Source organism: Hemitrygon akajei, chromosome 1 (genome assembly GCF_048418815.1).
Source record: "Hemitrygon akajei chromosome 1, sHemAka1.3, whole genome shotgun sequence".
Classification (NCBI taxonomy): domain Eukaryota; kingdom Metazoa; phylum Chordata; class Chondrichthyes; order Myliobatiformes; family Dasyatidae; genus Hemitrygon; species Hemitrygon akajei.
Window position 1 is genome coordinate 159931791 of NC_133124.1, and position 72089 is coordinate 160003879.

Genomic DNA, 72089 nt, shown 5'->3' on the forward strand with positions numbered 1-72089 from the left:
AGGTAACTAGTGACAGCTCTGAAGAGACCGTACTTTCCTTGGGACAAGATTAAAATCGTCACGAAGTTCACTGTGACAAGTATAAATAAAAATCAGTCGGTACTCATCAGAAAGTGTTCTCTGTGACATGGACATAAAATGTATTTTATTTGATTCTGTGCTTAGTCACTTTAGATTGTCATTTCACTTCAGGAGGTATACATTCGTATAGAAAATCAAATATTAGAATCAAATCACAAGTGAAATCAATGAAAAATCAAGGCAATATTTGCGACGAATATCACACAAAAACACCCTTGAATGACACAGATAACGATCACTGATGATTGGACAATTTCATACATGTTAAGGGAAAAGAGGTAGCTGGGACATTAAATACCAACTTCGCAGAAACGTAATTGCCATTAAATTAATTTCGGCACCACTGACTCTGTTTAGAACAAGGACAAGATCCCACCCGGATCATGACAAAGTAATATGCAAAAGTCTTCAGCGTATGTGATACTGCTGGGGTGCCCAAGACTTTTGAACAGGTCCAATGCAAACGCGGATGATAATAAAAACATCAGTTTAGGATATTTGTGAATTACAATCGGAGAATGGAATCAGTTATCGAAAACAACTACGGTAGATCACTGAGTTCACAGTGAAGAAGCAACATAAAGTAAGGACGTTGGCATTTTATATGTTTGAATTCCGGCGTAGAGAGAAATGTGATACAGACAACGTGGTGAAAAGGATGGTTTCAGGAGGGCGAGTGATCTCGAGATTATTTTAACGGGGCGATAATGGAGATTGTGATGCATTTCCTTTTGCTGAAGATAATTTAACTGAAAGTCAAGTAATAATTCTAAATTTCGAGCGATAAGGCCGAATCTAAAGTAGGAAAGAAATTGTCTGAAATGACGATTGAATGAGAGAGGCGAGAATGTTCACAATAAGGTGAGGACAGTTAATGGGCCGTCTCTCTTTGGTTCATTATTACACAATTCCGATAGTGTCAGAGTGACAATTGAAAAGGAAATACATAAAGGAAAATAAAATATTTACTTTGGTGGAAACAGGAAAGGACAATGAAGACTTCCGAAGATGTGGAACAATTGATTAATTTAGATATTGTAGAAGCGGAGCTGCATTGGGACGAATGCCAATGGAGAAACTTCTGGACAGGAGCACGGGTTCTCTGAATCTCTTGAAAGTTTAAGAATAGCCAGCTCTTTCTGGGAGAAGTGGAAGGTCGGAATGTTCTGTTTGATGATATGCCAGGCACATACGAAGCTTCAGCATGCCCGTGGACTGTGGCTGATGTGCAATGGCATTGGCGTGTAGATGACGCAGTCCGAACAGATGCCTGCGGGAATAGCGCGGATCCGGATCTCAGATTACGCTGATGATGGCAAGTGGATAACAGAGCGGTTGTCTCCGGGAATATTGATGATAGAGAAATCAGGAAGAAATATTGGAAATACAACGCGATGACGCAACTTGATTTACCAGCAAATATTCCTGAGCGGAGGATGGAGCGAATGAAAGGAAACAACGCTTACAGAGGTAAGATATCAAAGCCTCGGCCATAGACTGATGTCAGCAATGATTGAAGAGAGTATGCCGATCAGATCATTGACCATTACACCGGCATAATTCCAAGAGACACAGCGAACAACATCAGTTGCAGAATTTAAAGAGTTGACGAATGCATATCTGGTGCGTATGACAGTAGCAATAATATCAAATTTGTGGTACACAGTACTGTAGAATGAAAAGAATACAGTTAAATATTGTTGCATAATTAAGCTTCGGACAGAAACTCACCGGGAAGAACAACCACAGCGTGGACGGACGGGGTAATAAGTCACTTGAATGGATTTTACTGCAGAGAAGATTCAAATTTCTAATGTAATCCATTCATAATTTGCAAAGAGAAAATGAGCAGCCCAGAAGACATTCCTCTGAACTCCTGCTCTATTCCACATTGCTGTTCGCCGACCCGGATCCATTCTGGAGCCAGCAAGCCTCCTTTCCCCCAAGAGTGCCTTCTCTGTCCCGTTTTGTTCGCCAGTCGCTGACTTACTGGGGCGGCTGCTCACGTTGATACTGGGAGATCTCAGCGACTCGAACGCCTTTTAATAGGAGAGAAAAACTCTCTGGTGCCCAGATTGAGCAAAATTAAGCGGATTAAGCGGATGAGGACTCTTCATCAGGAGTGCTCGTGTTTGCGATTCTACCATTTTTAACCTGCTCAAGCATATTTCGAATGTTATTCATCAACCTTTCATTTAACCAATTGATCGTTCAATAAACTAAAACAGTTACCCGTCCTTCCCTAATAAATCTCTGTACTCACCTGTCCATTAGTGCATAATTCCTGAAGATCTGGTCAGTGATGATTCCGCAGAGGCAACTCATTTATCTGAGTGGTCAGTGATAGACCAGGAGCGGCAATAACACTGCCGGCTGCGTCCGTGTGCTGAGGGGAGTGATTGGGCAGATCCAGCAGACTGTGGTATCCAATTTCCCTCGGGATCAATAAAATATGTCTGTCTGTCTGTCTGTCTCTCCCCAACTGCAGAGCTCTCTGTATTCAAGCCATGAAAACCTTGACTCCTATTCAAGCGATTGATGAATTTATATACTATTACACGATATTTTGAACAAGCCCACGTCTTAACTGGTTTGCTTTTGGTTAAAGGTTCCCTCCTTGTTTCTTGTCGGAACGATCGCCTTTAGGTTTATTGCGTGGCCGAGTATGATCAAGTAAACGTCAAGAACGATATTTCAATCATTGCGTAATTTTATATGGAACACGTGGGGATTCAAAACTTGTCTGCTTTGAAACAAATCTTGAAATGATCATGGCTTCTATTATCACCTTACATTACCTTCACTCTTCCATCCGTCCTTTCGTACAGTGTTACACCTATTGCTGATTATTTCATCTAATTTCTAGTATGCAGTCTGTTGTCTAATCAACATCCAAGCAGGAAAATTTTACAGGGAAGCTGCAGAACTCTTTGTCTATTTATTTATTGTAACATGCATACTATGAATGTTCCGAATAAAGTTAGAAATTAAGGAACAAATTGTACTGGGTGGGCGATGAAAATATATTTTGCGTCTGTTGCCGAAGTAACACAGGGATCGATGACGTTGCTGTATTGTTCTTACATTGTCACTTGGTTAGTAATGACAATGCTGCTCACGCGGATAATGAGAGAGAATGATATTGTCCTGTACAAAATTGATGGATACAGTTTTCTAATACCGTTGAAATAGTTCATTGGTGTCAGGTAACTGCAGAGATCACACAGAAATACGATAAATATCAAATTATCCATTAATTCATCAACAAAGTCAGTGTCAGTGGTGTCTATATTAGGTATTACTTTGTCATAGTGGTCGACAGTATTATTGTATTTTTCTACTGAAAGATAATTCTGGGAAAAAATGTAAGACATCATCAGAGGTGTCACTGAAATATCTATAAAAGCGCAGACTGTTCTGTTTCCTGAACTGAAGTATGTCTTCTAGACAAGAAAGCTATGCTGCAGCCTTTCGGATCTGTATTGCTCTTTTTATCCGGTCCCTTAGAAATATCCTTCTTTCTCTACTAATGTCTGTGTTAATATTTAATTTCATAATATTTAAAATGATATGTTATTTTCATATTATACAAACAAATAAAGGTGTACGCTGTAAGCATTCAACTGTTGAATTCCAACAGATTCACTGCATCTCGTCTACACTGTAATTAATCTTACCTGTATTGCGCAATAATTCTCTCCTGCTGTCCTCGATACAACAGAAGCGGCCTCAATTTTTCTCAGCATTCAGCAAAATAAATTTTAAACATCTGAAAACGTTACTAAGCCTTACACGATATATTTTAAAGGTATAGAAAAAAATGTTAGCCCTGGGATAAGGCATCAGAGAATAACAGTTGTGTGAAGCTGTAGATCCTGTTAGTCAGACAGTGGTGAAGTAACGGTATTGTTAGTTTGCCCAATTCGGAACATTACTTTCAGCCACTGATTGCAATACGACCACAAGACACAGAAGCAGAATCAGGCCATTTAAATAGTCTATCATGGCTGATTAATTATTCATCTCCACCTCATTCTTGTGCTTTCTTGCCTTAACATTTGACCACCGTTCACCACACCTCTAACCCCACTCTGATTAACCAACAATCGATCATCACTTATTGAAATACAATCAGTGGTACGGCCTTTGAGTGGTATGCATCTTATCATGTGTCCTGCGTTTGGGTTCACCTCATTCCTTGCAACAGACCTAGGAGGAAGGGACTGGGAGAGGGAAACGGGGAGCGAGACTTGGGGAAAGTCAGACTGGGGAAAGAGAGGTTGTGGCGAAACAGACTATGGAGAGACCAGGGGAGAAAGTGGCGAGAGAGACTTGGGGAGAGCGGTGGAAGATAAAATAGAAAATGGAGCTTTATTCAGTCTCTGTGGAGCGTGAAATACTAGCCGTTCTTGAGAGTTTTTTTCATACCCGAGCAAGAAAGGGACATTGGCAACACCATGGAACCAACGAGAGAGCCTTGCGGCCAGAGTAAGAAATAAATTCACGCTCATTCCCGACCATTGCAAGGCCTCCAGTTGGAAGATGGGGTAGAATACTTTCCTTCATGTCCTGCCTCACGATGGCAGTGGGGAAGGCCGCAGACAGAGAACGAAAGTCCGAAATCAAACAGAAACCTGAGGATCACCCAGGAGTCCTGTTGCATCGCACTCCCCTGCCCCGTTTCATATAAAGATCAGTAACCTCGGTGGGCGGAAATGCAACCCGGATATGCTGCGTCATTCTCTTCTATCAGAATGAAACGAGGAATGTCAACCTCTTACACTAAAACTACTTCCACTAAAGACATGGAGAAATGGTTACCACTACTGAAGACATGTATGCTACTAATCTGTGTGAAGCATCTCTTCCTGGTCCGCCACAAGGACAGAATGACAGGCTCTCCGCTGTTACGTGAAATATGTTTTCGACAATTTGCCGCTGAACCCCATCTGAATCAGCTCCTCTATAATCACATCCTTTACTTGTGGGAAGCATAAAAGTTAAGATATTGTAATCAAAACAATATTAGATATTGGTTCAACCTGCCCTCTCCCGTCAGTGAAGGCAGGTATTCGGAATGTGTTGAACACCACGTTATCAATCTGTATCGCTAACGTCATTGAAGATTGAAATTCCGTCTCTACCTCAGCACTCTGGAGAACCCCGGCACTCTTTGTGAATATCCGAGCCACGTACCGCAATATTGACCACCACCTTTTTACTTAATGCCCATTTGGCAAACTGATCAATTTTCTCTCATAACTGACGAATGGCTTATTACGGCAACGAGCATGCAGACACAGTCCAAGGCCGTGATTCTGAGTCAATCAGTTCAGAATGTTCAATACTTACGTACATCGTGGTAGCACATCTTGAAAAAGGTACAGTCTGTGCACTTTTTCGTTATATTTACGGTGAAAGTACAGTTGAGAGTGTCAAAGAACTATTTACAACTCTCTACCTAACCTCAGTGATGCCTAAGCTTCTATTGTCTAGTCCGTCTGTGCAACAGCACTCACGAGAACCCCGTCACTCTTTGTGAATATCCTGCCGGTTTAAGCATTTGCACCAATTCCAGGGGCATGTGTACAGTGATTGAATAACTTTGCTTCATACCAGTGCGAACTGGATCAATTTGATGCACGTAAAATATGCTGGAGGAACTCAGCAGGTCAGGCTGAAAATGAATAAATAGCCGCGTACCTTCAACGGGAGAGGGGGCACCAGGGGGAAGTGATAGGCAGATGAGGAGAAAAGCAAGAGGCCAGAGTGGGGAAATGACGAAAAGGGAAAGCGGAGTGGGAAAATACCGCAAAACCATGATAACCATCCTTATCCCGCAAGATTCGAAGCTACCTAGACAGAATATAAGGTGTTACTCTCCCTGCCTGAGGGTGGCCTCTCCGTGGCAGAAAAGGGGAGCATGGTATGACATGTCGGATACGAAATGAGGATAGAAATTGAAATGTCTGCCACTGGGAAATTCCTCTCCATGTTGATGGAGATGAGATGCTCGACGAAGCGTTAATTTGTTGATGATTCTTAGCAAGGTACGCAAATGTTCAGCAATTTCCATAGATATTGCCTGAGCTCTTGAATTCTTGCATCTGGTTGTTGTAGCAATTAATTTAATAAACGGTTGAGTGCGCTCAGTATCTGTGTAAGCCTGGATGCTAATTTATTTTAAGGCTGTTCAATATATTACAGGAGCTCACAAGAGTCAAACAGGGCAACCTAAAAGTGGTATAACATTGGTCTATGATGACAAATGCCAAGGTCCTTGGAACGTTGGAATGAACAATGTGCTGGAGACATCATTGTGAACACTGAAAGTGCAATGGCCGAGGCCGGCAGGTATGTAACTAAATCATTGAGTTAATTACTTACATCAATGTGAAACACCTTGTGCCAGCTTACACTAAAAGTACAGTTCTACTGAATCTATAACCCTTCGGTTTAGATTCATCTAACATGCAGAAATGGTTACCAATACTGCGCACAGGTACATATGCCGCTAATAATTTTCAAACTTCGTTGTGATGCTCCTCTTCCTCTGCGTTCATATCTGAAATGTTCCATGTTCGGCAACTACCTGCCACAATCATGAGCTCCACTACAAACACATCCTTCCCTTACGGGGAGCAGAAAAGTTACGAAGCTCCAATCAGTTCAATATTATATGTTATTGGATCATGACCACCCCTGTCAGTGACGGCAGGTATTCGGACTGTATTGAACACATCATTATCAATCCGCTTCCACACGTTTATTGATCTTTGAATTTCAGTTTCTTTCTCCTTCTCTACATCAGCACTGTCATGAACCCGTCGCTCTTTCTGTAGCTCCTAGCCCTATTCATCCATGGAAGGTAAGCACCACGTACCTCAGTATTAACCCCGATCTGCCCTTCACTGATCAGCTGACAAACTGAGCAATTTCATCCCATAACTAACGACCCATTGTCGTATTTCTGCACTGAGTATCTTGGCATCGCGAAAGGGTCTTCCTGTGAGCTATTCGATTCAGTACATACGTACATCTCTGTGCATGTCAGGGAAGGAAACCCGGAATCTACAATGTTGTGTCTTACTTACAGTGAAAATGCAGTTCAGTTTGTCAAATATGTAAAGACAACCTCACTATCAACAATTCTACCAATGGTCATTGTTGGTAGACAGATAATAAAGACAGATGCTCTGTCGGTTTATGCAATTACACCAATTCGAGGGTCATGCCTAGGACTATTGTATTGCTTTGCTTCATAGCAGTGCGACCTGATGGGGGCTGGTTTGCTGTGAGGTACTACATCAACCTGACGCACATACAAAATGCTGGCAGAACACAGTCGGTCAGGAAGCATGTATTGAAATTAATAAACAGTTGATGTTTAGCGCTGGGCCCCTTCAACAGCCTTGGGAAAAGGTAGAAGATGCCTGTATAAGGAGGTTTGGGGATGGGGAGGAGGACAACCTTGAAGGTGGTAGGTGATTCTAGAAGGTGAAACTCGATGGTGGAAGTTGGGGTACGAAATAACTGCTGCAATGTGATCTGGAAAAAGCAAAGACCCGGAGAAGGAATCTGATCGGGGTGGAGAGTGGATCGTGAAAGAAAGGGAAGGGGGATGTGCAGCCGCGGGAGGTGATAGGCAGCAGGACATAAGCATAAGAAGCCAGAGCGGAGAAATAATGAAGACGGAAAGTGGAGTGGAAATACTGGAAGACGGAGATATCCAACTTCATGCCGTAAGATTGGAGGTTACCCGAACGGAATATAAGGTGTTTGACCTCCAGCCTGAGAGGGCATCATCGTGGCAGAAGAGGAGGACGTTTTCCGACATGTCGGATCGGGAATGGGGATACGCTTTGAAATGGTTGGCCTCTGAGAACTCCCGCTTTTTGTTGACGGAGCTGAGGTACTCGATGAAGTGTTAATTCATTTGAAGGAGGGTCTCGGCCATAAACGCCAACTGTTCGTTCAATTCCATCGATGCTGCCTGACCTGTGGAGTTCCTTCAGCATTTTATGTGTGTTGCAGTTAATTACATTAGCAGTTTTCGTGCGTTCATACCTTCGCAAGCTTAGATGCGACATCAGTATAAGGCTCGTCGCTATATTACAGAAACGTACAAACAACATTTTCATTGTTTGATATTTCTGTTCTAAGACCTATAAACAAGAAGATTTACAGAATGCAATAGAGCACTCCAATGAGAGCACAAGATTGATCAATGATTACAAAGTCTATGCAGCTGAACAAGATCAAACAGGGGTGTCAAAGTCATTTTAGGTCACGGGCCGGATTGAGCAAAATGCAGCTTCATGCGGGCCGGATCAGTCGGAAGCGTGCGAACGCAGCTTTCGTTGCCTCCGTTTTTTCAGCCTGCTCTCATGTGTCTCAGTCTCTGCTATAACTACAAAGTGTTTCACTTTACAAATTCCGTTTCTTATGAAGAAGACTGCCGAGCAAGACTGCCGAATAAACACTAAAAACCCTGAAAACCTGGTACCTGAATAAACTCAGCATTAGCCATATCATACGCCATAGGCGCTTCGATTACTGGGGCCAGCTTTAATAGTAATTAGATATTATCTCGCGGGCCAAAGATAATTCCACCGCGGGCCGGATTTGGCCCGCGGGCCTTGAGTTTGACATATATGAACTATAACAATCATGAAACCCGGGGTGAGCCGGGGAGTGATTCACAGCAACATTCACTGAATTCGCAAACAGTCATTCCTTCGTCTTTGAAATTTTGCAATTTCGTGTTAAGTAGTCCATACCTCATCACACTTGGGATTTTACTTGAATTACGTCATGTTTATTTTAATCCTAGCTGTTGGAAGACACGTCAACCTTCTGTAGTATTGAATATTCAGTGTGCCGGAGCGAGTATAACTGAATGACGGTGGAGATTCATCAGCTCAGAGTTTCTTCAGCGAGATCGCAGGCAGCTGGAAGACAGGCTGAATCTCACTCAGCATATTTGAAACAATTTACCGTGTGAGAAAGATATATCACTTAATCATTCCCGTCATCGGGGTTCTTGGTAAGAACAGAGGCGAGCTAACTTTTGCAGTTCTGTGTGCGCGGTCTTTGATGACCGACAGCGTTGTGATGCCGGTGTATCAGCGAGTGCGGTACACACTTTGGGAAGAAATTCTGCTTTCGTTCGGACGTTCCCTTGCAGTTTAATCCGAGGCCTCGGCTGAAAGTAAACCAGCCGTTGAAAAAGATGCAGTATGCATGATCAGCGAGGTGTTTCGTTCTGTGAATTCATAGCAGACAGTTTTGATTTAATAATGCAAAGTCGCTTTCAAAGCGAACTCCCGTCATTCCCTGCGCTCCGCACCTTTACTGGCCTCTTTATCCGTATCAATGGCGCAATATGTTTTGATATAAACGTAAAGATGTTGCTCTGTATTTTAAGAAACTGCTGCAACTTAGAGGGAAATGCGGAAACGAATACAAGTTGACTGTCAGGATATAGCGGTACACATCACTTCTGAGTTAGACTGCGAACCATTGGGAGTTTCGAAAACAGAAAACTGGTCTGTGTGGGTATTAGTGTACCAAGGTTTTATTTCACGCCCTATTATCTGTGAAATGAAGAGGGAGTTAAGAGCCAACCCAGCGCTGTTAGAGGTCAGACAGGGTAAGGATCATGCGATATTCCGCTCTGTAACAATGAGCATTGGAGCGTTTGCAATAATGCTGTAATAATTTGGAGGAATTCCGGAAAGAGGCCGATATTTCAACTACTTACGTTATTTTCCTTTGCAAACTGTATGGATTAAACACTAACGTGCAAAATATCTGACAATTCCGCGGCCTAGCCAATATATTTTAAAGCAAAAATTGAAACTTTCAGATAGGATTTATCTATATAGGAAAAAGTGTAGCAGCAGAATATAAAAGAAGTGAGACTAAGACATGCAAAACGGGAGAAACTAATTTGCTTTCAACATTGATTTTTGGAAATGAACAGCAACAGAGAGAGCGGGTCTTAGCTGAATGGAGATTGCCAGAACATAGGTGACGGGAATGCGGCGGAAGTTGCCTGGCTTTGCACATCAGTCGCAAACTTGATGGTGGTAGAGTTATATTTATTTTCCCAGAGCGCCCTAGTTTATCCGTTTACAATGCCTCCTCCCCCAAACAGTGCCCCTCCGCCGGTAACGAGTACTGTACCCTTTCAACCAGCATGCACTCGCTTGAAGCATCTGCGACTCCCACTTTATACTTTTAATCATCCAATAATTGAACGGTGAGAAAAGTTCTGTCGTTCACAATTTCAGACATATCTCTGGCCCGAGACCAAAGGAGAGGCGAGATACTAATTCACTCATTCTTTTCGTTGTTCGCCCAGTGAATTTAGTGGCGATGGTGATCCTGTCCGGGGGGAAATGTGGCCTCTCCATCTGCACCACTCGCTACCTGGTGGCCATGACAACGGCGGACCTACAAACCATCATCTTTGAGGTCCTACTGTAGCGGGTCAGTTATTATTACTTCTCCGGATCTTTCCTGGACATCACCCCGGTGTGCAGTGTCATCTCTTCCCTGGGAGAAACAGCCACAGACTGTTCTGTCTGGTTCACTGTCGCTTTCACGTTTGATCGGTTTGTCACCATCTGTTGTCAGAATCTGAAAGCAAAGTATTGCACCGGGAAAACAGCGGCTGTGCTTCTGACAACCACCAGCGTTCTGCTCTATTTTAAAAATGTGCCCAACTTCTTCGTGTATAGTCCTGGGAAACTGATTGGCAATATACCCTGGGACAACATTCCAAAGCCGGGGTATATACGGATCCCGAATGGATGGGATATAGATAGGTCTCTGCCGTTCTAATACCGTTACTCCCATTCATGTTAATACTACTGTTAAATTTTCTGTATAATAATTTTAATATTATAGTGGCTAGTCGCGTCCGTAAGGAGCTGAGGGGTAATGATAAGGCGGAGAACAGCAGTGACCCGGAGATTGGGAGCAGGAGGAGGTCTGTGATCTTACTCCTAACCATCTCCGGAAGCTTCATCATCCTGTGGTCGGTGAATGTTGCCGAGTTTCTTTATAAAACCATTACTGGATTAGATCAGAATAATTACAAGGATTCGGAGTACATATTTCAACAATCCGGATAAATGCTGGTGATATTAAGTTGCTGCACAAACACCTTTATTTATGGGGTAACTCAGTCCAAGTTCAGAGAGCAGTTCATCAGCGCGGCGAAATATCCGCTCACGTCAAATATTCAACTAATTCATAAACAAAATGTTTAAGTTGTTTTTAGAGGCGGTCGCAGAGATTTCCACCTTGACACCGCAGAACTGGCTATCCTCGGGGAACGTAGCGGGGGTGGGGGTGAATGAAGCTGGGTTAGAGCCCGAGAGAGACCGAGAACACAAACAGACCCTTCGGCACCCGCAGCCCGCGACGTTCCCCTCCTAGCAAATATTAAACCCTCGCTACCTTTAATTTGTTTTCACCAAATTTCCGCTTCTGCCGCCGCCACACCCCTTTTGACGATGAATCCTGAACCTCATCGGTCAAATGACCTACAGAGCCGTTGCTTCGCGGCGGCGGAGAGGAAGCAGAACACACGGTAGAAATATTGGCGTCACAAGGAGACCCAGTCGGAATTTACACTGAGCGCGCCGCAGAACAGATCGGACCTGGTCCATGCTCATAGTGACCAGACAGCGCTGAAAGGGGATTTAGATTATTGTATACGTCTTCGGCCCGTCCCCCAACTCGCTATAAGCAGTCAGCATCCTCGTATACGGACATCTTAACTTCAACTCTGAGTTTACCTGCATCGAGTGAGTTTCCATCAACTTGGTGATGTGTTCATCTGCACAGGGATTGGCTCAACATGCCACAATTATCATTTGCAAAAAGTCTATTTCTGAAGTTGTCTTGCATGAAACTGTGAAGAAGGAGCCTTTATTCCTCATCTCATTGAGTGTTTTTAGGAAGTAACACAGAATTCCAACGTAGAATCTGTCAATAGGCACTTGAGAAAGGATTTTAGCGAAGGGTCAATGGTTAATTCAGACGGTCAAATTGCACGGTAAAGACCATTACACCACTGGGTATAGAAGCAGTTTCTATTTTTTTCCATCGAGCTCTTCCGCGTTTCTTTCTTGGGTGAATCTTCCTCAACCACAATCTCTTTCCTTCGCCCAGAAACATTTAGAACTATTAAACCTTTGTTTCCTCACTGCATCCAATGCCTCTACCCCTTCTTTGTCATCAAATTAGAATCTCCTTAAAATAAATTGCAGTACTGCGTTTGTCCTCGTTAATGCCGAAATAACGTGCAAGGTAGCCATCAGGAAATCAGGAACAAGGACATAACTCCATATGCATCTCTTATTTCCGACATTTCTCTCCAGTTTAAAAATTTCTACACATAAGTCGTTCGTTCTAAAGTGCTTCCTCCACACCTCCATACGCAGAATTCCACATGTCACTTCTTTCCCCACGATTTCAAAGTGACTGCTCTGCGGGCGACATTAATTGTAACTGCGGGCAAATCCCGCCCAGCTGAATCCCATCCATTAGCTGACGCCCCACCGCTGAAAGGCTCATCTACCCTGGCGTATCTCTGCTTCCTTTATATAATGGCACATCTTTAGATATCTCCCGGACTTTCGAAACATTAACTTTTGATAAAGTGGGCACAAAGTTCTCTGCAGAGATCACAATGATCTCTGTTCTTGTTTCCTATAATATCCCGGGATACAGATGACCAGGATCTGAGGGTATTCATGAAGAACTCCAACACTTCATCCGTTATAATGTTGATATGCCTCAGATAGCACAGTCCCCTGCAGTGACTCACAAACTACGTCAGTCTCACGAATAAATGTAGATGAGATATATTCATTTAACACCACCACTACTCTCGTCACATAGATCACCCTTGAGGCCAGCAGTATCTTTTCCACACCCACACCCTACACCCAAACATGGATTTACCCATTTACCCCACATGTGCAGTACATAAATGTGCAGGACGGTGCAAAATTCATTGCTGTTCATTTTCACGCTTAGTTGCGCATTGGTCGACATTTTGCCGTTTCCGCATCAATTTCGGATTGCAGTGCATTTCCTCCTTTCTATAACTGACGAATCGCAATGTGGAATATCCATACAACTCGCTTTATTTTCTTTGTGCTCAGGATTAACAGGAACAAATAACTTTGCTGAACAAAGTTCAACTTTACTGCAACTACCAACCAGTTAATTGCCTTCCTGTCCCAATACTCACCGTCGGAACTGGGACAAGAGACAGCGGTGCCACATTTAAATTCAGAGAATGAGGGTGTGTGGAAGGCAAACACGGCTTGGGTATTGATTCAGACAGATCAAAGTATCGTTAACTTAGCCATTCTTTACGGGTTGTCTCCTACTGGTTTGTGTTGAGCACAAGTGTTCCTCAGACCGATCACAGAAGCTGCCTTTGGTTTCTGTAACGTATGAACACTGAGAGTGCAGCGGAGCAAATGGGCTCCCGCATTCCGAGACATCCACCTCCTGCATTTTTCACACCAAATTCCCGCTCTCGTCACCGCCACATCCCTTTCGATAACAACACAGCGGCTCAGGATCGGAGGACATTCAAGACCAAATCGAAAGAAATGCAACTCGTTCGTTACTTCAGTCATTTTGCACAAGAAGGAAATGAAGAAAAGGAAAGTTAACAGTCTACCGAAACCTGCAGTAAACCTTGCGCCTGTCCTTCGCTTTGGATAGACCGGCTATGGAGAAGCATTTAACACTACAGAACTCGGGAATTCTGATAATAATCTTTACAAATTTCCATGGAGAACCTCAGTGCGTTCTCCGCTTCTGGGAAAGAATGTCATCTCGCCTCCTGATTTTTTAATATAAATTTCCATCCGAGCAAACTGCATGTAGAATCTCCTCAGCATTCTCTCCAGTACAATCTCATATTTATTATTTATTTATTGTTTCTGAGCTAAACCTGTAAAGTTGAGCTGTCGACATTGACAAGCACACTCTTTCTCAATCGCTATGAAGTTGTGGGCTATTCCAGTGGCGTTTAGTATTGTGGCTTTCTGGAAATTTACATAAACGTTACTGCAGAACGACTTGGTTACTGTTAATATGTAGCGACATTGGGATGGAACCAGTTGTAGATATTGCAATCGGGAAAATGTATACCCTGTTCATGTACTATAATCTTTCAATTTCCTCTTTTATTTCAGCATATTTCTAGTGTTTCTTCTTTTTCATTTCTGTGATTGTGTGTTCGAATCGAAAAATCCATTAAATATATCGTTTTTCTTTTGCCTCAATATCCTCTAATATTATATCCAGACGGTTCTCATGTATTACCCTAAATGTAATAATGGATCGATTGCAATATAATTGCAGAACTGAGATTCTAAAACTGGAGCAGGATTATGTTTTCGTAATGTAACATCATTCATGGGTGGATTTTGGTGACTGTTTTGTGCCATTTGATTGTATCTGTGTAATTCAGATTGAATTAAACTATTGCAGGCTCATGGAATGTGTTGGATAGTTTCCAGTTTCTCTTGGCATTTTATTATTTGCTTGTTTGTTTGCATATTTTTATTTCTTTCTGTAATTGAAGTTGATTTTCTTCTGCACACTCGTTGTCCACTGCTGTTGGTGTCGTCTTTCACTGATTCTACTATGGTTACTGCATTTACTGAATATGTCCGCCAGAATGCGTTCTGCAGACATACTAACTTATAGGCATTTTGATGATAAATTGACTTTGAAAATCGACTTTGTAAATGGTCATCCTTGTTTAAATTCATCCGGGAAAAATAGCTCACTTTCTCAATAGCTTTGGTATATCCTCCTTATGAACTACCGTAAATTTCTCCACAATCAAGAGTGAAAGTTTTCTCTTCATTTAACTTCATCTTTTTCAACGCAGTCATATCCCAGAAGCCCAAGGTGCCAACGGTGTGCATGCATTTACCATATCTCCACAGTCAGGTATCGTTAATAGTTCTAGTTCACAAACAACTCCACATTTCAGGAGATTCACTGGTCAAACTGTCTTAGCGATAAAGAAATTAAGTCAGTAGTGTTAGTAAATCTGCTAAAAGCCAGTAAGTGCAATAATATTTAGGACAGACAATAAGAAAACATGGCTCTGTCTTAGAATACACTTTACCAAAACATAGAATTTAGAAGCACATTGCAGATTCTTTGGCCCGCAATGTTGTGCCGACCATGTGGCCTACTCTATAAACTGCCTGGAATTTCCCTATTGCATAGCTCACCATTTTTCTAAGCTCTATGTACCTATTGCACCCACTTCCACCAGAGCATTGTCCGGCAGAGCATTCCACGCACACACCGCTCTCTGTGTGAAAAAAACTTCCCCCTGACTTCAGGTTTAAAAATATGACCGCCATATCCAGCGGGCAGAGAAGTCACAGGGCAGAAGAGTGATTGGGCTTTGGATCAACGCGCTTAGGCGGTAACGGGTCTAGGCGAAGTAGGTTTACCTGTGTTAATTGCGGAAAGGAAGTATGTGTGTGAGACCTGTGTTCTATGCTCACTGTCAGATGTGGGAAGTCCTGGTGTCTCCCATCCTCCCGGACAGCCATAACTGCACCCGATGTGTCCAGCTGCAGCTCCTTACAGACTGCATTAGGGAACTGGAGCTGCAGCTCGATGACCTTCGTCTGGTTAGGGAGAGGGTGGAGGTGATAGAAAGGAGTTATAGGCAGGTGGTAACAACGGACCACAGGAGACAGGCAAGTGGGTAATAGTCATGAGAGGGAAGGGCAAGAGTCAGGTACTAGGGAAGCTCCCCCCTAGACAATAAGTACTCCTGTTTGAGTACTGTGGGGGGCAGCCTACTAGGGGGAAGTAACAGTGGTGGTGTCTCTGGCACAGAGTCCAGCCCTGTTGCTTAGAAGGGGGCATAGTTTTAAGATGATTGGAAGTAGGTACCAGGAGGATATAAGGTAAGTTTTTCACACAGAGTGGTGGGTGCCTGAAATACACTGCCAGCGACAGTGGTACAGCCGGATACAATAGGATCTCTTAAGACAGGGGTGTCAAACTCATTTTAGGTCACGGGCCGGATTGAGCAAAATGCAGCGTCATGCGGGCCGGATCAGTCGGACGCGTGCAAACGCAGCTTTCGTTGCCTCCGTTTTTTCAGCCTGCTCTCATGTGTCTCAGTCTCTGCTATAACTACAAAGTGTTTCACTTTACAAATTCCGTTTCTTATGAAGAAGACTGCTGAGCAAGACTGCCGAATAAACACTAAAAACCCTGAAAACCTGGTACCTGAATAAACTCAGCATTATCCATATCATACGCCATAGGCGCTTCGATTACTGGGGCCAGCTTTAATAGTAATTAGATATTATCTCGCGGGCCAAAGATAATTCCACCGCGGGCCGGATTTGGCCCGCGGGCCTTGAGTTTGACATATATGTTTTAAGAGATTCTGAGATAAGTACATGGAGATTGGTAAAAGAGAGTGCTATGCGACAGTGAAATGCTATGCTTCTAGAGTAGGTTGCATGGCTGGCACAACATTGTGGGCCAAATGGCCTGTAATGAACCGTAGAATTTCTATGTTTCTGTCAAAACTTCGGTTACTTTTTCAAGATTTGGAAGAAATTGCTGAAATATATTAATACATGATGAAGCAAACTAAAGTTTCTTCTTTTTAAGTCTTTTAATTAAATTTTTAAAAAATACGCAAGCATAATATCAATAGTAGTACAGAGAGATTGGGAATACATATTGGTAAATAATATATATGAATATAAACCATAGATACCATAAATGTACTAAACCTCCCAAACTCTTGATGTATTAAGATGATTTAAAAAAAACATATCCAAAATAAAATAAACAAAACTGAACTAAACAAAGCTGGGCTATTATATTACATTGAATACAATCGATAGTGCAAATAGCTCCGCTCCTCTATTCAAGTATTTGAGGATAATAAAAAGGATTCGGAATCGGTCAAGTTACATCAAGTGAAAGTGTTGAATAAATAGTCTCAAAAATGACACCTCTAATTTTCTTCTAAATCTAAACAAGAAATAGTTTGAGAACCATTGGAATGTAGTAGGAGGATTAATCTCTTTCTAATTCAATAAAATAGATCTTCTGGTCATTAATGTGACAAATGCGATCATCCGACAATCTGAAGAGGATAGGCGACTATATTCTACCATTGGTAAGCCAAAAATTGCAGTAATAGAATGGATGTAAATCAATACTCAAAATTGTTGAAATAACCTCAAAAATGTCTTTTAAATATTGCTCCAAAGAAGGGCAAAGCAAACTAAAGTTTCATATGAATAATTATGAATGTAATCAGTGCCAGTACATTTCCAGTTGTTGCTATTTCTTATAACCACATTTAGCAAATGGATTTAACTTTGGGTATTCACATTATTTTCCAAAAGAGTGTGTGCTTTATTTGTGCTCCCTGAGCCAGCCTACTTCTGGATTGCACGTCACCCTGTTTGACCAGATATTAGACCAAAATTTCATTATCTCTGTTTCTTGGTTGATAATTTCTCATGTAGCTGAAACTTTTGCTCGTCGAGTCGAGTTTCAATGTAAGGGCTCAAAGGAGGTTAACATACATGATTCAAATATTGAAAGAATTCTCATATGAGGAGCGTTTTATGGCTCTTGGCCTCTACTCCCTGGAATTCGGAAAAATGATGAGTGACCTCAGAGAAGTGTCTCAAATGTTAAAAAGCCTTAATAAAGAGGATTTGCAGAGGATGTCCCTATAGTCGTGGAGTATGAGACTAGCCGACACTGCCTCAGAATAGAGGAATGTGATTTTGAGAAATATTCTGAATGGAATTTGTTGCCACACGTTGCAGCGGTCAGGTCATTGGCTATATTTAAGACAAAGGTTGATAACCTCTTGATTACTTAGGGCATGAAGGGATACAGGGAGAAAGCATGAGATTGAGCCTGAGAGAGAATGGATCAACCAGGATGAAATGGCGGAGCAGTCTCTATTGGATCAAATGGCTACATTTGCTGTGTTCTCTTATGGTCTGGTTGTTGGTTTACAAGTAGTGGAGCGGATTCTTGGATGTAGGATTTAAGTGCCTTGGGAGAAAGTTAGGCCGATTGGAGATCATGGCTTTGTGAGAGACATGTCGTGCACAGACCGACTGGATAGACACTATTTCAATGACGGAAATGGGGATATAGCAGGTGTTTGGAGGAACGTATAGGTGGGTTCTCAGAGGCTTTTTTTAACCTTGGAGCGAGATAAGTGGGTGCGTGGAACATGACGCCAGGATTTTTGTAGAAACACATGTAATAGGTTATTTATCTTATACAAGAACAAAAATTGAGTGCTATGTGGAAGAGAAAAGGTTGGATTGATTTTGAAGCAGATTAAAGGGTCAACCATCTTCGTAGACTGTACTTCTCTGTATGCAAACGCCCCAGGGAGGAAGATAGTAGGGTCAGAAGTTCTTCATTGTGCAAACCAGAAAGAAGCAATTCCTGAGCATGGTGCTACGTGTTCTGCAGCATTTTTAATCTTTGTCGATGGCGGGGAGGGGTGGGGATTGTGTACTTCCATTCTGTTGTCTGTTTAAATAATCAAGGGAAAGTGGGGACACAGTTAATATAGGTGAAAATGATTAGCGTGATTGAATAGACTGGCTTCAGCAATTTGTTGCCTTTTTGGGCATAGCCGTTGCTACACCGAGCTTTATTGCACCTGGAGTTCAATTCAGACACTTTCAGTTTTGAACTTTGTGCAGTGAAATGAAATGTGGGTGTGTGTTGCAAATGGCAGGACGCTGAGGAATGTTATTATACATTGCCATCTTGTGCATCCAGTTCTACAGCATGTTGAAAGTGACAGCAGAAGAGGTTAGCAATGAAGGCATATGGCATGCTCGTTTACGCAGACTGGACACTGGTTTTAGAAATCGGGAAGATATGTTGCAGCTGTGTAAAGCTATATTTTATAAAGATTTGATTTACTGTGTGCAGTTCCTACCATCCTATCACAATAAGCATGTTGGAGATTTGAGAGCACGTCAAGGAGATTTTCTTTTTTAATCTGCTTATTTGTAATGGAGTATTTGCTAAAAGTAGAATTTGGACATTTTCGCCAGAATCCGAAACGAGCGACCAACTCATACATACAGTTGAAGTCAGAAGTTTACATACACCTTAGCCAAATACATTGAAACACAGATTTTCACAATTTCTGACATTTAATCCTAGAAAACAGTCAATGTCTTAGGTCAGTTAGGATCACTACTTTATTTTAAGAATGTGAAATATCAGAATAATAGCAGAGAGAACGATTTACTTCCATTTTTATTTCTTTCATCACATTCCCAGTGGGTTAGAAGTTACATAAACTTTGTTAATGTTTGGTAGCATTGCCTTTAAGTTCTTTAACTTGGGTCAAACGTTTTGGCCAGCCTTCCACAAGTTTCTCACAATAAGTTGCTGAAATTTTGTTCCATTCCTCCAGACAGAACTGGTGTAACTGAGTCAGGTTTGTAGGCCTCCTTGCTCGCACACGCTTTTTCAGTTCTGCCCACAAATTTTCTATCGGATTGAGGTCAGGGCTTTGTGATGGCCACGCCAATACCTTGACTTTGTTCTCCTGAAGCAACTTTGCCACAGCTTTGGAGGTATGCTCAGGGTCATTGTCCATTTGGAAGACTCATTTGCGATCGAGCTTTAACTTCTTGGCTGATGTCTTGAGATGATGCTTCAATATATCCACATAATTTTCCTTCCTCATGATGCCATCTACAAACGGTATTTCGTGAAGTGCACCAGTCCCTCCTGCAGCAAAGCATCCCCACAACATGATGCTGCCACCCGCATGCTTCACATTTGGGATGGCATTCTTTGGCTTGTAAGCATCACTCTTTTTCCTCCCAACATAACGAAGGTCATTATGGCCAAACAGTTCGATTTTTTTTTCAGACCAGAGGACATTTCTCCAGAAAGTCCCCATGTGCGCTTGCAAACTGTTGTCTGGCTTTCTAATGGCGGTTTTGAAGCAGTGGCTTCTTCCTTGCTGAGCAGCCTTTCAGGTTATGTTGATATAGGACTCATTTTACTGTGGATATAGATATTTGTCTACCTGTTTCCTCCAGCATCTTCACAAGGTCCTTTGCTGTTGTTCTGGGATTGATTTACACTTTACACATTTCGCGCCAAGCTACGTTCAACTCTAGGAGACAAAATGCGTCTCCTTCCTGAGCAGTATGACGGCTGCATGGTCCCATGATGTTCATACTTGCGTACTATTGTTTGTACAGATGAATGTGGTACCTTCGGGCATTTGGAAATTGCTCCCAAGGGTGAAGCAGACTTGTGGAGGTCCACAATTTTATTTTTCTGAGGTCTTGGCTGATTTCTTTTGATTTTGTTTGTAAACTTCTGACCCACTGGAATTGTGATATAGTCAATTAAAAGTTAAATACTCTGTAAGCAATTGTTGGAAAAATTACTCCTGTCATGCACAAAGTAGATGTCCTCAATGTCTTGCCAAAACTATACTTTGCTAATATGAAATCTGTGGAGTGGTCAAACAATGGTTCTTAATGACTTCAACCTAACTGTATGTAAACTTCTGACTTCAACTGTATATGGGAAATAGTAAACAGTCGACGTTTCAGGCTGAGACCCTTCATCAGGACTGGGAAAACAACAGATGAGACGTCAGAGGAAGTGTGAGGGTGAAAGGGGTGGAAGAAGTGGTAGGTGATAGGTGAAACTGGGAGAGGGAGAGTAGTGAAGGAAAAAACTTCTTACGATATAATTTCCTTAGCGATTTTCAAAAGATCATTGCTAATGCCTCCACATCTCTTCAGCCACCTTTTTCAGATCTCTGGGGTGTACACCATCTGATCCAGGTGATCTATTTACCTTCAAACCATCTGTTTCTCAACAACCTTCGCCCGAGTAACATAACTTTACACATTCTGACCACTGACATCTGGGACTTCCATATTCCTGCCAGTGCCTTCCACAGATAAGGATGATGTATAATACTTATTCAATTCATCTGCCATCACCTTGCACCCCCACCCCATTAGTACCTCTCCAGCATCATTTTCCCGTCACCCGATAGCCACTTCTGCCTCTCTTTTACACGATGTGTACCTGAAGAAAAAGTTGGTATCCTCTTTAATATTACTGGCTAGCTCACCTATGTATTCTGTCATTTCCTTCTTAATTATTTTGGTTGCATTCTGTTAGTTTTTAAAAGCTTGCCAATCTTCTAACTTTCTGGTAAGTTTTTGCTCTCTGCTCTTTTGGTTTTTTATGTTGTCTTTGGTTTCTCTTATCAGCCATGGTTTTGTAACCTTACCTTTAGAATACTACTTCCTCTTTGTGATGTATATATCCTGCCATCCGAATTGCTTCCAGAAATTTCAGCCATTCCTGCTGTTTTCATCCCTGCCTGTGTTCTTTTCAAATCAATGTTGACCAATTTTTCTCTCATGCCTCTCTAATTCTCTTTATTCCACATCTGACCATAGCTTCTCCTTCTCTAACATCAGGGTGAATTTGATCATATTAAGATCACTTGCCCAGAAGGGTTCTTTGAACTTGTGACCTAATTAATTCCGGTTCATTACAACACACAATCCAGAATAGCTGATCCCCAAATGGGCTCAACCATGAGCTGCACTAAAAAAGCATCCTGTGGGCATTCTAGGAATTCCTCCTCGAGACCAACACCATCCTAATTTTCCTAATCACCTGCATGACAATCCCCCATGGCTATTGTAACATTGCCCTTTTGGCACGCATTTTCTATCTCCCATTGTAATTTGTGGACCACATACTTACTACTGTTTGGAAATTCCTGTCAGGGATTTTTCTTTACATTTGCTGTTCCTTAATTCTACCCACAGATTCTACACCTACCAACCCTATGCCACCTCTTTCTAATGCTTTTATTTAATATTTTACCAACAGAGCCACACAACCTCACAACCAGCTTGTTCATGGCCTGTTCTTTCAAGAAACATATCAGTATCTGGGAAACAAGAGGACCTGCAGATGGTAGAAATCCAGAGAACTACACACAAAGTGCTGGAGGAGCTCAACATGTTAGGCAGCAACTATGGATGGGAATCAACATTTCGGGCCAAGACCCTTCATCGGGACTCTTGATACCCACGTGTCTGGAATATCAACAAGCAAAGAAAATAGAAGGTAGTGCAAAATAGGGAAAACCTTTGACAAAATTTAGTTCAAGGCTTAAAAAGAACCTGCCAAGCAGAGCTCAATCGTTAACAAATACAACAAAGGCAATAAACACTTCCATCAATACCAACATTGACTTTTTTAAAATAAAAATATCTTGGTCCCATTTCAATCAGTGAAATTCAATAGAACTAGAACTAGAAAAGACTACTTACATTCAAACCCACTGAGATTAACACTAACTTGGATAGAAGGAGAACTAAAAATAACACACATGAAAAAAATCACAACAGTCAGATAAAACTTCTAAGTATATATTTTCATCAAAAATGAACAGGATACAGCACTACATGCATGTATATGCAATCGTGATAAGAAATACAGACAAGAAAACTTAAATGAGGCCAACTCAGAAAAATGAATCATCACTATGGAAGAAAACATTAGCCAGTGGAATGAGTGTGACGCTCCATGGGAGACATCCCAACGATCTGAGTAGAAGAAATGTTCACAAGTAAGCATCAAGCACCTGACTGAAAGTTGGAGACCTCTTCCCAGAAACAGAGGGGTTCCTTGCAGAAATACAGGACCATGTGGTCAACAAAAAGAAAAAAAAATCAAAAATACATACAATACAAACAAACAAGGCAATAAATGCAGACGATGCCAAGAGAAACCAGACACAACCCAACACATTCCAGGATCCTGCAGCAGTTTAATTCAATCTGATTTCTTATGCAGGTACAATCAAGTGGTAAATATCATTCACCAAAATCTGGCTTTAAAATAAAAACTCATGAACGACCACCATAACTTCATTAAGGCACCATAAATTCAAGCCTGATCCACTTAAGTACCAGAGACAGAGTTTAAAACACAACTGATTTATTTGTCTCAGATTTAGAATATTAAACTCCAGTCCCATTAAAGGTGAATGTGCAGCAGAAGAAACTCCTCCCATGCCCAGTGACCAGGGTGCAGAACTGGGTGTGGGGAGCGGCAGCAATAATTGCAGAGTTCAGCACCGACAGTCACTCTCAAATTTACATTCAGCAACGGTGATGGACAAATATCCAGCATGCAGCTTATTGAAATTTTCTCACAGTGTGAATCCGTTAATGTGTCACAAGTGTAACATGCTGTAAGGATTCATTGCTAATGTAATGGCCTCTCTGTAATGTTTCACTGCTGAGCTAATGGTTTCTCTGTAGCAACGTTTAGGTTACGACTAGAGATAAGACCATAAGACAAAGCAGCAGAAGTCGGCCATTCGGCCCATCAAGTATGCTCCGCCATTTTATCATGAGCTGTTCCAATCTCCCCTTTTGTCCCACTTCCCCACCTCACCATATCCCTTGATGCCCCAGCTACTCAGAAACCTATCAATCCCTGCCTTAAATACATCCAGTGACTTGGCCTCCGCTGCTGACCGTGGCAACAAATTCCACCGATTCACCACCCTCTGGCTAAAAAAAATTTCTTCACACCTCTGTTCTGAATGGGCGCCCTGCAATCCTTAAGTCATGCCCTCTCGTACTAGACTCCCCCACCATGGGAAATAACATTCCCACATCCACTCTGTCCATGCCTTTCACCATTCAAAATGTTTCTATGAGGTCCCCCCCATTCTTCTAAACTCCAAGGAGTACAGTCCAAGAGCAGTAAAACGTTCCTAATACGTTAACCCTCTCATTCCCAGAATTATTCTAGTGAACCTTCTCTGAACCCTCTCCAACGTCAGCACATCCTTTCTTAAATAAGGAGCCCAAAAATGCACAGAGTATTCCAAGTAAGGTCTTACCAGTGCCTTATAGAGCCTCAACATCACATCCCTGCGCCTATACTCTATTCCTCTAGAAACGAATGCCAACATTGCATTCGCCGCCTTCACCACCGACTCAACCTGGAGGTTCACCTGAAGGGTATCCTGCACGAGGACTCCCAAGTCCCGTTGCATCTCAGAACTTTGAATTCTCTCCCCATTTAAATAATAGTCTGCCCGTTTATTTCTTCTACCAAAGTACATGACCATACACTTTCCGACATTGTATTTCATCTGCCACACTTTTGCCCATTCTCCCAATCTATCCAAGTTTCTCTGCAGACTCTGTTTCTTCAGCACTACGGCCCCTCCACCTATTTTTGTATCATCAGCAAACTTAGCCACAAAGCCATCTATTCCATAATCCAAATTGTTGATATACAACGTAAAAAGAAGCAGCCCCAACACGGTGGAACACCACTGGTAACCGGCAGCCAACCAGAATGGGATCTCCTTATTCCCACCCTCTGTTTCCTGCCAATCAACCAATGCTCTATCCACGTATGTAACTTTCCTGTAATTACATGAGCTCTTATCTTGATTAGCAACCTCATGTGCGGTACCTTGTCAAAGGCCTTCTGAAAATCCAAATACACAACATCCACTGCATCTCCCTTGCCTAGCCGACTTGTCATTTCCTCAAAAAATTGCACTAGGTTTGTCAGGCAGGATTTTCCTTTAAGGAAATCATGCTGAGTTCTGCCCATCTTGTCATATGCCTCCAAGTACTCCGTAAACTCATCCTTGACAATCGACTCCAACAACTTTCCAACCACTGATGTCAAGCTAACAAGTCTATAATTTGCTTTATGCTTCCTTGCCCCCTTCTTAAACAGCGGAGTGACATTTGCAATCTTCCAGTCCTCCAGAACCATGCTAGAATCTCTTGATTTTTGAAAGATCATTGCTAATGCCTCCGCAATCTCCACAGTTACTTCCTTCAGAACACGAGGATGCATTCCATCTGGTCCAGGAGATTTATCTACCCTTAGAATATTCAGCTTCCTGAGTACTTTCTCTGTCGTAATTGTGATTGCGCATATTTCTCTTCCCTGACACCCTTGAGTGGCCGGTATACTGCTGATGTCTTCCTCAGTGAAGTCTGATGCAAAATACTCGTTCAGTTCCTCCGCCATTTCCTTATCTTCCATTACAATTTCTCCAGCATCATTTTCTATCGGTCCTATATCTACTCTCACCTGTCTGTTACTCTTTTATATACTTGAAAAAGCTTTTAGTATCCTCTTTGATATTATTTGCTAGCTTCCTTTCATAATTCATCTTTTCCCTCTTAATGACCTGCTTTGCTTCCTTTTGTAAGCTTTTAAAAACTTCCCAATCCTCTGTTTTCCCACTAATTTTTCTTTCTTTAATTGCCCTCTCCTTTGCTTTTATTTTGGCTTTGACTTCTTTTGTCAGCCATGGTTGCATCCTTTTTCCATTCCAAAATTTCTTCTTTTTTGGAATATATCTGTCTTGCACCCTTCTCACTTCTCGTATAAACTCCAGCCATTGCTGCTCCACCATCCTTCCCACTGGTGTCCCTTTCCAGTCAACTTTGGCCAGTTCCTCTCTCATGCCACTTCCCTTCCTCCACATCAGATTTCAGCTTCTCTTTCTCAAATTTCACAGTGAACTCAATCTTGTTATGATCACTGACTCCTAAAGGTTCCTTCACCTCAATCTCCCTAATGACCTTTGGTTCATTACACAATACCCAATCCAGTACAGCTGATCCCCTAGTGGGCTCAACAACAAGTTGTTCTAAAAAGCCATCTTGTAGACATTCTACAAATTCCCTCTTGAGATCCAGTGCCGACCTGATTTTCCCAATACACTCGCATGTTAAAATCCCCTACAATTATCATAACAATGCCCTTCTGGCAAGCCTTTTCTAATTCCTGTAGTAATTTGTAGTCCACATTACTGCAGCTGTTAGGAGGCCTGTATATAACTGCCATCAGGGTTCTTCTACCCCTGCAATTTCTTAGCTCAACCCATAAAGATTCTGCACCTTCCGATCCTATGTCAACTCTAATGATTTATTATCATTTACCACCAATAAAGCCACACCACCCCCTCTGCCTACCTGCCTATCCTTCCAATACACCATGCATCCTTGGACGTTCAGCTCCCAGAGACATGAATCCTTTAGCCACGTCTCAGTGATGGCCACAATATCATACCTGCCAATCTGTAGCTGTACGACAAGATCATCCACCTTATTCCTTATGCTGTGCGCATTTAAGTATAACACCTTAAGTCCAGTATTTCGTACGTTTTGCTTTTACTTCACTGCAACTTTATTGCACTGCAACTCATTCCAATGGCTGAAACATTTGCCCCATTACCTGCCTGTCCTTCCTGACATCCTTACTACTCACTACCTGAGATCTATTTCTGTTTTGCCTCTCCTCTGCTCTATCATTCCGGTTCCCAACCCCCTGCCAAATTACTTTAAACCCTCCCTAACAGCTCTATTAAACTCTCCTGCCAGGATATTGGTCCCCTTCGGGTTCAGGTGTAACCCGTCCTTTTTCAACAGGTCATACTTCCCCCAGAGGAGATCCCAATGATCCAACAATCTGAAACCCTGCCCCCTGCACCAGTCTCTCAGCCACGCATTCATCTGCCTGATTCTACTATTCTTGCCCTTGCTAGCACGTGGCCCAGGTAGCAATCCTGAGATTACTACCCTGGAGGTCCTACTTCTCAGCTTCCTTCCAAATTCACAGAAATCTCTCTTCAGGACCTCCTCCCTTTTCCTATCTATGTCATTGGTACCAACATGTACCAAGACAGCTGGCTGCTCGACCTCTCCCTTCAGAATATTCTGGACCCTATCCGAGACATCCCGTACCCTGGTACCTGGGAGGCAACCCACCATGCGGGTATCTCTATCAGGCTCACAGAATCTCCTATCTGTTCCCCTCACCATGGAAACCCCTATGACTACCACAATCCTCTTCTCCCTCCTTCCCTCCTGCACAACAATGCCAGAGTCCCGGTCACCGTGGCCTTCCCGTCAGGTCATCCCCCTCAACAGCATCTAAAACGATATATTTGTTCCTGAGGGGGACAGTCACAGGGGTGCTCTCCACTATTTTCCCTTCCCTCTCCTGACAGTCACACAGATTTCTGACGCCTGTAACCTAGGGATGACTACCTCCCTGTAGCTCCTGCCCATCACCTCTTCCCTTTCCCTAATAAGCAGTAGGTCATCAAGCTGCAGCTCCAGTTCCCTAACACGGTCTCTGAGGAGCTGCATCTCGGTGCACCTGGGGCAGACGTGGCCATCAGGGAGGCCGGAAGTCTCCCAGGATTCCCACATCTGACACCCTGAACAAAGCACTAATCCTGCAGACATGCTACTTAATTCTACAAGAATGAAATAATGAAAAGTAAGTCTACCCACCCACTTACCTCGCCAAACACATTAACTTTTTAAACCGTTAGCTCATACTGTTAGCTGTGTGAGCCCTGCTGTTCCTTCGTCTGTCCAGGCCATTTCGCTAAGGGGAAAAAAGAGAATCGATGCCTTGCACTCGCCTCTTCCCGTTACCGGCTAAGCCCGTTGAGCCAAAGCCCTGCACTCTGCTGCCCACTCCGAACGCTGCCCGCTGTATAAGGTGGTCTTCTTTTTAAACTCTCCGCACTGTCCTGTCTACGTCACATGGGCCTCTGCAGTCTCACCCTTCTTGTACTGAAGAACGTTTTTTTATAAAAACTGCCTTCCTTCAGGGTTTAGCTCTGACGCTGCACTTCTTGTCCCGATCAAAAGAACAGGGTTTTGGAATGTGGGGCTATCCAATGACAGAAATGTTGTTCTTTCTTGTGAGTCTGGAAGAGAGATTTTCGCAGTCTTTAGCCGGGGAGAGATGAGAAGACGCGAATGGAGAGAGTGGGCCCTTTTTCTATTTTTTGTTTTCTTCACTAACCCTACAGTCAAAGTAAGAATTATAAAGCTCAATCGTTTGATTACACATTGTGTACCGTTTTTCATTTTGGGGTACTGATCTGTAACAGGGGGCACATCACGCAGCATCCACTCAAATGAGATTTCTTAAGTCTGGCCGGGCTGGGGGGCTATCACCTCCAATAATACGCTGTCAGCTTAAGCGGGAGTTACATAAGGTTAGATTACTGAGTGAATCTCTTCCCACATTTACAGCAGGTGAACGGCCTCTACCCAGTGTGAACTCGCTGGTGTTTCTTTAGGTGGGATGAGCAAGTGAATCCCTTCCCACAGTCTGAGCAGGTGAACGGCCTCTCTCCAGTGTGAACTCGCTGATGCACCTTCAGATGAGATGAGCAAGTGAATCTCTTCCCACAGTCTGAGCAGGTGAACGGCCGCTCCCCAGTGTGAACTGACCGGTGTGCTTGTAGGCTGGATGACCAATTGAATCCCTTCCCACACAATGAGCAGGTGAACGGCCGCTTCCCACTATGAACTGATTGGTGTCTCAGTAGGTGGGATGAATGAGTGAATCTCTTCCCGCAGTCTGAGCAGGTGAACGGCCTCTCCCCAGTGTGAACTCGCTGGTGTTTCATTAGGTGGGATGAGCAAGTGAATCCCTTCCCACAGACTGAGCAGGTGAATGGCCTCTCCCCAGTGTGAACTCTCTGATGTACCTTCAGATGGAATGAACAAGTGAATCCCTTCCCACAGTCTGAGCAGGTGAATGGACTCTCCCCAGAGTGAACTGACTTGTGTGCCAGGAGGTCAGATGACTGAGTAAATCCTTTCCCACATTCTGAGCAGGTGAATGGCCTCTCCCCAGTGTGAACTGACCGGTGTGCTTGTATGTGGGATAACTGACTGAATCTCTTCCCACAGTCTGAGCAGGTGAACGGCCTCTCCCCAGTGTGAGCTCGCTGATGTACCTTCAGCTGGGATGAGCAAGTGAATCCCTTCCCACAGTCCGAGCAGGTGAACGGCCTCTCCCCAGTGTGAGCTCGCTGATGTACCTTCAGTTGGGATGAGCAAGTGAATCCCTTCCCACAGTCCGAGCAGGTGAACGGCCTCTCCCCAGTGTGAACTCTCTGATGTACCTTCAGTTGGGATGAGCAAGTGAATCCCTTCCCACAGTCTGAGCAGGTGAATGGACTCTCCCCAGTGTGAACTGACTTGTGTGCCAGGAGGTCGGACGACTGAGTGAATCCTTTCCCACATTCTGAGCAGGTGAACGGCCTCTCCCCAGTGTGAACTTGCTGATGTACCTTCAGTTGGGCTGACCGAGTGAATCCCTTCCCACAGTCTGAGCAGGTGAACGGCCTCTCCCCAGTGTGAACTCGCTGATGTACCTTCAGTTGAGATGACAAAGTGAATCCCTTCCCACAGTCTGAGCAGGTGAACGGCATCTCCCCAGTGTGGACTGACTGGTGTCTCAGTAGTTGGGATGACTGACTGAATCCTTTCCCACAGTCTGAGCAGGTGAACGGCCACTCCCCAGTGTGAATTGACCGGTGTGCTTGCATGTGGGATAACTGACTGAATCTCTTCCCACAGTCCGAGCAGGTGAACGGCCTTTCCCCAGTGTGAACTCGCTGATGTACCTTCAAATGAGATAACTGAGTGAATCCTTTCCCACAGTCCGAGCAGGTGAACGGCCTCTCCCCAGTGTGAACTCGCTGATGTACCTCCAAATGAGATAACTGAGTGAATCCCTTCCCACAGTCCGAGCAAGTGAACGGCCTCTCTCCAGTGTGAACTCGCTGATGTACCTCCAAATGAGATAACTGAATGAATCCCTTCCCACAGTCCGAGCAGGTGAACGGCATCTCCCCAGTGTGGACTGACTGGTGTCTCTGTAGTTGGGATGACTGACTGAATCCTTTCCCACATTCTAAGCAGGTGAATGGCCACTCCCCAGTGTGAATTGACCGGTGTACTTGTAGGTGGGATAACTGACGGAATCTCTTCCCACAGTCCGAGCAGGTGAACGGACGCTCCCCAGTGTGAACTCGCTGATGTACCTTCAGTTGGGATGAGCCAGAGAATCCCTTCCCACAGTCTGAGCAGGTGAACGGCCTCTCTCCAGTGTGAACTCTCTGATGTACTGTCAGTTTAGATGAGCAAGTGAATCCCTTCCCACAGTCCGAGCAGGTGAACGGCCGCTCCCTGGTTTGATCTCGCTGCTGAGCCATTAGGTCAGATGACCAAGTGAATCCTTCTCCACAAATTCAGCAGATGACCAGCCTCTGCCCAGTGTGAACTGACTGGTGTGTCCACAGGTGGGATGACTGACTGAATCCCTTCTCACCCACAGAACAGGTGAATGGCCTTGTGTACTATGAACTTGCTGAGGCACCTTCAGTTGAGATGACTATTTGTATCAATTTCCACTGTCTGAGCAGGTGAATGGGATCCCTCCTGTGTAAAATGACAGGCGTGCCAGTTGGTCAGATGATAGAGTGAATCCCTCCCCACAGTCTGAGCAGGAAGGATGATCGAGGGAATCCCTTGCTCCACTTCTTAAATATCTGGACAGAGACAGCAAAACTGGTGTGTTGTGTTCGAGATTCCCACAGATAAATTCCTTGTCATTTTTAACCTGTAAAAAGATTTACAAAATCCATCAGACAACATTTCAGATGAGATCCCTTGAGTTGTCAAGGTGTGATCTAGCATAACACTGTTACAGTGAAGTTACACCCAAGTTGGAGAGAGAACTAACTGGGCATAGAGCTGGTATCTGGAATGACCAAACTCTCTGATGCTCTTCCTGTCTCTATAAGAATGGGGCATTTCTGCCATCACCAATCTGTGACCTGGCTCAGTCTGACTCTCTCCATTGGTATTACTCCGTGTTTCCACTGAGCTGCATGGGTTCCTGGCCCCACAGTAACTGCAACACTCTCACACAAATAGCCAGCAGTGCATTCCATGCACCCACCACTCTCTGTGTAAAAAACTTTCCCTGACATCCCCTCGGTATCTATTTCCAAGCACCTTAAAAGTATGCCCCCTCGTGTTATCCATTTCACCCTTGGGAATAAACCTCTGGCTATCCACACCATCAATGCCCCTCATCATCTTATAGACCAAAAACAGGCTCCAAACATAAACAAGGAGATTATACATTGCTTTGAGGATTTGTTGGAAGTATACAAAATTATGAGGGTATAGATATGGTAAATGACAACAGCTTTTTCCACTGAGGTTGGGTGGGACTACAACCAGAGATCATGGTTAAGTGGGGAAGGTGAAAATTCAACGGGAGCATTTGGAATAGCTCTTTACTGAAATGGTCATGAGAGTGTGGGAATGAGCTCGGTTTCACCATTTAAAGGAAGTTTGGATGGGAGCCTGGATGGTAGGGATATGGAGGGCGATGGTCCTGGTGCCGGTGGTTGCATTAGACAGCTTAAATGTAGTCTGTTTACAAACTGAACCTCTCCATGTTTCTATGACAAAGAAGCGGGTCAAACTTGATTGGAAGGGAAAAGGTAGGAATTACGACGGAGCAGCAATGGCTGGAGTTTCTGGGAGCAATTCGGGAGCTGAGTGATCGATACATCCCAAAGAAGTGGAATATTTGGAAAGGCAGGAGGACAGAAATGAGAAGCTAAAGCCAACATAGAAGCCAAAGAGAGTGCAAACAGAAGAGCAAAAAGTATCGTGAAGCTTTTAGAAACCAGCAGAAGATGATTTTTAAAAAAAGTCAGCTGAGCTCAGGGCGTGGAATGGTGATATTGTAGTCATTAATGTTATCTGGGGCCTCAATATCTCTTGAAAATGAAGGTTCCCTGCACCAGTTACCTTTCAACTTTTATTTTGGCAGGCACATACAAACTCTACACCCTCACAATTTCACTCCTGAAGGCCTCCTACTTATCAAGTACTCCTTTGCCAGAAAACAGCCTGTCCCAAACCACACATCAGGTCCTTTCTGATACCATCAAAATTGACCTTTCTCCAATTTAGAATCTCAACCCATGGTCCAGACCTCTCTTTTTCCATATTTACTTTGAATCTCATGGCATTATGATCACTGATTTCTGTCACCAGCCCTAGCTCATTTCCTAACAGCTTATTGCACACCTCTATGTCGGGAATTCTACGTACTGATTAAGGGCACATTTGAAAACTCTACCCCATCTAGTCCTTTTACAGGTTGGGAGTTGCAGTCAATATATGGAAAGTTAAAATCATTTACTGAATCAACCTTTTGTCTCCTGGCATGGTTTGCGATCTCTCTATAAATTTGTTCCTCTAAATCCCTCAGACTGTTGGGTGTAACCAAGTCCCGGTAATGGCTACAATATCATAATTCCGTCCTGAGCTCATCTGGATTTCCTACGATGCTTCCTGCATTGTGACATACACAGCTCAGCACATTCATCGCACCATGCTCAACCATTTGATTGCTGACTCTATCTGAAGTCTGAAATCCTAAGAACTTTCTACAGGGAGACAATTGAGAGCATCCTGACTGGCTGCATCACTGCCTGGTGTGGCAACTGTACTTCCCTTAAACACAGGATCCTGCAGAGAGTGAACTTCCCATTATTTAGGGCATTAACAGAGATACGTGTGTAGAAAGGGCCCAGACGATATTGGGGACCCAATTCACCAGAACCACACACTGCTCCTGATGCTGCCATTCAGGAAACGGTCCCACATCAAAAGGACCAATAGCCTCCGGGACAACATCTTCTGCTAGGCCAATCAGACTGATTAATTCATGCTGACACAATTGCATTTCTGTTTTATTGTCTGTCCTATGTACAAACTATGTATTATAAATTACAGATTGCACATTTAGACAGAGACGTAACATAAAGTTTTCTACTCCTCATGTAATAAAGTCAATTTAATTCAATTCACCCTCTCCACTATCTATTCTGTTATTATGGCTCCCATCTCCCCTACAACTTATTTTAACCACATCACCTCCTCCCCCCATACTAGTATTAGCAAGCCCTACCTCTTGTTCTGTTCCCCTAACTAACAAAACCCCTATCACCCATTTGACTTCACTCTGCCAGGTAATCCCCCACTCCCCCAACAATTTCTATAGTAGTCCATCTGTTGTGCGGGACAGCAACAAGAGTACTCTGTGATCGCTATTTAACCTCATTCCCCTTCCTGACTCTCACCCTGTTTCCTGTGTCCTGCACCTTGGGTGTAATTCACCTCTCTTCATGTCATATCATGGTTTGCTTCCAGTTGGGGATTTTACTTCCAATAAATCTCTCACTGGATCTAACTTTAAATTGTAAGTTAATGAAGCACATTAACAATAAAAAAGAGCACCAATCATTTCTGCTTAATGTTTCTAAGAACAAAACTCACCAAACTTTAAATGTTGAAGGCAAATATACAGTAATGATCTCAGTGAACAATCTTTTATTGCCCCTCACACATCACAAAACGATATGGGATAAGCAGGAGCCATCATTCAGTCACGGTAAGACAGAAGACAGAGGAACAGAATTAGGTGATTCGATTCATCTGGTCTGCCCCACCACTCAACCATGGCTGATTTTTATTCCAACACCATGTTCCTGCCTTCCCCTTGTAACCCCTGTAGCTACTTAGCAATCTGGAATATATTAATCTCTGTCATAAATATACCCAAATGGCAGCCTCAACCAACCTCTGCAGCAACAAATGCCATACTTCAGACATCTTTTGGCCAAAATAATTTTCTCAACTGAATTTTAACAGGAAGCATCTTTATTCTGAGACTGTGCTGTCAGATCACAGAATCTCCATCTAATGGAAACATCCTCTCCATGTCCACTGTATCCAGGCTTTTCAGCATTCGGTAGGTTTACTTAACCGTACATCCCCCCACCACCCCACCGTCCCTCTGAACTCCATTGAGCACAGGTCCAGAACCATCAGATGCTCCTCATACATAACACTGATCATTCCTGAGATTATTCTTGTAAACCTCGTTGGCAACAACTGTACTGAACACATTTCCAGGAATAACAGATAAATTGGTACCAGGATAATTTTTAGGGAACAGTTGTGCTTTCTTCACTGTTCTACTATCACAGAACGAGCCATTTCCATTTCCAGGTTTAAACAAAACCGTTTCAGGAAATATGAGCCATTCCAGGGTGAATGTAATAAAAAGAAACTGGAATTACCAGAAATGCTCAGCAGGTAAGGAACAGTTGTGGGGAGAGGAATAAACTTTACAATTCAATTAATAACGTTCGTCAGAATGACCGCAAACTTTTTCAGATGTTAGTGCAGATCTCCAGCAACTTGAGATTCTGCCTGATTTCCACCGAGTGACAGTGAGGGGAGATTTCCAAACACAGTTTGAACACCAAACTCACGGATCTATTTCCACTGTTCTAAACGACGGAACAGCCCGTCCGGAGACTGTCCACACACACCACGTGATCTTGCGTCATAAAGCGGAGGGCGGGGCAGATCTGCGGCACACAGCCTCACGTGAACCGCTGGCGGGATTTCCATTTCATTTCTACGGAAACAAACAGCCTGGGCTCCTGGTTTGGATCGTTCAATGCAGATCCAGTGAAGTCTACACATTTCTGACGAGCCCAGATAACTGGGTACTAAATGAGTAATCGGCCCTCAGATCGGGGCTCACGGTCAACATCGGATCCCCCCGGTCGGGATCGGTCTCAATACTCACCGACGCAGACAGTGATACCGACCCGCGGCTCTCGCCGATAATCCTTTACCGACCCCACAAACGATCCACTCCCGCGCTGAGCGGAAAGGAAAACACGGTCCACACGGAGACAGTGCGCATGCGCGAATAGATTGTTACATCATCCGGAGGGCGGAGTCTCGGAAACAGACGCGCAGATGCTGCCCATCTGCGGTTAAATGGGAAGACAAACGTGATCACGTGACCGGTGTGGTCTTCCACCCCAGGAGAAATATTTCCTTTGTCCATTCTTTCTATTCCTCTCGTAATCTTGTAAACCTCCATCCAGTCTCACCCCAGCCTGCGCTGCTCAACAACAACACCATTTTGTCCAACGTTTCGCTATATATGGTGGATTGCTACACCAGGGGTAATAGGACTATTGACCTACTGTATGCAAATGTAGAGGAGGCATATAGTGCATCCCCACTGCCTTCATTGGGGAAAGCTGATCACAACCTGGTTTTGTTACAGCCCAGATATAAATCAATTGTGATGAGGCATCCCACTACCACACACTCTTTTAGGAAGTGGACTCCTGAAGCTGAACAGGCCCTGAGAGACTGCTTCGGTACTACTAACTGGGATGTACTGCAAGGGGGGCTCTGTGGGGGCGTTGAGGAGGTCACTGAATGCACAACGGACTATATTAACTTTTGTGTGGATGCAGTTGTCCCTGTTAGAACTGTTCGCTGCTATCCCAATAATAAGCCCTGACCATCAACCAATCCTTTTATATCGATACCACATTCCCATCAACTCCTATAAATTTGATCTGATAATACAGAATCTGAGGCCACAAACCAGGCACGCCCAGGATCCTCTTCAGTTTGCGTATAAGGAGAAGGTGGGAGTGGAGGATGCTATCACGTATTTGCTGCACAAATCACTCTCTCACCTAGAGGGGGTCAGTTGTGCTGTGAGGATTACATTCCTTGACTTCTCTAGTGCCTTTAACACCATCCAGCCCAAGATCTTAAGGCACAAACTAACGGAGATGGGAGTAGACTCTCACATGGTGGATTGGGTAGTGGACTACTTGACAGATAGACCTCAGTATGTGCGGTTGGGAGACTGTAGGTCTGACACGGTGGTAAGCAGCACAGGGGCGCCGCAGGGAACCGTACTCTCTCCGGTCCTGTTCACCCTGTACACATCAGACTTCCAATATAACTCGGAGTCCTGCCATGTGCAGAAGTTCGCTGATGACACGGCCATAGTGGGGTGTGTCAGGAATGGACAGGAGGAGGAGTATAGGAAACTGATACAGGACTTTGTGATATGGTGCAACTCAAACTACCTGTGTCTCAATATCACCAAGACCAAGGAGATGGTGGTGGACTTTAGGAGACCTAGGCCTCATATGGAGCCAGTGATCATTAATGGAGAATGTGTGGAGCAGGTTAAGACCTACAAGTATCATGGAGTACAGTTAGACGAGAAGCTAGACTGGACTGCCAACACAGATGCCTTGTGCAGGAAGGCACAGAGTCGAATGTACTTCCTAAGAAGGTTGGCGTCATTCAATGTCTGTAGTGAGATGCTGAAGATGTTCTATAGGTCAGTTGTGGAGAGCGCCCTCTTCTTTGTGGTGGCGTGTTGGGGAGGAAGCATTAAGAAGAGGGACGCCTCACGTCTTAATAAGCTGGTAAGGAAGGCGGGCTCTGTCGTGGGCAAAGTACTGGAGAGTTTAACATCGGTAGCTGAGCGAAGGGCGCTGAGTAGGCTACGGTCAATTATGGATAACTCTGAACATCCTCTACATAGCACCATCCAGAGACAGAGAAGCAGTTTCAGCGACAGGTTACTATCGATGCAATGCTCCTCAGACAGGATGAAGAGGTCAATACTCCCCAATGCCATTAGGCTTTACAATTCTACCGCCAGGACTTAAGAACTTTTTAAAAGCTATTATTAATGCTTTTTGAGATAGTGATTTAGATGCATATCATATTTTTTTACTGAGTTAAGTATTGTATGTAATTAGTTTTGCTACAACAAGTGTATGGGACATTGGAAAAAAAGTTGAATTTCCCCATGGGGATGAATAAAGTATTTATCTATCTAGTTCATGCTCTCTAATCCAGGCAGTATCCCGGTAAACCGCTTCTGCACCCTCTCCAAAGCCCCGACATCCTTCCGAGAATGGGGGCGAACCGAACTGTATCAAACATGCCAGATAAGGTCTAACTAGTTTTATAAAGCTGTGTTACAAACTATAACGTTTTAGAAGTGAACCAGCAGCAACAGAGTTCACACTGGAGTCTGATTTTGATGTTAAAACCACTCACTTTATTAGTATCTACTTACAGTAACTTAACGAAATAAAGGAAAGATAACAGTGTTATGTACATATTTGTAAATATAACTCCCGAACTATCGAGCCTGAGGGAACAAAGCTTAGAGTGTTGAGATGGTAAAGTTGGAAAATTCAGTAATCCACGGAATAAATGATAGGAGAAAGTTATTTGTAATCCAGAGTGAAATGTAGAGAAAAGGCCGTTACTTCAAAATAACCGCCGTCGAAGTTCTTATCCGTTGAATCCGTCCACATACGAGTTATCAGCGAAAGTGACCTTTTGAGTCTTCCAGGGGTTACCACACAACATACCCAGGCAAGGGTTAATACAAGCGGTCCCCCAAAATATTCCAAAATCCACTCTTATGGATTATACGAAGTGACAGCCACACACATTCGCTGTGGTTCCGTGAACCGATGATCAACCCACTCTTGTGGGCATTGGAGAGTTCCAAGCCTCAGCTGCGACTAACTGAAGCTTTCAGCTTTTCCAGTCTCTCTCTCTCTTTCGACTGGCCGACTGCCTGTCTGCAGATCTTCTTCCTTGAGTTTTTACGGCAGTTGGCTTCCACACTGTCGCATTACTGCCACCTTCAGGATTTACCGTCCCTCATCGTCCATTCACTTGACTGCCTAAAGTCGTCTTTCCAGTCCCGTCGTCCTTAAAAAACTAGACAACCATTTCCTCCCCTGATCACTCTCCCCACATTCCAATAAACATTTAACACTGTTCTCTACCGGTCCTATGTTGCGTAATTGTTGTAGCATTTGTTGTCTTTCCTGTGCAAATTTCCTGCATCAAATAAGGATATGCTCTACTGTTTCAATCTCCTGACATAGTTCGCAAAAACCTGTCGGATGTTTATTTATGATGGCCTGAGTACCATTAAGGTTGCTGAGCCCAGTTCTCAGTCTACTTATAATTACTTGTCCCTTCCGCTTTACTCCCCTACTCCTTCCCATATTTACTCTGTTCTGAATTGAATGTAAATGTCTTCCTTTTATTGCTCTGTCCCAATGCTGTTGCCACTGTTGATTCATCCTTCTCTACACTGTGCTCTTCCCCTCTGATTTTCATAGCTTAATATTGACCTCTACAGATCCTTTTTGACACTGCTTTTGCCAGCTTATCTGCTGTCTCATTTCCCATAATACCCGAATGTGCTGGAACCCACATGAATGCGATATCTTTGCCTTGTCCAGCCAGTCTTGAATTTGCAAAACAGTATTTCATAAAGCAGATCCTGGTGTCCTCTAGCTGTACCCGCCTTAATGCTTGCAAGGGCCGATACAGAATCGCGACATATCACAAAATTACTACAGTCAACCTGCTCACTCCATTCTAGTGCTAACAATATGGGAAACATTTCAATTGCATAAACACTCAAGCAATCCGGCGTTCTCTTGCTAATTTCCACTTCATAACTTGGCCCAACAATTGCAGACCCTGTTGCACCCATTTCTGGATCCTTTGATCCATCCGTAAAAAATCTGTACATCTTTATATTTACATTCCCTATACCTATAATATTCACCGAGTATATCAGCTGTTTTATTACTGCATTTAATTTTAAGCAATTCCAAATCTACAGAGGGATTTTCTAATACCCAGAAAGGTCTGACAGTCCAAACCACACTTGGACAAAACTCTTTATCATATACAGGAGAGCTGTTTGCACTCCTGCCCAGCCAAAACTTTCTTTTTGTGTCCTTTGCTTTTCCCAGCATGTCTCCAACACCCTTTTTGTAGGATGGCTGTCACAATGCCCCCTTAAGTTAATCCAGTAATTTGCCTCCAGCTGTTTACGTCGCAGCCCCAGTGGCATTTCATTTGCTTCAACTTGGAGTGCACACACTGGGGAAGTTCCAACTGCTCCCAAGCACACCCTTAGAGCCCGAGTTTGCACGATATCCACTTCTGCTAACACAGATTTTGCTGCTGACCTGTATACAATAATTCCATATTCTAATCTTGATCTTATTAATGCTACATAAATATACTTCAGTGATGCAAAATCAGCACCCCATTCCAAACCAGCAAGACACCTCATGACATTCATCACATTTTTTCATTTAGCAACTACATATCTAACATGTTCTATCCATGTCAATCTCAAGTCAAAGTGCACTCCCAAAAACTAAAAACTTTCAACTCTCTCCAGGTTACTTCCATACAGAGTCCGATAAAGTCCCCTGAGATTTTTCCTTGTAAAGAACATAGATTTTGTCTTCTCCACTGAAAATTTAACACCCCACTTTGTCCCCCACACTTCAATTTGATTAATTCCATCTTGCATTTTCAGAACTATATGTTCAATATTTCTCCCTCTTTTCCACAAAGCCCCATCATCTGCAAACAATGATCTTACCACATCCGTTGGTATATTTACGAATATATCATTTATCAAAATGGAGAATAAATTTGGACTCACTACACTCCCCTGAGGCTTCCCGTTTTCTACAACATACCGGCTTGATAGCTCTGATCCTATCTTCACCTGAATAGTTCTCCCGGTTAAAAAGTCCTTAACCCAATTGAGCATTGCCTCCCCCCCATTCCCATTAAATGCAGCTTAAGAGCCCCTCCTTCCATAACATATCATAAGCTTTCTCAACATCGAAAATGACTGCAACCACCGTCTCTTTATTTACTTGTGCTTTTCTTATTTCATCCACGAGACACACCACTGGATCCATAGTATTCCTTCCTTACCTGAACCCGCTTTGATACGTAGCCACCATACCTCTACTTTCCAGAAAGTACACTAACCTCTCATTTATCATACGTTCCATAAGTTTACATATATGAGATGTCAAGGCAATTGGCCTGTAATTTCCTGTCCTGCTGGCATCTTTTCCAGGTTTCCTTATTGGAATAATTATTGCCTCTTTCCAGCTCCCTGGTATTCTCCCTTCATCCCAGACTTTGTTATACAGAAGCAATAGTTTCTGCTGACTTCCTTCACTCAGGTGTTTTATCATACTATAGCACATTTCATCTTTACCTGGTGCAGTCTTTCCTGTTCTATCTCGTGCCTTTCTTAATTCTCCCACGCTGAAAGGGACATCTTGCACACCGTCAAGGTTAGTTTTCCTACGTAAACCCTCCATATTTCCAGCTTTTGTTCTCTCTCTACTTCTTCTTCCCTTCTCAGACAAATTATCAGAACTATGTTCCATAACAAAAGTACTTGCAAACAACTCTGCCTTCTCCATGTTTGTTACTGCAGTCACATTTCCATCCACCAGAAATGGGTGCTTCCACTCTCTCCTGTTCCCTCCCATCCTTTTTATCATTCCCCCCCCCCCCCACCCACACCTCTCCTACTTGGGTTGTGCTTCTGATTGAATCACAATACTTTTTCCAGTGTGTCCTTTTAGCATGTCTTATTGTCTGCCTCACTACTGCCTGAGCTTGTTTGTACTGAATCATATGTTGGAAGTTATGCGTTATTTTAACCAATTTAAAAGCCTTATTTCCATTTCTCAATGCTTCCTTACAATTATCATCCCACCATGGCATTACTCTTTCTTTGTTCCTCCTTTACTTTTAGGAATGGATTCTAATGCAGCTGATGTTATACCTTGTTTTAATATGCTGTCAAGTGTTTCTATGTCCATCTCATCACTGACCCAACTTAGATATCTATCACTTTTTTCCAGAAACTTCTCCCAATTGGCTTTCTCAAGGATCAATTTCCCACCTATATTCTCTGTGACCCATGAGGCAGAAATATTTATCTTGCACCAGATTGGGTAATGATCACTCCCTACAGTTCCTTCTTGGTACACTAATCACTCACATACTGATGCAACAGAGTCTGATACTAATGTAAGATCAAGCACAGATTCTTTACCTGTATTAACATCAATTCTCTTACTACTGCCATCATTTAGGCACACTAAATACTTCTCATCTAGCAACTCCTCTATTACTTGACCATTGATGTCTGTTCTGTCGCTCCCCCATAATACATTATGTCCATTAAAATCACCACACCAAACAACATTACTACTATTCTGCCCTTTTATCTCCTCAAGCCAGTTAACTCTAGCCTTTTGCATGGATTATAATAATTCACAATCACCAACCCTTTTCTTTCAGCCCATACTTTTACTACCACATACTCTTGTTCACTTCCTATACCTAGTATTCTATAAGGAACACCTTGCTTTACATCAGTTGCACATCCTTCTCCTCCCCCCTTTCTCCTGTCTCGCCTTACTGCCTCATAACCATATAAAACAAAATCTAAATTAGGTTTAAACCAGGTCTCCTGGATACACACAACATCTGGCTTTTCTCTCCTGCTAGCTATAGACTGCTTGAAATCTTGTCCATTACCAATCAGGCTTCTTGCATTCCATTGAAGAAGTAGCATTATTAGTAATATCAACCCACACATCCTGTCTCTTGACTTGACTGTACCCTGAGTTATCATTTACCTCTTCCCATTTTAACCCTATCATACCTAAATGGTGCTCTGCAGCTTTCACAATAATCTGAATCCTTTCAGCTTTAGATTTCATCTCACAAGTTTCATTTATCACTCCTGCTATAAAGGTCACCAATTTATTCTTCTCTATCCATGCATTCTTCTTATCTTGCCTTTCTTTAGCTTCCACATGCTCCCTCAATCATTTTCTACTGTCCTGCCAACTTGACTGCCTCAGCATATGAGACTTTTTCCTTTACCGTTATCTGCTGCACCTCCATCCCTTTTTTCACCACTTCACATCCCCAGTACACTAGACAATGGTTACCTCCACAATTACAGCACTTTAGACCCACTCCCTCTCCATATTTTCCATATTCATGTTCCCCACCACAACTAGCACATCTTCTCTTTCCTTTGCACACTTTGGCCACATGCCCAAACTCCTGGCAATTGTAACACCTCATAGATTTTGGTATATATTCTCTTACATTGTATCACAGAAATAAAAATATATAACTCCTTTGGAGGCACCTTATCCTCAAATTCTACCGGAACAGTTTCAGTCTCCCCTTGTCATTCTTTTCACACTCCTCACTGAACTATTCCTCACCCTTACGTTCGCCACTAGCTCCTTCATATTAACACTAAGGGGAACCCCAGAGATCACCCCCTTGCAACCATTGACCCTTTGTGCTCCAACAACCGTGGACACTTTGACTTTCCCAACATTAGTCACCTTCATTGCCTTCTCCATCTGCTGTTTAGTTTTACATCCTATCAGCAGGTTTTCATCTCCTAAGATTCTCGCATAGCTCATTCCCTGACTTGCCCTCTGATGATTTTTGTTAGATTGAGCCGATTGATTTTCTTTACTCCCCCTTCCACCTCAAATATTACAACTACATTTAGCAATTTAGCCCTCAGGCCCTTCTCCTCAACTTCTCATCCCTCATTTTCCCATCCACCTACACGAGACCCACCTCCTTTCTTTCTCTTCCAACCCATCACCTTCCTATTCTTAGTCCTCCTCCCCACCTCTTCCCACTCAAACTCCGTGATGCTGCCGTCGCCAGCTGTCTCTCTCTCTCTCTCTCTCTCTCTCTCTCTCTCTCTCTCTCTCTCTCTCTCTCTCTCTCTCTCTCTCTCTCTCTCTCTCTCTCTCTCTCTCTCTCTCTCTCTCTCTCTCTCTCTCTCTCTCTCTCTCTCTCTCTCTCTCTCTCTCTCTCTCTCTCTCTCGCTTATGCGATAGACTCACATTCTAAATACCTTCACCCAATCGCACACATACACATACCCTAACCTACACTTTATCCTCCCATATTTAGCCATCCTATTACCCTATTCCTGTTTATCCATCATATCCTATAAAAAAAACCCTGTACCCCTTAAGAAAGATAAAAATACCCTGACCTGTGTTCTCTCACCCATGCCCAGCAACCCTTTTAATGTGAATTCCTGCACCCCCAATTCCCTTAGATTAATTCTCATAATCTCTCTCTGTATCCCATACTTCCGGCAATTCAGAACTACATGCTCTATTGACTCTTCTTCCTGACATTCCTCGCACAGTCCTGTCTGGTGTTTCCCTATCATTTTCAATGTTTGGTTTAGTGCACAGTGTTCCAGCTTTAACCGAGTGCACACAATTTCCTCTCTTCTGTATCTACTTCCTACCCTAGTACCTGCAACACTTTTTTGTATTTGATATAAATTCCTCCCTTTCCCCTCCCTGTCCCATATTTCTTGCCACATTTGGTTGATTTTTTTCCCAGATTACACACTAAACCTCTGCTTTACTGATACTAATGTGCATTTCTATATTTCCTTTCTTTAATGCCCTCTTTGCCAACTCATCCACCCTATCATTGCCCTTCACCCCTACATGAGCTGGAACCCATAGAGATTTAACCTGACCTCCCTGATTTGCAACTCTTGTGACTGACTGAAGGACTTCAGCAGGTACATCTTGCCAGCTGTTTGAGTGAGAAGACCTTAAACTTGCTAGAACTGAAGATGAATCTGAGCAGATCAACGCTTTGATAGTTTAGTTTTCTCCACCCAACGCAACGCAACCAACACTACCATCATCTCCACTGTATACACCGCTAACTTATCAGATGTTCTTCTGCTGATTGCAATTGCTTTTGCTGGTGTAGCCACCCCAAACCCTGTCACTCCTGTCTCAGGTTCCTTAGCACCATCTGTATAGACCTGAGTACCATCACTATACTTTTCCATCACATGACAGTTAAATTCACTTACCAAATCAGTTTTATACTTTCCTTTCCTTTTTACCTCTAACAAATGCCAGTCTTTGTCAGGCCATACAAGTTTCCATGGAGCTACAACCGGATAAACTACTGAAGGACTTATCCTTAGATCAAACACTCCACATGATCTAGCAATATCATTTCCTACCCGACTAAAGCTTTCCCTCTGAAACCTCCCATTTTCCCAGGACTCCTGCAACACTCCTTTAGCAGGGTGAGAATCATTGTGTCCCTGCAAATTAACCCAGTAGTTTGCCATCAATTGCATCCTTCCTTATTCCAAAGGCATTACTCCCATTTCTACCTGCAGGGCTGATACTGGTGATGTTTTAAAAGCCCCACTGCACACTCTCAAAACCTGAGCCTGAATCACATCCAGTTTCCTTATAAGAGACCTAGCTGCTGATCCATATGCTACACTTCCATAATCCAACACGGATCTTACTAAAGCCATATACATTCTCTTCAATGCTGAACAACTTGCTCCCCATTCCTTACCAGTCAAACATCTCATCACGTTTATTACTTTTTTACATTTCTCCTCAACTTTCCTGATATGTTCTGCCCATGTTAGTCGTAGCAAATGAAGCTGAACCCAGGAGCTATTTATGTAGCCAGCCTAAAATGAGAATCAGGTGCCTCAATTCGCGCACCCACCAGAACAAGAGAAAACTGGAAAACCTGGAATATGGAACTCTGGACCGGACCGTGAACTGGAATGCAGACTTCACAGACCGGACCATGACACTACTATGAACATTAAATCTCGTATCCATTCACACACACAAGTTAAAAAAAACTATTTTTCAATCAAACCGTTGCTATCATTCCGCAAACATACCCACAGTGATCTATGTGCATTGAAATCTCCACAACATACAACCCTCAGTGCACGAGAACTACATATACTTTCTCACAAATCAATAGAAAGTTTTCCACAAAGATTGTAAAAAATAACCACTTTAATACTCCTACCTGCTGAATCAAATATTTCGACAATTTCCTCATACGTTTCATTCACAATCACAACTTTGCAGCCTGCCCCTTTCCTTAAAAAACTGGCAATGCTATCCCTCTACCAACTAACCTGTCAAGCCTAACAACATTATCATCCTGCACAGGATAACTTAAAATGTGTAAAACCAGGTTTCCTCAATACATGTCGCATCAGGAGAATCTGACAAATCAGAAATAAATTTCTTAAAGTCTTCTTCATGAGAAATCAGTCTTCTCGCATTCCGCTGCAATATTTTAATCCCATTATATACCTTCACAGGTAGACTGGGACACAGATATCCCACCCATCAAAGCTCCTCATTACAGATCGTAAAGAGCACCAAATTTCTTGGTGTCCACCTGACACAGAATTTCACCTGGTCCCTCAACACCAGCTCCATAACAAAGAAAGCCCAGCTGCATCTTACTTTTTGCGAAGGCTGAGAAAAGTCCATCTCCCACCCCCATCCTCATCACATTCTACAGGGGTTGTATTGAGAGCATCCTGAGCAGCTGCATCACTGCCTGCTTCGGAAATCGCACCATCTCGGATTGCAAGACCCTGCAGCGGATAGTGAGGTCAGCTGAGAAAATCATCAGGGTCTCTCTTCCTGCCATCATGGACATTTACACTACACGCTACATCCGCAAAGGAAACAGCATTAGGAAGGACCCCACGTACCCCTCATACAATCTCTTCTCCCTCCTGCCGTCTGGGAAAAGGCTCCGAAGCATTCGAGCTCTCACGACCAGACTATGGAACAGTTTCTTCCCCCAAGCTATCAGACTCCTCAATACCTGAAGCCTGGACTGACACCTTGCCCTACTGTCCTGTTTATTATTTATTGTGATGCCTGCACTGTTTTGTGCACATTATGCAGTCCTGTGCAGGTCTGTAGTCTAGTATAGCTTTCTCTGTGTTGTTTTGTTTTATTATTACATAGTTCAGTCTAGTTTTTTGTACTGTGTCGTGTAAACCATGGTCCTGAAATACGTTGTCTCATTTTTACTATGCACTGTACCAGCAATCATGGTTGAAATGACAATAAAAGCTGACTTGACTTGACTTGACTTCAACTACAGCTTCCCACATAACACCAGTTACACCAAGATACCTTTCTGCAGCTTTCACAATAATTTTAGTTTCCTCATTAGGACGAGATGTCTGATCAGTACAATTCACCACATTCGTTCTCAACATCAGAAAATTCATTTTATTCAGCAGTGAAGTATCTTTAATGAGAGAACTGCGATGACAACATATATCCACTGATGACACAGTCTGTTCTCTGACTGGGAACACTTTATCAAGTTTACCTGCTCTACTTGCTGAACTTGTCCTTGAACAGGCCCTTCTGCTCATTGTGTTGTTCTGAATCAATTGAAGTGTTCATTTTATGCCTTACTAAACCTGTCCCTTCAGCCTGCACAAGGAACACATCCCTCCATTCGCCTCACATTCACGTGGTATCTAATAGCCTCTATCACATCTGCCTCCACCACCACCCCTGGCCTTGAACTGAAACATAACCACTATGAGCATGAAAAACAAAACTTGTAATGCAAATCGCCTTTAAACATTATGAGTCAAATTTTTAACATCATTGTCTTTTCTAAGTTGTTTTCAAAAGGCAGCTGTGCAGAGAAAAGATACAAAATTACACTAAATTATGAAATACTTGAACTGTTCAAGAAGGACTAATGAGGTGGTGTTCCCCCTTTCTCCTGAAGTGCATGCCCTCCAGTATTAGACATATCCTCCTTAGAAAAAAAATACAGGATATCCACTCTGTCTGTGCCTCTCACTTTGCCAAAACTTCCGTCAGACTTCCCTGAGCCTCTGCCGGTCCAGAGAAAATTACCCGAGATTGTCCAGTCTCACTTTATCCAGACATCATCCTGTTAAGCCTCTTCCACTCACCATACAAAACCTCCGCATTAGTCCTATATTAGAAAGCAATTCTCCACATGTGGGTAAAGTAGCGATGTATACAACTGCAAAATATGTGCCTGACAGTGGAACGACGATCTGAGAATTATGAACTCGGATTCCAGGATCCCTCTGTAGATCAACACAGTCCAATCTCGCCCCATAAATATAGCAGCAAAGGGATAATGCTGAACCTTTATAACACACTAGTCAGGCCACACTTGGAGTATTGTCAACCATTTTGGCCCCCATATCTCAGACAGGATGTGATGTCATTGGAGAGAGTCCAGAGGAGGTTCACAAGGATGACTTCGAAAATGAAGGGGTTAACATACGAGGAGCATTTGGCAGCTCTCGGCCTATACTCATTGGAATTCAGAAGAATGTGGGGGGATCTCATTGAAACTTACCGAATGTTGAAAGGACCAGATAAGGCGGATATTTCGTATGGTGGGGCTACCAAGATCTAGAGGGCACATCCACAAAGATGAGGGGACACCTTTTCAAACAGAGGTAAGGAGGATTTATTTTATTAGCCAGGGAGTATTGGATCTGTGGAATACTCTGCCACAGACTGCAGGAGAGGCCAAGTCTGTGGGTATATTTAAGGAGGAAGTTGATCATATCCTGATCAGTCAGGGCATCAAAGGATATGGCGAGAGGTCAGGTGTATGGAGTTGAGTGTGATCCGGGATCAGTTATGATGGAAAGGCGGCAGACTCGATGGGCTGAATGGCCTAATTCTGCTGCTATAATTTGTGGTCTCATGGACGCAAACCCCCACAATCATGGTGAATCTCCTCTGTCGTCTTCCAGCACAAAACATCCTTTCTACAGAATGCTAAGCAAACCTTTTCAAGAGCTTTGGCAAGTCAGGCAGCATCTGTTGAGGGGAATAGAGTCGATGTTTGAGACAGAACCCCTCCCTTACAGCACTGATACAGGCCCTTTGGCCCAACCTTTCCAAGCCATCCTGGTGTCCTTTTAAACTAATCCCATCTGCCTGCCTTTGACACAGAACATAGTAATCTGCAGGACATTACAGGCCCTTCGACCAACAATTTTGTGTCGACCATGTAACCTATTCCAGAAACTGCCTAGGATTTCCCTGTTGTATAGCCCTCTATGTTTCTAAGCTTCATGTAGCTATCTAAGAGTCTCTTAAAATATCCTATTGTATCCGCCTCGACCATCGCTGCTGGCAGTGCATTCCATGCACCTACCACTCTCTGTGTGAAAAACTTACCCCTGACATCCCCTCAGTACCTATTTTCAAGCACCTTAAAACTTCGTCCCCTCATGTTCATTTTAATCCTGGGAAAATGTCTCTGGCAATCCACATGATCAATGCCTCTCATCATCTTATACACCTCTGTCAGGTCACCTCTCATCCTCCGTCGTTCCAAGGAGAAAAGGCCAAGTTCACTCAACCTATTCTCATAAGACATGCTCTCCAATCCAGGCAGGATCCTTGTAAATCTCCTCTGCACTCTCTCTATAGTATCCATATGCTTCCTGTGGTGATGTGACCAGAATTGAACACAGTACTCCAAGTGGCATCTAACTAAGGTTAATATAGCTTTGTAGCGATGTACTACACACCGCGCTGAAATAACGACACGCAGTCGGTAAGTCGTTTCGAGACTAGTTTATTCAAACTTCGCGGTGCTGGTATTTAAACCCTAGCGCCCGCCCTCTCCGGGCGGAAATGACGTCGAAGGTGCATTACCAAAGTCTCACCCCGCGGGCTGGCAATTTGTGAGCCGGTTCGCCTGCGCAGAAAGTGGGTCGCCACAGCTTCAACATTACCTCACAGCTCTTGAAGGCAATCCCACGGTTGATGAAGGCCATCACACCAGACACCTTCTTAACAAAACCGCCAACCTACGCAGCAGCTTTGAGTGTCGTATGAACACGGACCCCAAGATCTCTCTGACCCTCCACACTACCAAGTGTTTTAACATTAATGTTATATTCTGTGTTCAAATTTGACCTGCCAAAATGAACCACTTCACACTTATCTGTGCTGAACTCCATCTGCCGCTTCTCAGCCCAATTCCGCATCCTATCTATTTCCCGCTGTAATCTCTGACAACCCTCCAGACTCTCCACAACAGCACCAACTTTAAAGAATTTTTCGGTGGGGGACTGACAGGTTTCTTGTTCGCTTGGCCTCCTGGGTAAAGAGTCAGCCATAGATGACACTGCTGGAGTTCTGCTCGTACAGTCGGAGGAATTCCGAGCGAATATATCTCCCAAACACTGCCGAGCTCCAGCTATATAAATGCAAGGATCAGTTACCCGGAATCAAAATATATTTCCTAGTTAATCTTGTATGTGAAGTCTGACTTTCATTCAGTAAAAATGTTAATTAGTGCTATATGGCAAAAAAATCCTTCCGTCAGATTTAGTTCTCTCTGGGTAAATAACGACACCTTTATCTTCGAGGACAAGTGACTTGTGGTTTTCAAATCACGAAAGTGCCAGACTCCAATGAGAATAACTGCTGCCCTCACCTTCATGTTCATTGGTATTGCCATCGATGGGTTCATCACTGTCAATCAGCTGGGGGTGGGGATCCGAGTAATCAGAAAACCTCCGGAATTCTACGTGTTGTAACAATTGCTCTTTGTAGTGTTGTGGAACATGGCCAGAACTTGAAATAATACCAAAGGACAGAGACAAATTTGCCAAGTCACAGGTGGATTGAACGCAGGAACATCCCATCCTCATAGAGACGGGAATACAGTCACAGAATTTGATAGTCAGCCAAGATGCCTGATCCATGCCTTGTTAGAAGGTGAGGAGTTCATACAGAGACAGTGAATACAGACACTCAAAACATGAGGGTGTTGCCCGTGTTCTGAGTGGCAATGGACCTGGGGAAAACGGGAATAAATGTAGCGCTGGAAGCTGGGTCTGCGAATGTTTGGAGATCTCGACTCTTGTTGATGACTGGGTATTCAGTTCTCTCTCAGCAATAGGAGATGAGACAGCGCAGAACAGAGGCCAGGTCCTGGGCGGATGGGCTGAGCTCAGTTCGCAGTTTTTTTAAAGAACAGGACTACTGAGGTGACTGGATATTTCATCGCGCTCTTTACCTGCTCCCTGAACTTGGACTGAGTCACTGCGTAGATAAAGGTGTTGGTGCAGCAACTTACGATCGCTAAGGCGTAGCCAACTTGTGCCAAAACATTTTCGGAACCAATGCCCGCCTCTCCTGTTCCTTTGACCTGGTAATAGACGAATTCTACGACAACCGTCATCCACAGGAGGATAAAGCTGCCAGAAAGGGTGAAGAGTAAAACCACAGACTTCTTCCTGCTCTCCATCTCCGGGTCTCTATTGTTCTCCCATTTACTTTGACTTCTCAGCCCCCTCCGGACACGACTGGCGACTAATATGTGCCGGACTGTCATAGCGTTGAGCAGCAGAATTATAGCGAATGGGAGCAATGGTGTTAAAACAGTATCGAACCAGTCAAGTCCAACCCAACTTTTGTCAGTGAAATAACCTGGCTTGGGATCGCAGAACCACGGCAGCCTGTCAATAATTTCCCCAGGTTCTATTGCGAAGTAAAACGGGATATTTTTCAGACAGAGAAGTATTCCAGTTGTGGTTTGCACCACAGCCGCAGATTTCCCGGTGCAATATTTAGTTTTCAGCTCCTGGCAACAAATGGTGACAAATCGATCAAAGGTGAAAGTGACGGTGAACCAGACTGAGCAATTTGTGGTTATTCGACGCAGTACGTGGATAACAGCACACACAGGAGTGATGTCCAGGAAACTCAGAGGGAAGTAATGATATTTGATTTGACCCAGGATTACTTCAGTGACAATGACCAGTAGATCCGCCACAGCCATGGCCACCAGGTAGCGTGTGGTGCAGGTGGAGAGGCCGATTTTACCCCGGGACAGGATGACGATAGCCACTAAATTCACTGTGGTGTCAAAAAAAATTAATGGACATCAACAGAATTATCGTTCATTTGGATCTCATGGCAAATTCAAATCTCTTAGCGAAATATTATGCATTGGATCAGAGTTTGTCATCCAAAGTAAATAAATACTCTCAAGCACCTCGGGAACCTTTGAGTTAAAGTTGGGTTGGATCGATCAAAATAGAGGCTCATTGCTTTCAAGCAGCATTTGTGAAGTAAATGGGTGATCGACGACTCAGGTCGAAGTCCTGCATAGTGACAGACACAGGATTCCCCACCCAAAACGTCGACATTTCCTTCGTCTCCAAAGATCCTGCTTGACCCGTTGACTTCCTCCCGAATTTTGCCCTTTTGTTCCAGACTCCACTATCTGCCTCCTCTCAAATCCTCACCTATGCTCTCAATGGCGATGGTAGCTCCCCGATTGTAATTCTAGTGACGGTCACTTCCAATACTGGTGAATCGAGTTGTCAGATATTGGAGGAAAGCCCGCAGTATGGGGATCCCAGTGTACACAGTGCACATTGCTGCAGGACCATTAGGTTATGTGCTCCACTCTAGACTTTAACTAACAATTAGTCATCTATTAATCTATAAATTCATATCTGTAATACATGTTTTAAAAATTGTATTGAAATCCAGCGAAGGGTAGACCTAGCAATCCCCCATTTAATCCTATCCTAATCATGAGACAGCTTACAATTAATCTAACAACCGGCACCGCTTCGGACTGTGGGAGGGAGCCGGATCAGCTGGAGGAAACCCATACGGTCACGATGGGAACATACAATCTCCTTACCTGCTGAGGCGGGTACTGAGACAGTACTGTAAGTGTTGCGTTTACCACTGGAAACCACTGCTAACCACTGCACAACTGCCCGCTCAAAGTACCTCTCCAACCTCGTGCACGACGACTCCTTAAAGCTCAAGTCATAACACTTTGATACTTCATTAAAAGGCAGATCTGGCTTCCAATATTTACCTTCATGAAGTGGATTCCCCGATCGTATCTGTTTTACAGTTAGCATAGCTGGTAAAATTACCTTTACGAGAGTTTCAGCAGCGCACACAAGGAGTGACAGAATTTAAAGCATTAATCTCGCTTACCAGGAACTCCAATGGTTGCAATAATCACGTACAATATTCCACTGTCACTTGCAAATGTTTGCCACATTTCTGTGTGAGCCTAGTCCGTTCCGATGATTTTGTCAGCACACTTTGCGAGTGGAACACTGGCATGGCAATTTATCAGTCTTTATAGCATTTCCAAACTCCACGGGGACGTGTTTCAACACTTTCCACAAGCAACGGCAGAGTGAAATCCCTACAGGGCAGCCTAAATTTGGTCAGTGCTGATGTAATTGTGAGATTCAAACAACTGACGTTGCGGGAGACACGTCATCCTTGCATCATGTGTTCGGCCATGCAATCCAAATGCCAGTGGCCCCGTCAAGAATGAATGAAGCATCTCTAAAACAACGCATAATTAGTTAAACTTCTCTGATGTTTACAACAGGCCATCGATGAAGGGTATCGTCCCGAATCCCCTTCCCGTCCGCCTTCCTTCTTCACCCCATTTTCTCCCCCGACCTCAGCGCTCTCTGATGATGGGTGAAAGTTGAAATATGTTAGGGTAAATTGAGGAGGGAACTTCTTCACTCCGAAGGTGATGAGAGTGTGGAACGGGCTGCATGTGGAATTGGTGGATCCGGGTTCGATTTCGACACTTCATTTCACTTGGAAAAGTATATGGTTAGGCGTTGTCCGGAGGGCGGGTTGTGCAGGTAGATGGGACTAGACAGAAAAATTAATTCGCCTTTGACTAGGAGGGTCAAAGTGCTTGTTTCTTTGCGCTTGTGCTCTGTGACTTTAATAATATTCTGAGTTGTAATTTCCACAGTTAGTTCGGTGCTGCTAATAAATGCACACAGAAATTTCCAGAATGGCTGAAAAAGCTTGGAAACTGTGCAATGGGAGGATAGGCAGGTGATAGAGAAGGGACGCGCTCAGACCAATTGTTTGAGATGTGGCTATTATAATGTGAGGAGTATTATGAATAAAGCGGATGAGCTTACAGCGTGGATCAGTACTTGGAATTATGATGTCGTGGCCATCACAGAGACTTGGATGGCTCAGGGACAGGAATGGTTACTTCGAGTGCCAGGCCTTAGATGTTTCAAAAGGGACAGGGAGGGAGGTATAAGAGCTGCAGGCGGGGCACAGTTGATCAGAGATAGCGTCACGGCTATAGAAAAGGAGGAAGTTATGGAGGGGTTGTCTAGGAATCTCTGTGTGTGGAAGTTAGGTCTAGGAAGAGGCAATAACACTACTGGGTGTTTTTCAAAGACCACTCAATAGTAACAGGTACATCGAGGGGCAGATAGGGAGAGAGATTCTGGAAAAGAGAAATAATAACTGGGTTGTTGTGGTGGGAGATTTTAATTTCCCAAATACTGATTGGCATCTCCCTAGACTAAGGGGTTTAGATGGGGTAGAGTTTGTTAGGTGTGTTCAGGAAGGTTTATTGACACAATATGCAGATAGGCCGATAAGAGAAGAAGCTATAGTTGATCTTGTATTGGGAAATGAACCTGGCCAGGTGTCAGGTCTCTCAGTGCGAGAGCATTTTGGAGATGTTGATCAGAATTCTGTCTCGTTTACCATAACATTGGAGAGGGATAGGAACAGACAACTTAGGCAAACGTGTACTTGCAATAAGGGGAAATATGAGGCTCAGGCAGGAACTTGAAAGCATAAATTGGAAACAGATATTCTCAGGGAAACGTACGGAAGAAGCGTGGCAAGTGATCAGGGGATATTTGCATGGGGTTCTGAGTAGGTACGTTCCTATAAGAAATGGAAAAGGTTAGGGTGCAGGAACCATGGTGTACAAAAGCTGTTATAAGAAGAAAATAAGAGCTTACGAAAGGTTCCAAAAACTAGGCAATAATATGAATCTAGAAGATTATAAGGATAGCAGGAAGAAGCTTAAGAACGAAATTAGGAGGGCCAGAAGGTGTCATGAAAAAGCCTTGGCGGATGGGATTAAGTAAACCCAGGGCATTCTACACGTATGTGCAGAGATAGAGGATAAGACAAAAGAGAATAGGACCAATCAAATGTGACGGTCGAAAAGTGTACATGGAACTGGAGGAAATAGCAGAGGTCCTTAATGAATGCTTTATTTCGCTACGGAAAAGGCGAGTGTACAGATGAATTGCAGCGGACTAAAATGCATGAGATATTAATGCAGAGGATGTGCTGGAGATTTTGGAAAGCATCAAGTTCAATAAGTCACCGGGACTGGACGGAATGTACCTCGGGCTACTGTGGGAAGCGAGGGGTGAAATTGCTGAGCCTCTGCAATGATCTTTGCGTCATCAATGAGTACGGGAGAGGTTCCGGATTATTGGAGGGTTAAGGATGTTGTTCCCTTATACAAGAAAGGGAGTAAGGAGAGCCCTGGAAATTATAGACCAGTGAAACATACTTCAGTGGCTGGTAGGTTGATGGAGAAGATCCTGAGAGGCAGGATTTATGAACACTTGAAGAGGCATAATAAGATTAGGAATAGTCAGTATGGCTTTGTCAAAGGCAGGTCGTGCCTTACGAGCTGGATTGAAATTTTTGAGGATGTGACTCAACACATGGATGAAGGTAGAGCTGTAGATGTAGTGTATATGGATTTTAGCAAGGCATTTGATAAATTACCCCACGCAAGGCTTATTGAGAAAGCACGGAGGCATGGGATCCGTGGGGACATTGCTTTGTGGATCCAGAACTGGCTTACCCACACAAGGCAAAGTCTGTTTGTAGAATGGTCATATTCTGCATCGAGACCGGTGACCTGTGGTCTGCCTCAGGGTTCTGATCTGGGACCCTTACTCTTTGTGATTTTTATAAATGACCTGGATGAGGAAGTGAAGGGATGGGTTAGTAAATTTGCTGATGACACAAATGCTGCAGGTGTTGTGGATCGTATGGAGGGCTGTCAGAGGTTACAATGGGACATTGATAGGATGCAAAACTGGGGTGAGAAGTGGCAGATAGAATTCAACTCAGGTAAGTGTGAGGTGGCTCATTTTGGTTGGTCAAATATGAAGGCAGAATATAGTATTAATGACAAGACTCTCAGCAGTGTGGAGTATCAGAGGGATCTTGGGCTCTGAGTCCATAGGACACTCAAAGGTGCTACGCAGGTTGACCCTATGGTTAAAAAGGCATACGGTGCATTTGCCTTCATCAATCGTGGGACTGAGATTAAGAGCCGAGAGGTAATGTTGCAGCTCTAAACGACCCTGGTCAGACCCCACTGAGTACTGTGTCAGTTCTGGTCGCCTCACTACAGGAAGGATGTGGAAACCATTGAAAGTATATAGAGGAGATTTACAAGGATGTTGCCTGGATTGGAAGCATGCCTTATGAGAATAGGTTAAATGAACTCGGTCTTTTCTCCTTGGAGCGACGGAGGATGAGAGGTAAGCTGACATGTGTGAGGTGTGAGAGAGTAGCCTTCCGAGATGAGAGGTGTACAAGATATTTGAGACATCGATCGTCCGGACATTCAGAGGCTAGCACGAGAGGGCATAGATTTCTGGTGCTTGTAAGTAGGTACTGAGGAGTTGTCAGGGGTAAGTTTTATACGCAGAGAGTGGAGAGTGCGTGGAATGGGCAGCCGGAGGCGTAAAAGATAAGGTATTTTAAGAGACTCCTGCATCGCTACATGGAGCTTAGAAAGATAGAATGCTATGGGTACAGCCTAGGTAGTTCTAAGGTAGGGACATGTTCGGCACAGATTTGTGGGCCAAAGGGCCTATATGGTGATATATGTCTTCCATATTTCTACGAATGACCTCAGAAATTTCCTTAATGCGTGAAGAGGTTGCCCAGTGAATATTCCCGTGGACTAAGTCACGGGGATGTCCGATCACTGTGCAGATAGTATCCTCTCCATTCTTTCGCTCAGCCTGTCATTCATCAAGTTGACTGATTACAGAAAATCACAGAACTCCCAGAGAAGGGAACCCCGCAGTGGATTCCGTGCTTTTCCTCAGGTCACATGATGTAATTTTCCCGCCGGTGTCAGGTCATGTGATGGCCTGTTCCAACGGGTACAAAACGGAAAAGCCCTGCTGTGACGCACGGAGTTTTGTGTTGAGTTGTCACTTACTCTGTTATGCTGCGTGTTTGTTTCATGACGCAGTTTCCTTTTACAATGGAGTTGTACTTTCTGTTTTACAGTCCAGAGATTTTTTCCAGCAGTCTCACCAAACGCTGTCAGGTTTTATGGTCCGTGTTATTTTTACAGTATAGTCAGAGAGTGAAGACTTTACCGAAGTACGGGAGCCTGAAGAATTGAGTAAGGTTGGTATCGTCGGCGGTTTTATTAAGGATCGACCTCATTGAGTCTTCGTCCCAGAAAAGTTACCTGCATTCTGAGATGGCCCCTGCAAGAGCAGGAGGGTTTTGTGCAGTGCTCATACTCCAGGAGAAGGTCAGTTCCTTTAAGCTGTTTTATTTCCTTCGTCAGGAATCCTTCAGACAAGGCGTGTCTCGGCTGCAATCCGCAGGTCGTCGTTTCTTCGAGGAATACTGTTTTTCAGGAAAGTCTCTCCTAATTGAATGTATAAAATACTTGGGCATTTTTAATGTACCACTTTAAGATTGTTTTCAAATTTACCACTTTAAGAACTGTTCCATTTGTCGCCTGTTTGTTAAAGTTCTGAATAGCTATTAACTTCACGTTAAGTTAGTTGTTTGTTTATTTTTCATTTTTTTTATGGAGCAGAGTTTAATAAATGTTTATACTTGTTTATAAAAAATTCCTGACTCAATTCTATATTTATTGATGCCGGAGACTGACCGTAACAGCTACAAGACTCCTCCCCAGCTAAGACACCGGCACTGAGAACTTCCCAGTTTTAATTAGGAAAGTTGCAGGCTCCCATGTGAAAAACCCTATGGTCTTTCCACCTCTCCTTAATCTGCCTGCATAGATTTTCCTTAATATCCCACTGGCTATTCGGGTGCCTGTAGTAAAATATGATCAGAGTGAATGCACCCTTTTTTGGATCTTATCAGCAAAGACTCAGTGTCCGAGGCATTATTATGTCCCCTCTGAGTGTAGGTGTGGTATTGACCCTGATCAGTATGACAGACCACCCACAGTAACCTCCCTCAGTAACCTTTTAAGTAGGCTATCTGCGGTATTAAGCTCCCATTCCTTTCCCTCTCTCAACTAAGTCTATGCGACGGCCACAAAATCATATCACGATGTCCTGATCCATATTTCAATTTCCTCACTTTTACCCATATTATTCTGAGCATTAAAATACACACATTTCAATCTATCCATTTTATCGTACCAATTGCCCAGATATCCATATTCTCTTCAAGTCTCCTGTCAGCTCTGTTAGTGGGTTGGGATATGAGATGATTGTTCATGAGGCACCAACACTTCACACGTAGTCATCTATTGGTGGGGATGACCTACCAGGAACAAGCTGCAGTGGTCCTGTCTCTGGCACTGAGGTTGGACCCTTGACTAGGAAGGGGAGGAGGGAAGAGAAGAGAGCGGTATTGATAGGGGATTCTATAGTCAGGGGGGCGGATAGGAGATTTTGTGGGGAAGATCGGGAGTTTCGGATGGTATGTTGCTTCCCTGCTGCCGGGGTCCGAGACTTCTCAGATCGGGTGCAGGTTATTCTCGAGAGGGAGGGCAAGAATCCAGATGTTGTGGTCCATGTAGGGACCAATGACGTGGGTAGGATGAGTGAGGGGGTCCTGCGTAGGGAGTTCAGGGAGTTAGGTGCGAAGCTGAAGAGCAGGACCTCCAAGGGTAACAATCTCAGGATTGCTACCTGTGCCACGTGCGAGTGAGGCAAGGAACAGAAGGATTATAAAGATCAATACATGGCTGAGAGGATGGTGCAGGAGGGAGGGCTTCAGGTTTGTAGATAATTGGGCTTTGTTCCAGGGAAGGTGGGATCTGTTCCGAAGGGACGGTTTACACCTGAACTGGAGTGGTACTAACATTCTTGCAGGGAAGTTTGCTAGTGCTTCTTGCGGGGGTTTAAACTAAATTTGCAGGGGGCGGGGATCCAGAATGTGAGAGAGGATAGCGAGAGGAAGAATAAAGGACAGGTGGGGACTACACGCTTCCGGAATATTAAGTGTGTAGTAGAGGAAGGTGGGGCAGAACAAGTGATAAGGAGGACTCATGTACAGAGGGATGGTCTGACGGAACATGGAGTTAAATGTGTTGAAAGAACAAGTAAATTTAGGAAGGACAACAAAATTCTAGGGGCGTATAGCCCGATGGGAGTTCGGGGAGCTAGGCTAAGCACAATAGGCAGCGATTTAAACAGAGAGAGGAGAAATGGGTTGAAAATTCTATATCTCAATGCACGAAGTGTCAGAAATAAGGCGGATTAGCTTGAAGCCCAGGTGCAAATGGGTAACTATGATGTTGTTGGGATAACGGAGACATGGCTGCAGGGAGATCAGACCTGGGAAATGAATGTACAAGGGTATACGTGCTATCGTAGGGACAGAAATGTGGGCAGAGGGGGTGGGGTGGCCCTGTTGGTGAGGAATGAGATTCAGTCCTTTGCAAGGGGGGACATAGGATCAGGAGAAGTAGAGTCTGTGTGGATAGAACTGAGGAACAGTAAGGGCAAAAGGACCCAAATGGGTGTTGTCTACAGGCCACCAAACAGTAGCATGGATATTGGGTGCAAGTTGAATAGGGAGTTAACATTGGCATGTGGCAAAGGTAATGTCGCAGTAGTTATGGGGGATTTCAACATGCAGGTGAACTGGGAGAATCAGGTTGGTGCTGGACCACAGGATAGGGAGTTTGTAGAGTGCCTATGGGATGCATTCTTGGAACAGCTTGTACGAGAGCCGACCAGGGACAGGACTATTCTGGATTTAGTGTTATATAATGAACAGGATTTGATAAGCGATCTCGCAGTAAAGGAGCCATTAGGAGGTAGTGATCACAATATGATAAGCTTTTATCTGCAATTTGAGAAGGATAAGGGCAGCTCGGAGGTGTCAGTGTTGCAGATGAACAGGGGAAACTATGGAGCCATGAGGGAGGAGCTGGCCAAAGTTGACTGGACGGATAGCCTAGCAGAAAAGACAGTGGAATAGCAATGGCAGGTATTCTTGGGAATAATGCACAAGGTGCAAAATCAGTTCATCCCCCAAAGAAGGAAGGATACAAAGGGGGGAAAGGGGCCACAGTGGTTGACAAAGGAAGTCAGAGATTGCATAGCATTAAAAAAAGGAAATATGATAGAGCTAAGGTGAGTGGGAGGACAGATGATTGGGAAGTTTTTAAGGAACAACAGGACTTAACTAAAAAGACAATACAGGGAGAAAAAATGAGGTACGAACGCAAGCTAGCCAGGAATATAAAGGAAGATAGCAAAAGCTTTTTTAGGTATGTGAAGAGAAAGAAGATAGTTAAGAACAACGTTGGGCCCTTGAAGAATGAATTGGGTGAAATTATTATGGGAAACAGAGAAATGGCAGAAGAATTGAATGAGTACTTTAGATCTGTTTTCACTAAGGAAGACACAAGCAATCTCCCAGATGTATGGATGGGCCAAGGACATAGGGTAACAGAGGAAATGAAACAGATTGACATTCGGAAGGAAACGGTGATGAGAAAACTGATGGGACTGAAGGCTGACAAATCCCCAGGTCCAGATGGTCTGCACCCTAGGGTACTAAAGGAGGTGGCCCTGGAAATTGCGGATGCATTGGTAATCATTTTCCAATGTTCCTTAGATTCAGGATCAGTTCCTGAGGATTGGAGAATGGCTAATGTTATCCCACTTTTTAAAAAAGGAGGGAGGGAGAAAACAGAGAACTATCGACCTGTCAGCCTGACATCGGTGGTGGGAAAGATGATAGACTCCATTATTAAGGATGAAATAGTGGCATATTTAGATAGCAGTGATAGGATTGGGCCGAGCCAGCATGGATTTACCAAGGGTAAATCATGTTTGACTAATCTGTTGGAGTTTTTCGAGGATGTAACCAGGAAGTTAGACGGGGGAGATCCAGTGAATGTAGTGTACCTCGATCTTCAGAAGGCATTTGATAAGGCCCCACATAGAAGATTGCTGGGTAAAATCAAAGCTCTGGGCATCGGGGGGAAGGCATTGACATGGATAGAAAACTGGTTGGCAGATAGAAAGCAAAGGGTAGCAGTGAATGGGTTTTTCTCGGAATGGCAGGTTGTGACTCGTGGGGTGCCACAGGGCTCAGTATTGGAACCACGGCTGTTTACCATTTACGTTAACGATTTGGATGAAGGCATAAAAAATAACATCAGCAAATTTGCTGATGATACTAAGCTGGGTGGCAGTGTGACATGTGATGAGGATGTTAGGAGAATTCAGGGTGACTTGGATAGGCTGGGTGAGTGGGCAGATACTTGGCAGATGGCGTGTAATGTGAATAAGTGTGAGGTTATCCACTTTGCGAGTAAGAACAGGAAGACAGATTATTATCTGAACGGTGTAGAGTTGGGTAAGGGAGAAATACAAAGAGATCTCGGAGTCCTTGTTCATCAGTCACTGAAGGTGAATGAGCAAGTGAAGAAGGCTAATGGAATGTTGGCCTTTATTACAAAGGGAATTGAGTACAAGAGCAAGGAAATCCTCTTGCATTTGTACAGAGCCCTGGTGAGACCACACCTGGAGTATTGTGTACAGTTTTGGTCTCCAGTGTTAAGGAAGGACATCCTGGCTGTAGAGGAAGTGCAGCGTAGATTCACGAGGTTAATTCCTGGGATGTCTGGACTGTCTTACGCAGAGAGGTTAGAGAGACTGGGCTTGTACACGCTGGAATTAAGGAGATTGAGAGGGGATCTGATTGAAACATATAAGATTATTAAGGGATTGGACAAGATAGAGGTAGGAAATATGTTCCAGATGCCGGGAGAGTCCAGTACCAGAGGGAATGGTTTGAGAATAAGGGGTAGGTCATTTAGGACAGAGTTAAGGAAAACTTTCTTCTCCCAGAGAGTTGAGGGGGTCTGGAATGCACTGCCTCGGAAGGTAGTGGAGGCCAATTCTCTGGATGCTTTCAAGAAGGAGCTAGATAGGTATCTTATGGATAGGGGAATCAAGGGATATGGGGACAAGGCAGGAACCGGGTATTGATGGTAATTGATCAGCCATGATCTCAAAATGGTGGTGCAGGCTCGAAGGGCCAAATGGTCTACTTCTGCACCTGTTGTCTATTGTCTACTGATATAGCTGGCGACAGATGAGGCATATCCTTTGATGTTTGTGTCTTCCCGATTTGTGCCAGCCCTTTGAACATCTGCCAAATAATAAATTCAAGATAAAACGGAAGCATAGAGAACGCCTCATTAACCAATACTGAGATCGTCCTATTGACTGGTTTCTCTATTTTCAGTAGGGGATGGTATGGTAGAATTAACATTGTGAAGGTGCGGTCAGAAAGGCCAGGATCAGGTACTGGAATGGTTTTGAAAGCACTAATTCCGTTTGTATGAACATGGTTGACTGCGTCTGTTCCTATTATGTCCCTGGTGACGTGTTTGTATTTGGAATTTGGGTACAAAATTCAGTATAAGAAATTAAAATCTTAATGCAGAAAACATTTTTCAACAACTCTTTTGAAATGCTGAACAAGCAATATAACAAAAAAATCTGTGTAATATCCCTGAAGGAGCGAAATCCATTGCACAGTGACGCAATGAGCAAAAATTAACTGGGGTATTTGTTCATTGAACTGTAACTGATGTTGTTGACGACGTTGTCACACTAATGAGCTCAACAACCTTTTTGCTGCATAAAAGCTTATTGAACGACTCAACGACATAAAGTGTTACTTGGCAAATTCTGTACCACTGATCGCCACTTCACATGGAAAATGTTATCTTTACTGCTATCATGCTACACTGTATTAGAATTTATAACTACGCTGATTTCTTGTTTATTCATCCAATTTGCACTCTGATACTTGTACTCAGTATAGCCATCACGGACTATTCCGTTTGGTTTACAGTCCGATTCACTTTCCATCGTTTTGTTGGAATTTCATGTCAAAGGCTAAGTGAACGATACTGCACGGAAAGAGCAACGACTGCGGTTTCAGTGACTGTTGTAGTGAGCTTTGCAAGGTCAGTCCTGTTCTAGTTTATAGTGGAGCCAGAGATCATAATAAATAACTGCATCTACACATCTGAATATCTAACGTCCCCAGCGTGGAAAGACTACAAGTTATTTGATAGTATCTTAATTCCTTTATTACCAATTTGTTTAATTCTATTGTTTAACGTTTTAAAGGGCTGACATATTATCTTGGCAAATAGAGTCTGTTGGAGTCTCCGGAACAACAGCGTGAATCAGAAGGATCCAGAATTGAAGAACCAGCGGAAGTCCATAATTCTGTTGTTTGTTCTATCAGCCAATGTCATAATACTGTGGTTTCCTAATGTCATACACTCCATGAACTGGCAAGTGCAGAATTATTCTCAAACAGACAAATATTTGAATACCTCAGTATATATCCTATAGCAAGTTGGATTCATGATGAAATCCCTCAGTACTTGCACCAACACATACATCTACACACTTCCACAGAGAAAATTGAGAGGAGCTCAGAAATGGAATGAAGTATCTGTTCACACTAAGTGGAGTGTTCCAGAGGGAACGTGCACCTAACGATGGAACTTGGCTGCAGATTGTTATGACTGGTGTATATTATTCATTCTTTTATTCAGATACTTAACAGTCAGGAGCCTGATATTTCCACAGAAATGTGCAAAACCAATTTTTTTAAAATAGAGAAGTCTGATAATGTAACTAAGTGCTGGACGTGATATATTTGTGGTTTTTTTAACCACAGGACTGCAGAGCAAATCATTTGTTAACTGGAACATAAGTCTACAAGACATGTTGTAAGAGTATGAACATATTAATGATCACAGGGAAAGCAGGTCAGTCGAAGGAAGCCGGAAAGCTTTTGATTTCCATGGAAGTCTTGATAAGAAAAACCTTCTGTTCAAGGTGGTGGGTTGGAGTCATGGAGGATGAGAGATGACCTGATAAGGCAGGGGTTCCCAACCTGGGGTGCGAGATGGAATTTCAGGGGGTGCAACAAAGAGTGACTTGTGTCCTTGAGTGACGAGTCACAAGTCATCACTCAGCCAGTGTGCCTTGAGAAATGGTAGTAACGTTTGTCCCAAGCACACTCCAGTCTCCCGCTGCCCGAGTCGAGAGAGACGTAAACTCACTCCAGTCTCCCGCTGCCCGAGTCAGCGTTGAGGATTCTCATCAGTGTTACCTGGGAGTTACACCTCAGAGTTGAGGAGTCTCATCAATGTTATCTAGAAGGTTACATCTCAGAGTTAAAAACCATCTCATAATGCCAAAATCTTTATACATCCTGAATCAACCATCGAGTAATGACTTCACATTAAAACCAAACCTGCAGACAGTAGGTAAATAATTCTATTATAAATTTTTTAAAGCCGCATTTTGATAAAAAGTAGCTGAAGTCATTCATTCGTATTTGTCTCAATGCATTAAAGAAGTTTTTGAATTTTAAAGGTTTATTCCTCTTAAAAGGTTTTTTTCTTGAATCGTTGATAATTTTGAATTGTGTTAGTTGAGGTATCATGTTTAGCAACGAGAACTTTGAATCGTGTGATGGATGTTCATATCTCCAGTAATCATCGGAAATAGGTGTGTAAATTCAGTAAAGAGTAGTCTAATAAGTCACGTTGTGTCCCCGTAGCATTCCACCTGACAATTTATCTTGGCGTAACCGCAGATAGTATCGTAATATAATATTCGAAAGCGTATTTCTCGCGATACTTTGCTATAGGCGTGTCTGGTTGAGTGAAGTGGTCATCCCTGACTTAGTCAGATAGTTTTTCTCATATTAGCTCATATTTTTCTCTTTACCCTTAACCCTTCATCATGTCAGAAAAAAGGAAATGGAATGATGACTATGTGTGCTTTGGTTTCACTTGCAGTACAGGAAATGATGGCTTGCAAAAACCCCAGGATAAAAAGCATTCGGAATCAGTCAAGTTACATCAAGTGAAAGTGTTGAATAAATAGACTCAAAAGTGACACTTCTAATTTTCTATCTTCTAAGTAATAAGATGGATGTAAATCAATACTCAAAACTGTTGAAATAACCTCAAAAATGTCTTTCCAATATTTCTCCAAAGAAGGGCAAAGCAAACTAAAGTTTCATACGAGTAATTATGAATGTAATCAGTGCCAGTACATTTCCACTTGTTGCTATTTCTTATAACCACATTTAGCAAATGGTTTTAACGTTGGGTTTTCACATTATTTTCCAACTGTGTGTGTGCTTTCTTTGTGTTCCCTAGGCCAGCCTACTTCTGGATTGCACGTCACCCTGTTTGACCAGATATTAGACCAAAATTTCATTATCTCTGTTTCTTGGTTGATAATTTCTCATGTAGCTGAAACTTTTGCTCGTCGAGTCGAGTTTCAATGTAAGGGCTCAAAGGAGGTTAACATACATGATTCAAATATTGAAAGAATTCTCATATGAGGAGCGTTTTATGGCTCTTGGCCTCTACTCCCTGGAATTCGGAAAAATGATGAGTGACCTCAGAGAAGTGTCTCAAATGTTAAAAAGCCTTAATAAAGAGGATTTGCAGAGGATGTCCCTATAGTCGTGGAGTATGAGACTAGCCGACACTGCCTCAGAATAGAGGAATGTGATTTTGAGAAATATTCTGAATGGAATTTGTTGCCACACGTTGCAGCGGTCAGGTCATTGGCTATATTTAAGACAAAGGTTGATAACCTCTTGATTACTTAGGGCATGAAGGGATACAGGGAGAAAGCATGAGATTGAGCCTGAGAGAGAATGGATCAACCAGGATGAAATGGCGGAGCAGTCTCTATTGGATCAAATGGCTACATTTGCTGTGTTCTCTTATGGTCTGGTTGTTGGTTTACAAGTAGTGGAGCGGATTCTTGGATGTAGGATTTAAGTGCCTTGGGAGAAAGTTAGGCCGATTGGAGATCATGGCTTTGTGAGAGACATGTCGTGCACAGACCGACTGGATAGACACTATTTCAATGACGGAAATGGGGATATAGCAGGTGTTTGGAGGAACGCATAGGTGGGTTCTCAGAGGCTTTTTTTAACCTTGGAGCGAGATAAGTGGGTGCGTGGAACATGACGCCAGGATTTTTGTAGAAACACATGTAATAGGTTATTTATCTTATACAAGAACAAAAATTGAGTGCTATGTGGAAGAGAAAAGGTTGGATTGATTTTGAAGCAGATTAAAGGGTCAACCATCTTCGTAGACTGTACTTCTCTGTATGCAAACGCCCCAGGGAGGAAGATAGTAGGGTCAGAAGTTCTTCATTGTGCAAACCAGAAAGAAGCGATTCCTGAGCATGGTGCTACGTGTTCTGCAGCATTTTTAATCTTTGTCGATGGCGGGGAGGGGTGGGGATTGTGTACTTCCATTCTGTTGTCTGTTTAAATAATCAAGGGAAAGTGGGGACACAGTTAATATAGGTGAAAATGATTAGCGTGATTGAATACACTGGCTTCAGCAATTTGTTGCCTTTTTGGGCATAGCCGTTGCTACACCGAGCTTTATTGCACCTGGAGTTCAATTCAGACACTTTCAGTTTTGAACTTTGTGCAGTGAAATGAAATGTGGGTGTGTGTTGCAAATGGCAGGACGCTGAGGAATGTTATTATACATTGCCATCTTGTGCGTCCAGTTCTACAGCATGTTGAAAGTGACAGCAGAAGAGGTTAGCAATGAAGGCATATGGCATGCTCGTTTACGCAGACTGGACACTGGTTTTAGAAATCGGGAAGATATGTTGCAGCTGTGTAAAGCTATATTTTATAAAGATTTGATTTACTGTGTGCAGTTCCTACTGTCCTATCACAATAAGCATGTTGGCGATTTGAGAGAGCACGTCAAGGAGATTTAATTTTACCTGCTTATTTGTAATGGAGTATTTGCTAAAAGTAGAATTTGGGCATTTTCGCCAGAATCCGAAACGAGCGACCAACTCATACATACAGTTGAAGTCAGAAGTTTACATACACCTTAGCCAAATACATTGAAACACAGTTTTTCACAATTCCTGACATTTAATCCTAGAAAACATACCCTGTCTTAGGTCAGTTAGGATCACCACTTTATTTTAAGAATGTGAAATATCAGAATAATAGCAGAGAGAATGATTTATTTCCATTTTTATTTCTTTCATCACATTCCCAGTGGGTTAGAAGTTACATAAACTTTGTTAATGTTTGGTAGCATTGCCTTTAAGTTCTTTAACTTGGGTCAAACGTTTTGGCCAGCCTTCCACAAGCTTCTCACAATAAGTTGCTGAAATTTTGTTCCATTCCTCCAGACAGAACTGGTGTAACTGAGTCAGGTTTGTAGGCCTCCTTGCTCGCACATGCTTTTTCAGTTCGGCCCACAAATTTTCTATCGGATTGAGGTCAGGGCTTTGTGATGGCCACGCCAATACCTTGACTTTGTTCTCCTGAAGCAACTTTGCCACAGCTTTGGAGGTATGCTCAGGGTCATTGTCCATTTGGAAGACTCATTTGCGATCGAGCTTGAACTTCTTGGCTGATGTCTTGAGATGATGCTTCAATATATCCACATAATTTTCCTTCCTCACGATGCCATCTACAAACGGTATTTCGTGAAGTGCACCAGTCCCTCCTGCAGCAAAGCATCCCCACAACATGATGCTGCCACCCGCATGCTTCACATTTGGGATGGTATTCTTTGGCTTGTAAGCCTCACTCTTTTTCCTCCAAACATAACGAAGGTCATTATGGCCAAACAGTTCGATTTTTTTTTCAGACCAGAGGACATTTCTCCAGAAAGTCCCCATGTGCACTTGCAAACTGTTGTCTGGCTTTCTAATGGCAGTTTTGGAGCAGTGGCTTCTTCCTTGCTGAGCAGCCTTTCAGGTTATCTTGATACAGGACTCATTTTACTGTGGATATAGATATTTGTCTACCTGTTTCCTCCAGCATCTTCACAAGGTCCTTTGCTGTTGTTCTGGGATTGATTTACACTTTACCCATTTCACGCCAAGGTACGTTCAACTCTAGGAGACAAAATGCATCTCCTTCCTGAGCGGTATGACGGCTGCGTGGTCCCATGATGTTTATACTTGCGTACTATTGTTTGTACAGATGAATGTGGTACCTTCGGGCGTTTAGAAATTGCTCCCAAGGATGAAGCAGACTTGTGGAGGTCCACAATTTTATTTTTCTGAGGTCTTGGCTGATTTCTTTTGATTTTGTTTGTAAACTTCTGACCCACTGGAATTGTGATATAGTCAAATAAAAGTTAAATACTCTGTAAGCAATTGTTGGAAAAATTACTCCTGTCATGCACAAAGTAGATGTCCTCAATGTCTTGCCAAAACTATACTTTGCTAATATGAAATCTGTGGAGTGGTCAAACAAGGGTTCTTAATGACTTCAACCTAACTGTATGTAAACTTCTGACTTCAACTGTATATGGGAAATAGTAAACAGTCGACGTTTCAGGCTGAGACCCTTCATCAGGACTGGGAAAACAACAGATGAGACGTCAGAGGAAGATGTGTGAGGGTGAAAGGGATGGAAGAAATGGTAGGTGATAGGTGAAACTGGGAGAGGGAGAGTAGTGAAGGAAAAAACTTCTTACGATATAATTTCCTTAGCGATTTTCAAAAGATCATTGCTAATGCCTCCACATCTCTTCAGCCACCTCTTTCAGATCTCTAGGGTGTACACCATCTGATCCAGGTGATCTATTTACCTTCAAAACATCTGTTCCTCAACAGCCTTCGCCCGAGTAACATAACTTTACACATTCTGACCACTGACATCTGGGACTTCCATATTCCTGCCAGTGCCTTCCACAGATAAGGATGATGTATAATACTTATTCAGTTCATCTGCCATCACCTTGCACCCCCACCCCATTAGTACCTGTCCAGCATCATTTTCCCGTCACCCGATAGCCACTTCTGCCTCTCTTTTACACTATGTGTACCTGAAGAAAAAGTTGGTATCCTCTTTAATATTACTGGCTAGCTCACCTATGTATTCTATCATTTCCTTCTTAATTATTTTGGTTGCATTCTGTTGGTTTTTAAAAGCTTCCCAATCTTCTAACTTTTTAGTAATTTTTGCTCTCTGCTCTCCTTTTGGTTTTCATGTTGTCTTTGGTTTCTCTTATCAGCTACTGTTTTGTCACCTTACCTTTAGAATATTACTTCCTCTTTGTGATGTATATATCCTGCCATCTGAATTGCTTCCAGAAATTCCAGCCATTCCTGCTGTTTTCATCCCTGCCTGTGTTCTTTTCAAATCAATGTTGACCAATTTTTCTCTCATATAACCATATAACAATCACAGCACGGAAACAGGCCATTCCGGCCCTCCTAGTCCGTGCCGAACTCTTAATCTCACCTAGTCCCACCTACCCGCACTCAGCCCATAACCCTCCACTCCTTTCCTGTCCATATACCTATCCAATTTTACCTTAAATGACACAACTGAACTGGCCTCTACTACTTCTACAGGAAGCTCATTCCACACAGCTATCACTCTCTGAGTAAAGAAATACCCTCTTAAACTTTTTCGTGTTTCCCTTAAACTTTTGCCCCCTAACTCTCAAATCATGTCCTCTGGTTTGAATCTCCCCTACTCTCAATGGAAACAGCCTATTCACGTCAACTCTATCTATCCCTCTCAAAATTTTAAATACCTTGATCAAATCACCCCTCAACCTTCTACGCTCCAATGAATAGAGACCTAACTTGTTCAACCTTGCTCATGCCTCTCTAATTCTCTTTATTCCACATCTGACCATAGCTTCTCCTTCTCTAACATCAGGGTGAATTTGATCATATTAAGATCACTTGCCCATAAGGGTTCTTTGAACTTAAGTGACCTAATTAATTCCGGTTCATTACAACACCCAATCCAGAATAGCTGATCCCCAAGCGGGCTCAACCATGAGCTGCTCTAAAAAAGCATCTTGTGGGCATTCTAGGAATTCCTCCTCGAGACCAACACCATCCTAATTTTCCTAATCACCTGCATGACAATCCCCCATGGCTATTGTAACATTGCCCTTTTGGCACGCATTTTCTATCTCCCATTGTAATTTGTGGACCACATACTTACTACTGTTTGGAAATTCCTGTCAGGGATTTTTCTTTACATTTGCTGTTCCTTAATTCTACCGACAGATTCTACACCTACCAACCCTATGCCACCTCTTGCTAATGATTTTATTTAATATTTTACCAACAGAGCCACACAACCTCACAACCAGCTTGTTCATGGCCTGTTCTTTCAAGAAACATATCAGTATCTGGGAAACAAGAGGACCTGCAGATGGTAGAAATCCAGAGAACTACACACAAAGAGCTGGAGGAGCTCAACATGTTAGGCAGCAACTATGGATGGGAATCAACATTTCGGGCCAAGACCCTTCATCGGGACTCTTGATACCCACGTATCTGGAATATCAACAAGCAAAGAAAATAGAAGGTAGTGCAAAATAGGGAAAACCCTTGACAAAATTTAGTTCAAGGCTTAAAAAGAACCTGCCAAGCAGAGCTCAATCGTTAACAAATACAACAAAGGCAATAAAACACTTTCATCAATACCGGCATTGACTTTTTTTTAAATAAGAATATCTTGGTCCCATTTCAATCAGTGAAATTTACGACAATAAATAAGAACTAGAAAAGACTACTTACATTCAAACCCACTGAGATTAACACTAACTTGGACAGAAGAAGGACTAAAAATAACACACATGAAAATAATCACAACAGTCAGATAAAACTTCTAAGTATATATTTTCATCAAAAATGAACAGGATACAGCACTACATGCATGTATATGCAATCGTGATAAGAAATACAGACAAGAAAACTTAAATGAGGCCAACTCAGAAAAATGAATCATCACTATGGAAGAAAACATTAGCCAGTGGAATGAGTGTGACGCTCCATGGGAGACATCCCAACGATCTGAGTAGACGAGATGTTCACAAGTAAGCATCAAGCACCTGACTGAAAGTTGGGGACCTCTTCCCAGAAACAGAGGGGTTCCTTGCAGAAATACAGGACCATGTGGTCAACAAAAAGAAAAAAAAATCAAAAATACATACAATACAAACAAACAAGGCAATAAATGCAGACGATGCCAAGAGAAACCAGACACAACCCAACACATTCCAGGATCCTGCAGCAGTTTAATTCAATCTGATTTCTTATGCAGGTACAATCAAGTGGTAAATATCATTCACCAAAATCTTGCTTTAAAATAAAAACTCATGAACGACCACCATAACTTCATTAAGGCACCATAAATTCAAGCCTGATCCACTTAAGTACCAGAGACAGAGTTTAAAACACAACTGATTTATTTGTCTCAGATTTAGAATATTAAACTCCAGTGCCATTAAAGGTGAATTTGCAGCAGAAGAAACTCCTCCCATGCCCAGTGACCAGGGTGCAGAACTGGGTGTGGTGAGCAGCAGCAATAATTGCAGAGTTCAGCACCAACAGTCACTCTCAAAATTGCATTCGGCAACGGTGATGGACAGATATCCAGCATGCAGCTTATTGAAATTTTCTCACAGTGTGAATCCGTTAATGTGTCACAAGTGTAACATGCTGTAAGGATTCATTGCTAATGTAATGGCCTCTCTGTAATGTTTCACTGCTGAGCTAATGGTTTCTCTGTAGCAACGTTTAGGTTACGACTAGAGATAAGACCATAAGACAAAGCAGCAGAAGTCGGCCATTCAGCCCATCGAGTATGCTGCGCCATTTTATCATGAGCTGTTCCAATCTCCCCTTTTGTCCCACTTCCCCACCTCACCATATCCCTTGATGCCCCAGCTACTCAGAAACCTATCAATTCCTGCCTTAAATACATCCAGTGACTTGGCCTCCGCTGCTGACCGTGGCAACAAATTCCACCGATTCACCACCCTCTGGCTAAAAAAAATTTCTTCACACCTCTGTTCTGAATGGGCGCCCTGCAATCCTTAAGCCCTTCATCCCTCTCGTACTAGACTCCCCCACCATGGGAAATAATATTCCCACATCCACTCTGTCCATGCCTTTCACCATTCAAAATGTTTCTATGAGGTCCCCCCCATTCTTCTAAACTCCAAGGAGTACAGTCCAAGAGCAGTAAAACGTTCCTAATACGTTAACCCTCTCATTCCCGGAATTATTCTAGTGAACCTTCTCTGAACCCTCTCCAACGTCAGCACATCCTTTCTTAAATAAGGAGCCCAAAAATGCACAGAGTATTCCAAGTGAGGTCTTACCAGTGCCTTATAGAGCCTCAACATCACATCCCTGCGCCTATACTCTATTCCTCTAGAAACGAATGCCAACATTGCATTCGCCGCCTTCACCACCGACTCAACCTGGAGGTTCATCTGAAGGGTATCCTGCACAAGGACTCCCAAGTCCCGTTGAATCTCAGAACTTTGAATTCTCTCCCCATTTAAATAATAGACTGCCCGTTTATTTCTTCTACCAAAGTGCATGACCATACACTTTCCGACATTGTATTTCATCTGCCACTCTTTTGCCCATTCTCCCAATCTATCCAAGTTTCTCTGCAGACTCTGTTTCTTCAGCACTACGGCCCCTCCACCTATTTTTGTATCATCAGCAAACTTAGCCACAAAGCCATCTATTCCATAATCCAAATTGTTGATATACAACATAAAAAGAAGCAGCCCCAACACGGTGGAACACCACTGGTAACCGGCAGCCAACCAGAATGGGATCTCCTTATTCCCACCCTCTGTTTCCTGCCAATCAACCAATGCTCTATCCACGTATGTAACTTTCCCGTAATTCCATAGGCTCTTATCTTGTTTAGCAACCTCATGTGCGGCACCTTGTCAAAGGCCTTCTGAAAATCCAAATACACAACATCCACTGCATCTCCCTTGCCTAGCCTACTTGTAATTTCCTCAAAAAATTGCACTAGGTTTGTCAGGCAGGATTTTCCTTTAAGGAAACCATGCTGAGTTCTGCCGATCTTGTCATATGCCTCCAGGTACTCCGTAACCTCATCCTTGACAATCGACTCCAACAACTTCCCAACCACCGATGTCAAGCTAACAGGTCTATAATTTCCTTTATGCTTCCTTGCCCCCTTCTTAAATAGCGGAGTGACATTTGCAATCTTCCAGTCCTCCGGAACCATGCTAGAATCTCTTGACTTTTGAAAGATCATTGCTAATGCCTCCGCAATCTCCACTGCTACTTCCTTCAGAACACGAGGGTGCATTCCATCTGGTCCAGGAGATTTATCTACCCTTAGACTATTCAGCTTCCTGAGTACTTTCTCTGTCGTAATTGTGACTACG

At 43.3% G+C, this 72089-nt stretch overlaps 2 protein-coding genes across 2 annotated transcripts; both read right to left on the reverse strand.

Moving 5' to 3' along the window:
• Positions 1–22598: 22598 nt before the first annotated feature.
• On the reverse strand, positions 22599–34841 carry LOC140731830 (uncharacterized). The gene is made up of 2 exons (XM_073053700.1): positions 34744–34841; positions 22599–30675 (listed from the first exon to the last, which is right to left on the reverse strand). The coding sequence occupies exon 2, from the start codon at positions 30266–30268 to the stop codon at positions 28307–28309; it is 1962 nt and encodes a 653-aa protein (XP_072909801.1). The 5' UTR covers positions 30269–30675; positions 34744–34841; the 3' UTR covers positions 22599–28306.
• Positions 34842–34882: 41 nt separating this feature from the next.
• On the reverse strand, positions 34883–51812 carry LOC140725208 (probable G-protein coupled receptor 139). The gene is made up of 4 exons (XM_073040388.1): positions 51746–51812; positions 50057–50638; positions 49797–49945; positions 34883–34930 (listed from the first exon to the last, which is right to left on the reverse strand). Exons 1-4 carry the CDS (start codon positions 51810–51812, stop codon positions 34883–34885), a joined length of 846 nt encoding a protein of 281 aa, XP_072896489.1.
• Between the last annotated feature and the right edge of the window lie 20277 nt (positions 51813–72089).

Excerpts from the sequence above, each read along its gene's own strand:
- LOC140731830 (XM_073053700.1), bottom strand. The coding sequence starts at position 30,268 with ATGGCTCAGCAGCGAGATCAAACCAGGGAGCGGCCGTTCACCTGCTCG.
- LOC140725208 (XM_073040388.1), bottom strand. The coding sequence starts at position 51,812 with ATGTGGCAAACATTTGCAAGTGACAGTGGAATATTGTACGTGATTATT. Across the intron at positions 49,946-50,056 it reads GAGGGGGCTGAGAAGTCAAA|AATTCGTCTATTACCAGGTC; the intron begins GTAAATGGGAGA and ends CGGTTGTCGTAG. Across the intron at positions 34,931-49,796 it reads AGTCCAAGTTCAGGGAGCAG|ATGGGCAGCATCTGCGCGTC; the intron begins GTAAAGAGCGCG and ends ATTTAACCGCAG.